Source organism: Euprymna scolopes, chromosome 1 (genome assembly GCF_053919585.1).
Source record: "Euprymna scolopes isolate OS-2025 chromosome 1, ASM5391958v1, whole genome shotgun sequence".
Lineage (NCBI taxonomy): Eukaryota > Metazoa > Mollusca > Cephalopoda > Sepiida > Sepiolidae > Euprymna > Euprymna scolopes.
This window is the reverse complement of record NC_136482.1, coordinates 11433764-11505852: the sequence shown is the minus strand read 5'-3', so window position 1 is coordinate 11505852 and position 72089 is coordinate 11433764.

The following is a 72089-nucleotide window of genomic DNA, read 5'->3' as shown; positions in this document are numbered from 1 at the left end:
AAGTAAAAAAATTCCATATTAAGTGTGAAGATAAGTAAAAAAATTCCATATTAGGTGTGAAGATAAGTACAAAATTCCATATTAGGTGTGAAGATAGGTAAAAAAATTCCATATTAAGTGTGAAGATAAGTAAAAAAATTCCATATTAGGTGTGAAGATAAGGAAAAAAAATTCCATATTAGGTGTGAAGATAAGTAAAAAAAATTCCATATTAGGTGTGAAGATAAGTAAAAAAATTCCATATTAGCGGTGAAGATAAGTAACAAAATTCCATATTAGGTGTGAAGATAAGTAAAAAAAAATCCATATTAGGTGTGAAGATAAGTAAAAAATTCCATATTAAGTGTGAAGATGAGTAAAAAATTCCATATTAAATGTGAAGATAAGAAAAAAATTCCATATTAGGTGTGAAGATAAGTAAAAAATTCCATATTAAGTGTGAAGAAAAGTAAAAAATTCCATATTAGGTGTGAAGAAAAGTAAAAAATTCCATATTAAGTGTGAAGATAAGTAAAAAAAATTCCATATTAGGTGTGAAGATTAGTAAAAAATTCCATATTAAGTGTGAAGATAAGTATAAAATTCCATATTAGGTGTGAAGAAAAGTAAAAAATTCCATATTAAGTGTGAAGATAAGTAAAAAATTCCATATTAGGTGTGAAGAAAAGTAAAAAATTCCATATTAAGTGTGAAGATAAGTAAAAAAAATTCCATATTAGGTGTGAAGATTAGTAAAAAATTCCATATTAAGTGTGAAGATAAGTAAAAAATTCCATATTAGGTGTGAAGATAAGTAAAAAAAATTCCATATTAAGTGTGAAGAAAAGTAAAAACATTCCATATTAGGTGTGAAGATAAGTAAAAATATTCCATATTAAGTGTGAAGATAAGTAAAAAATTCCATATTAGGTGTGAAGATAAGTAAAAAAAATTCCATATTAAGTGTTGAGATAAGTAAAAAAATTCCATATTAGGTGTGAAGATAAGTAAAAATATTCCATATTAAGTGTGAAGATAAGTAAAAAATTCCATATTAGGTGTGAAGATAAGTAAAAAATATTCCATATTAAGTGTGAAGATAAGTAAAAAATTCCATATTAGGTGTGAAGATAAGTAAAAAATTCCATATTAAGTGTGAAGATAAGTAAAAAATTCCATATTAGGTGTGAAGATAAGTAAAAAAAATTCCATATAAAGTGTGAAGAACAGTAAAAAATTCCATATTAAGTGTAGAAGATCAGTAAAAAAATTCCATATTAGGTGTGAAGATAAGTAAAAAAATTCCATATTAGGTGTGAAGAAAAGTAAAAAATTCCATATTAAGTGTAGAAGATAAGTAAAAAATAGTCACTATTAAGTTTGAAGATGAGTAAAAAAATTCCATATTAGGTGTGAAGATAAGTAAAAAAAATTCCATATTAAGTGTGAAGATGAGTAAAAAATTCCATATTAAATGTGAAGATAAGAAAAAAATTCCATATTAGGTGTGAAGATAAGTAAAAAATTCCATATTAAGTGTGAAGAAAAGTAAAAAATTCCATATTAGGTGTGAAGAAAAGTAAAAAATTCCATATTAAGTGTGAAGATAAGTAAAAAAAATTCCATATTAGGTGTGAAGATTAGTAAAAAATTCCATATTAAGTGTGAAGATAAGTATAAAATTCCATATTAGGTGTGAAGAAAAGTAAAAAATTCCATATTAAGTGTGAAGATAAGTAAAAAATTCCATATTAGGTGTGAAGAAAAGTAAAAAATTCCATATTAAGTGTGAAGATAAGTAAAAAAAATTCCATATTAGGTGTGAAGATTAGTAAAAAATTCCATATTAAGTGTGAAGATAAGTAAAAAATTCCATATTAGGTGTGAAGATAAGTAAAAAAAATTCCATATTAAGTGTGAAGAAAAGTAAAAACATTCCATATTAGGTGTGAAGATAAGTAAAAATATTCCATATTAAGTGTGAAGATAAGTAAAAAATTCCATATTAGGTGTGAAGATAAGTAAAAAAAATTCCATATTAAGTGTTAAGATAAGTAAAAAAATTCCATATTAGGTGTGAAGATAAGTAAAAATATTCCATATTAAGTGTGAAGATAAGTAAAAAATTCCATATTAGGTGTGAAGATAAGTAAAAAATATTCCATATTAAGTGTGAAGATAAGTAAAAAATTCCATATTAGGTGTGAAGATAAGTAAAAAATTCCATATTAAGTGTGAAGATAAGTAAAAAATTCCATATTAGGTGTGAAGATAAGTAAAAAAATTCCATATAAAGTGTGAAGAACAGTAAAAAATTCCATATTAAGTGTAGAAGATCAGTAAAAAAATTCCATATTAGGTGTGAAGATAAGTAAAAAAATTCCATATTAGGTGTGAAGAAAAGTAAAAAATTCCATATTAAGTGTAGAAGATAAGTAAAAAATAGTCACTATTAAGTTTGAAGATGAGTAAAAAAATTCCATATTAGGTGTGAAGATAAGTAAAAAAAATTCCATATTATGTGTAGAAGATCAGTAAAAAAATTCCATATTAAGTGTAGAAGATAAGTAAAAAAATTCCATATTAAGTGTGAAGAAAAGTAAAAAATTCCATATTAAGTGTAGAAGATCAGTAAAAAAATTCCATATTAGGTGTGAAGATAAGTAAAAAAATTCCATATTATGTGTAGAAGATCAGTAAAAAAATTCCATATTAAGTGTAGAAGATAAGTAAAAAAATTCCATATTAAGTGTGAAGAAAAGTAAAAAATTCCATATTAAGTGTAGAAGATCAGTAAAAAAATTCCATATTAGGTGTGAAGATAAGTAAAAAAAATTCCATATTATGTGTAGAAGATCAGTAAAAAAATTCCATATTAGGTGTGAAGATAAGTAAAAAATTCCATATAAAGTGTAGAAGATCAGTAAAAAAATTCCATACAAGGTGTGAAGAAAAGTAAAAAATTCCATATAAAGTGTAGAAGATCAGTAAAAAAATTCCATATTAAATGTGAAGAAAAGTAAAAAAATTCCATATTAGGTGTGAAGATAAGTAACAAAATTCCATATTAGGTGTGAAGATAAGTAAAAAATTCCATATTAGGTGTGAAGATAAGTAAAAAATTCCATATTAGGTGTGAAGATAAGTAAAAAAAATTCCATATAAAGTGTGAAGAACAGTAAAAAATTCCATATTAAGTGTAGAAGATCAGTAAAAAAATTCCATATTAGGTGTGAAGATCAGTAAAAAAATTCCATATTAGGTGTGAAGAAAAGTAAAAAATTCCATATTAAGTGTAGAAGATAAGTAAAAAATAGTCACTATTAAGTTTGAAGATGAGTAAAAAAATTCCATATTAGGTGTGAAGATAAGTAAAAAAAATTCCATATTATGTGTAGAAGATCAGTAAAAAAATTCCATATTAAGTGTAGAAGATAAGTAAAAAAATTCCATATTAAGTGTGAAGAAAAGTAAAAAATTCCATATTAAGTGTAGAAGATCAGTAAAAAAATTCCATATTAGGTGTGAAGATAAGTAAAAAAATTCCATATTATGTGTAGAAGATCAGTAAAAAAATTCCATATTAAGTGTAGAAGATAAGTAAAAAAATTCCATATTAAGTGTGAAGAAAAGTAAAAAATTCCATATTAAGTGTAGAAGATCAGTAAAAAAATTCCATATTAGGTGTGAAGATAAGTAAAAAAAATTCCATATTATGTGTAGAAGATCAGTAAAAAAATTCCATATTAGGTGTGAAGATAAGTAAAAAATTCCATATAAAGTGTAGAAGATCAGTAAAAAAATTCCATACAAGGTGTGAAGAAAAGTAAAAAATTCCATATAAAGTGTAGAAGATCAGTAAAAAAATTCCATATTAGGTGTGAAGAAAAGTAAAAAAATTCCATATTAGGTGTGAAGATAAGTAACAAAATTCCATATTAGGTGTGAAGATAAGTAAAAAATTCCATATTAGGTGTGAAGATAAGTAAAAAATTCCATATTAGGTGTGAAGATAAGTAAAAAATTCCATATTAGGTGTGAAGATAAGTAAAATATTCCATAATGAGTGTGAAGATAAGTAAAATATTCCATATTAAGTGTGAAGAAAAGTAAAAAATTCCATATTATGTGTGAAGATAAGTAAAAAATTCCATATTAGGTGTGAAGATAAGTAAAAAATTCCATATTAAGTGTGAAGATAAGTAACAAAATTCCATATTAAGTGTGAAGATAAGTAAAAAATTCCATATTAAGTGTGAAGATAAGTAAAAAACCGCCATATTAAGTGTGAAGATAAGTAAAAAATCTCATATTAGGTGTGAAGATAAGTAAAAAATTCCATATTAGGTGTGAAGATGAGTAAAAAATTCCATATCAAGTGTGAAGATAAGTAAAATATTCCATATTAAGTGTGAAGATAAGTAAAATATTCCATATTAAGTGTGAAGATAAGTAAAAAAATTCCATATTAGGTGTGAAGATAAGTAAAAAATTCCATATTAGGTGTGAAGATAAGTAAAAAATTCCATATTAGGTGTGAAGATAAGTAAAAAATTCCATATTAGGTGTGAAGATAAGTAAAAAATTCCATATTAAGTGTGAAGATAAGTAAAATATTCCATATTAAGTGTGAAGATAAGTAAAAAAATTCCATATTAGGTGTGAAGATAAGTAAAAAATTCCATATTAGGTGTGAAGATAAGTAAAAAATTCCATATTAGGTGTGAAGATAAGTAAAAAAAGTCCATATTAAGTGTGAAGATAAGTAAAAAATTCCATATTAGGTGTGAAGATAAGTAAAAAATTCCATATCAAGTGTGAAGATAAGTAAAATGTTCCATATTAAGTGTGAAGATGAGTAAAAAATTCCATATTAAGTGTAGAAGATAAGTAAAAAATAGTCACTATTAAGTTTGAAGATGAGTAAAAAAATTCCATATTAGGTGTGAAGATAAGTAAAAAAAATTCCATATTAAGTGTGAAGAAAAGTAAAAAATTCCATATTAAGTGTAGAAGATCAGTAAAAAAATTCCATATTAGGTGTGAAGATAAGTAAAAAAAATTCCATATTATGTGTAGAAGATCAGTAAAAAAATTCCATATTAGGTGTGAAGATAAGTAAAAAATTCCATATAAAGTGTAGAAGATCAGTAAAAAAATTCCATAGAAGGTGTGAAGAAAAGTAAAAAATTCCATATAAAGTGTAGAAGATCAGTAAAAAAATTCCATATTAGGTGTGAAGAAAAGTAAAAAAATTCAATATTAGGTGTGAAGATAAGTAACAAAATTCCATATTAGGTGTGAAGATAAGTAAAAAATTCCATATTAGGTGTTAAGATGAGTAAAAAATTCCATATCAAGTGTGAAGATAAGTAAAATATTCCATATTAAGTGTGAAGATAAGTAAAATATTCCATATTAAGTGTGAAGATAAGTAAAAAAATTCCATATTAGGTGTGAAGATAAGTAAAAAATTCCATATTAGGTGTGAAGATAAGTAAAAAATTCCATATTAGGTGTGAAGATAAGTAAAAAATTCCATATTAGGTGTGAAGATAAGTAAAAAATTCCATATTAAGTGTGAAGATAAGTAAAATATTCCATATTAAGTGTGAAGATAAGTAAAAAAATTCCATATTAGGTGTGAAGATAAGTAAAAAATTCCATATTAGGTGTGAAGATAAGTAAAAAATTCCATATTAGGTGTGAAGATAAGTAAAAAATTCCATATCAAGTGTGAAGATAAGTAAAATATTCCATATTAAGTGTGAAGATTAGTAAAAAATTCGATATTAAGTGTGAAGATGAGTAAAAATTCCATATAAAGTGTGAAGATGAGCAAAATATTCCATATTAAGTGTGAAGATGAGTAAAATATTCAATATTAAGTGTGAAGATAAGTAAAAAATTCCATATTAAGTGTGAAGATAAGTAAAAAATTCCATATCAAGTGTGAAGATAAGTAAAATATTCCATATTAGGTGTGAAGATAAGTAAAATATTCCATATTAAGTGTGAAGATAAGTAAAAAATTCCATATTAAGTGTGAAGATAAGTAAAAACATTCCATATAAGGCGTCAAGTAAAAAAATTCCATATTATGGGTGAAGATAAGTAAAAAATTCCATATTAGGTGTGAAGATAAGTAAAAAAATTCCATATTAGGGGTGAAGATAAGTAAAAAAATTCCATATTAGGGATGAAGATAAGTAAAAAAATTCCATATAAGGTGTGAAGATAAGTAAAAAAAAGTCCATATTAGGGGTGAAGATAAGTAAAAAAATTCCATATTAGGGGTGAAGGTAAGTAAAAAAATTCCATATTAGGTGTGAAGATAAGTAAAAAAATTCCATATTAAGTGTGAAGATAAGTAAAAAAATTCCATATTAGGTGTGAAGATAAGTACAAAATTCCATATTATGTGAGAAGATAGGTAAAAAAATTCCATATTAAGTGTGAAGATAAGTAAAAAAATTCCATATTAGGTGTGAAGATAAGTAAAAAAAATTCCATATTAGGTGTGAAGATAAGTAAAAAAAATTCCATATTAGGTGTGAAGATAAGTAAAAAAATTCCATATTAGCGGTGAAGATAAGTAACAAAATTCCATATTAGGTGTGAAGATAAGTAAAAAAAATCCATATTAGGTGTGAAGATAAGTAAAAAATTCCATATTAAGTGTGAAGATGAGTAAAAAATTCCATATTAAATGTGAAGATAAGAAAAAAATTCCATATTAGGTGTGAAGATAAGTAAAAAATTCCATATTAAGTGTGAAGAAAAGTAAAAAATTCCATATAAGGTGTGAAGAAAAGTAAAAAATTCCATATTAAGTGTGAAGATAAGTAAAAAAAATTCCATATTAGGTGTGAAGATTAGTAAAAAATTCCATATTAAGTGTGAAGATAAGTATAAAATTCCATATTAGGTGTGAAGAAAAGTAAAAAATTCCATATTAAGTGTGAAGATAAGTAAAAAATTCCATATTAGGTGTGAAGAAAAGTAAAAAATTCCATATTAAGTGTGAAGATAAGTAAAAAAAATTCCATATTAGGTGTGAAGATTAGTAAAAAATTCCATATTAAGTGTGAAGATAAGTAAAAAATTCCATATTAGGTGTGAAGATAAGTAAAAAAAATTCCATATTAAGTGTGAAGAAAAGTAAAAAAATTCCATATTAGGTGTGAAGATAAGTATAAATATTCCATATTAAGTGTGAAGATAAGTAAAAAATTCCATATTAGGTGTGAAGATAAGTAAAAAAAATTCCATATTAAGTGTGAAGATAAGTAAAAAAATTCCATATTAGGTGTGAAGATAAGTAAAAATATTCCATATTAAGTGTGAAGATAAGTAAAAAATTCCATATTAGGTGTGAAGATAAGTAAAAAATATTCCATATTAAGTGTGAAGATAAGTAAAAAATTCCATATTAGGTGTGAAGATAAGTAAAAAAAATTCCATATTAAGTGTGAAGATAAGTAAAAAATTCCATATTAGGTGTGAAGATAAGTAAAAAAAATTCCATATTAAGTGTGAAGAACAGTAAAAAATTCCATATTAAGTGTAGAAGATCAGTAAAAAAATTCCACATTAAGTGTGAAGATAAGTAAAAAATTCCATATTAAGTGTAGAAGATAAGTAAAAAATAGTCACTATTAAGTTTGAAAATGAGTAAAAAAATTCAATATTAGGTGTGAAGATAAGTAAAAAAAATTCCATATTAAGTGTGAAGAAAAGTAAAAAATTCCATATTAAGTGTAGAAGATCAGTAAAAAAATTCCATATTAGGTGTGAAGATAAGTAAAAAAATTCCATATTAAGTGTGAAGAAAAGTAAAAAATTCCATATTAAGTGTAGAAGATCAGTAAAAAAATTCAATATTAGGTGTGAAGATAAGTAAAAAAAATTCCATATTAAGTGTGAAGAAAAGTAAAAAATTCCATATTAAGTGTAGAAGATCAGTAAAAAAATTCCATATTAAGTGTGAAGATAAGTAAAAAAATTCCATATTATGTGTAGAAGATCAGTAAAAAAATTCAATATTAGGTGTGAAGATAAGTAAAAAATTCCATATAAAGTGTAGAAGATCAGTAAAAAAATTCCATACAAGGTGTGAAGAAAAGTAAAAAATTCCATATTAAGTGTAGAAGATCAGTAAAAAAATTCCATATTAGGTGTGAAGAAAAGTAAAAAAATTCCATATTAGGTGTGAAGATAAGTAACAAAATTCCATATTAGGTGTGAAGATAAGTAAAAAATTCCATATTAGGTGTGAAGATAAGTAAAAAATTCCATATTAGGTGTGAAGATAAGTAAAAAATTCCATATTAGGTGTGAAGATGAGTAAAATATTCCATATTAAGTGTGAAGATAAGTAAAATATTCCATATCAAGTGTGAAGATAAGTAAAAAAAATTCCATATTAGGTGTGAAGATAAGTAAAAAAAATTCTATATTAGGTGTGAAGATAAGTAAAAAATTCGATATTAGGTGTGAAGATAAGTAAAAAATTCCATATTAGGTGTGAAGATAAGTAAAAAAACTTCCATATTAGGTGTGAAGATAAGTAAAAAATATTCCATATTAAGTGTGAAGGTAAGTAAAAAAAATTCCATATTAGGTGTGTAGATAAGTAAAAAATTCCATATCAAGTGTGAAGATAAGTAAAAAATTCAATATTAGGTGTGAAGATAAGTAAAACATTCCATATTAAGTGTGAAGATAAGTAACAAAATTCAATATTAGGTGTGAAGATAAGTAAAAAATTCCATATTAGGTGTGAAGATAAGTAAAAAATTCCATATTAGGTGTGAAGATAAGTACAAAATTCCATATCAAGTGTGAAGATAAGTAAAATATTCCATATTAAGTGTGAAGATAAGTAAAAAAAATTCCATATTAGGTATGAAGATTAGTAACAAAATTCCATATTAAGTGTCAAGATAAGTAAAAAAATTCCATATTAAGTGTGAAGATAAGTAAAAATTCCATATTAAGTGTGAAGATGAGTAAAAAATTCCATATTAGGTGTGAAGATAAGTAAAAAATTCCATACTAAGTGTAAAGATAAGTAAAAAATTCCATATTAAGTGTGAAGATGAGTAAAAATTCCATATTAAGTGTGAAGATTAGTAAAATATTCTATATTAAGTGTGAAGATGAGTAAAATATTCAATATTAAGTGTGAAGATAAGTAAAAAATTCCATATTAAGTGTGAAGATAAGTAAAAAATTCCATATCAAGTGTGAAGATAAGTAAAATATTCCATATTAGGTGTGAAGATAAGTAAAATATTCCATATTAAGTGTGAAGATAAGTAAAAAATTCCATATTAAGTGTGAAGATGAGTAAAAAATTCCATATTAAGTGTGAAGACAAGTAAAATATTCCATATCAAGTGTGAAGATAAGTAAAAAAAATTCCATATTAGGTGTGAAGATAAGTAAAAAAAATTCCATATTAAGTGTGAAGATAAGTAAAATATTCCATATCAAGTGTGAAGATAAGTAAAATATTCCATATTAGGTGTGAAGATTAGTAAAAAATTCCATATTAAGTGTGAAGATGAGTAAAAAATTCCATATTAAGTGTGAAGATGAGTAAAAAATTCCATATTAGGTGTGAAGATGAGTAAAATATTCCATATTAAGTGTGAAGATAAGTAAAATATTCCATATAAAGTGTGAAGATAAGTAAAAAAAATTCCATATTAGGTGTGAAGATAAGTAAAAAAAATTCCATATTAGGTGTGAAGATAAGTAAAAAATTCCATATTAGGTGTGAAGATAAGTAAAAAATTCCATATTAAGTGTGAAGATAAGTAAAAAATTCCATATTAAGTGTGAAGATAAGTAAAAAATTCCATATCAAGTGTGAAGATAAGTAAAAAAAATTCCATATTAAGTGTGAAGATAAGTAAAAAATTCCATATTAAGTGTGAAGATAAGTAAAATATTCCATATCAAGTGTGAAGATAAGTAAAAAAAATTCCATATCAAGTGTGAAGATAAGTAAAAAAAATTCCATATTAGGTGTGAAGATAAGTAAAAAATTCCATATTAGGTGTGAAGATGAGTAAAATATTCCATATTAAGTGTGAAGATAAGTAAAATATTCCATATCAAGTGTGAAGATAAGTAAAAAAAATTCCATATTAGGTGTGAAGATAAGTAAAAAATTCCATATTAGGTGTGAAGATAAGTAAAAAATTCCATATTAGGTGTGAAGATGAGTAAAATATTCCATATTAAGTGTGAAGATAAGTAAAATATTCCATATCAAGTGTGAAGATAAGTAAAAAAAATTCCATATTAGGTGTGAAGATAAGTAAAAAAAATTCCATATTAGGTGTGAAGATAAGTAAAAAATTCCATATTAGGTGTGAAGATAAGTAAAAAATTCCATATTAGGTGTGAAGATAAGTAAAAAAACTTCCTTATTAGGTGTGAAGATAAGTAAAAAATATTCCATATTAAGTGTTAAGGTAAGTAAAAAAAATTCCATATTAGGTGTGTAGATAAGTAAAAAATTCCATATCAAGTGTGAAGATAAGTAAAAAATTCCATATTAGGTGTGAAGATAAGTAAAACATTCCATATCAAGTGTGAAGATAAGTAACAAAATTCCATATTAGGTGTGAAGATAAGTAAAAAATTCCATATTAGGTGTGAAGATAAGTAAAAAATTCCATATTAGGTGTGAAGATAAGTAAAAAATTCCATATCAAGTGTGAAGATAAGTAAAATATTCCATATTAAGTGTGAAGATAAGTAAAAAAAATTCCATATTAGGTATGAAGATTAGTAACAAAATTCCATATTAAGTGTCAAGATAAGTAAAAAAATTCCATATTAAGTGTGAAGATAAGTAAAAACTTCCAGATTAAGTGTGAAGATAAGTAAAAAATTCCATATTAGGTGTGAAGATAAGTAAAAAATTCCATACTAAGTGTAAAGATAAGTAAAAAATTCCATATTAAGTGTGAAGATGAGTAAAAAATATTTCATATTAAGTGTGAAGATAAGTAAAAAAATTCCATATTAAGTGTGAAGAGAAGTAAAAGGAATTCCATATTAGGTGTGAAGATAAGTAAAAACAATTCCATATTAGGTGTGAAGATAAGTAAAAAAAATTCCATATTAGGTGTGAAGATAAGTAAAAAGAATTCCATATTAGGTGTGAAGATCAGTAAAAAAATTCCATATCAAGTGTGAAGAAAAGTAAAAAATTCCATATTAAGTGTAGAAGATAAGTAAAAAAATTCCATATTAGGTGTGAAGATAAGTAAAACAAATTCCATATTAAGTGTAAAAATAAGTAAAAAATATTCCATATAAGTGTGAAGATAAGTAAAAAATTCCATATTAAGTGTTAAGATAAGTAAAAAATATTCCATATTAAGTGTGAAGAAAAGTAAAAAATTCCATATAAAGTGTAGAAGATCATTAAAAAAATTCCATACAAGGTGTGAAGAAAAGTAAAAAATTCCATATTAAGTGTAGAAGATCAGTAAAAAAATTCCATATTAGGTGTGAAGATAAGTAAAATATTCCATATTAAGTGTGAAGATAAGTAAAAAATTCCATATAAAGTGTAGAAGATCAGTAAAAAAATTCCATACAAGGTGTGAAGAAAAGTAAAAAATTCCATATTAAGTGTAGAAGATCAGTAAAAAAATTCCATATTAGGTGTGAAGAAAAGTAAAAAAATTCCATATTAGGTGTGAAGATAAGTAAAAAAATTCCATATTAGGTTTGAAGATAAGTAAAAAATTCCATATTAGGTGTGAAGATAAGTAAAAAATTCCATATTAGGTGTGAAGATAAGTAAAAAATTCCATATTAGGTGTGAAGATAAGTAAAAAATTCCCTATTAGGTGTGAAGATAAGTAAAATATTCCATATTAAGTGTGAAGATAAGTAAAATATTCCATATTAAGTGTGAAGATAAGTAACAAAATTCCATATTAAGTGTGAAGATAAGTAAAAAAGTCCATATTAGGTGTCAAGATAAGTAAAAAATTCCATATTAAGTGTGAAGATAAGTAACAAAATTCCATATTAAGTGTGAAGATAAGTAAAAAATTCCATATTAAGTGTGAAGATAAGTAAAAAACTTCAATATTAAGTGTGAAGATAAGTAAAAAATTCCATATTAGGTGTGAAGATAAGTAAAAAATTCACTATTAGGTGTGAAGATGAGTAAAAAATTCCATATCAAGTGTGAAGATAAGTAAAATATTCCATATTAAGTGTGAATATAAGTAAAATATTCCATATTAAGTGTGAAGATAAGTAAAAAAATTCCATATTAAGTGTGAAGATAAGTAAAAAATTCCATATAAAGTGTGAAGATAAGTAAAATATTCCATATTAGGTGTGAAGATAAGTAAAATATTCCATATTAAGTGTGAAGATAAGTAAAAAATTCCATATTAAGTGTGAAGATAAGTAAAAAATTCCATATTAAGTGTGAAGACAAGTAAAATATTCCATATCAAGTGTGAAGATAAGTAAAAAAAATTCCATATTAGGTGTGAAGATAAGTAAAAAAAATTCCATATTAGGTGTGAAGATAAGTAAAATATTCCATATCAAGTGTGAAGATAAGTAAAATATTCCATATTAGGTGTGAAGATGAGTAAAAAATTCCATATTAAGTGTGAAGATGAGTAAAAAATTCCATATTAAGTGTGAAGATAAGAAAAAAAATTCCATATTAGGTGTGAAGATGAGTAAAATATTCCATATTAAGTGTGAAGATAAGTAAAATATTCCATATAAAGTGTGAAGATAAGTAAAAAAAATTCCATATTAGGTGTGAAGATAAGTAAAAAAAATTCCATATTAGGTGTGAAGATAAGTAAAAAATTCCATATTAGGTGTGAAGATAAGTAAAAAATTCCATATTAAGTGTGAAGATAAGTAAAAAAATTCCATATTAAGTGTGAAGATAAGTAAAAAATTCCATATCAAGTGTGAAGATAATTAAAAAAAATTCCATATTAAGTGTGAAGATAAGTAAAAAATTCCATATTAAGTGTGAAGATAAGTAAAATATTCCATATCAAGTGTGAAGATAAGTAAAAAAAATTCCATATCAAGTGTGAAGATAAGTAAAAAAAATTCCATATTAGGTGTGAAGATAAGTAAAAAATTCCATATTAGGTGTGAAGATGAGTAAAATATTCCATATTAAGTGTGAAGATAAGTAAAATATTCCATATCAAGTGTGAAGATAAGTAAAAAAAATTCCATATTAGGTGTGAAGATAAGTAAAAAAATTCCATATTAGGTGTGAAGATAAGTAAAAAATTCCATATTAGGTGTGAAGATGAGTAAAATATTCCATATTAAGTGTTAAGATAAGTAAAATATTCCATATCAAGTGTGAAGATAAGTAAAAAAAATTCCATATTAGGTGTGAAGATAAGTAAAAAAAATTCCATATTAGGTGTGAAGATAAGTAAAATATTCCATATTAGGTGTGAAGATAAGTAAAAAATTCCATATTAGGTGTGAAGATAAGTAAAAAAAATTCCATATTAGGTGTGAAGATAAGTAAAAAATATTCCATATTAAGTGTGAAGGTAACTAAAGAAAATTCCATATTAGGTGTGTAGATAAGTAAAAAATTCCATATCAAGTGTGAAGATAAGTAAAAAATTCCATATTAGGTGTGAAGATAAGAAAAAAATTCCATATCAAGTGTGAAGATAAGTAACAAAATTCCATATTAGGTGTGAAGATAAGTAAAAAATTCCATATTAGGTGTGAAGATAAGTAAAAAATTCCATATTAGGTGTGAAGATAAGTAAAAAATTCCATATCAAGTGTGAAGATAAGTAAAATATTCCATATTAAGTGTGAAGATAAGTAAAAAAAATTCCATATTAGGTATGAAGATTAGTAACAAAATTCCATATTAAGTGTCAAGATAAGTAAAAAAATTCCATATTAAGTGTGAAGATAAGTAAAAACTTCCAGATTAAGTGTGAAGATAAGTAAAAAATTCCATATTAGGTGTGAAGATAAGTAAAAAAATTCCATACTAAGTGTAAAGATAAGTAAAAAATTCCATATTAATTGTGAAGATGAGTAAAATATATTTCATATTAAGTGTAAAGATAAGTAAAAAAATTCAATATAAGGTGTGAAGATAAGTAAAAAAAATTCCATATTAAGTGTGAAGATAAGTAAAAAAATTCCATATTAGGTGTGAAGATAAGTAAAAGAAATTCCATATTAGGTGTGAAGATAAGTAAAAAAATTCCATATTAGGTTTGAAGATGAGTAAAATATTCCATATTAAGTGTGAAGATAAGTAAAATATTCCATATCAAGTGTGAAGATAAGTAAAAAAAATTCCATATTAGGTGTGAAGATAAGTAAAAAAAATTCGATATTAGGTGTGAAGATAAGTAAAAAATTCCATATTAGGTGTGAAGATAAGTAAAAAATTCCATATTAGGTGTGAAGATAAGTAAAAAAAATTCCATATTAGGTGTGAAGATAAGTAAAAAATATTCCATATTAAGTGTGAAGGTAACTAAAGAAAATTCCATATTAGGTGTGTAGATAAGTAAAAAATTCCATATCAAGTGTGAAGATAAGTAAAAAATTCCATATTAGGTGTGAAGATAAGTAAAAAATTCCATATCAAGTGTGAAGATAAGTAAAAAAATTCCATATTAGGTGTGAAGATAAGTAAAAAATTCCATATTAGGTGTGAAGATAAGTAAAAAATTCGATATTAGGTGTGAAGATAAGTAAAATATTCCATATTAAGTGTGAAGATAAGTAAAATATTCCATATCAAGTGTGAAGATAAGTAAAAAAAATTCCATATTAGGTATGAAGATAAGTAAAAAAAATTCCATATTAGGTGTGAAGATAAGTAAAAAATTCCATATTAGGTGTGAAGATAAGTAAAAAATTCCATATTAGGTGTGAAGATAAGTAAAAAAAATTCCATATTAGGTGTGAAGATAAGTAAAAAATATTCCATATTAAGTGTGAAGGTAAATAAAGAAAATTCCATATTAGGTGTGTAGATAAGTAAAAAATTCCATATCAAGTGTGAAGATAAGTAAAAAATTCCATATTAGGTGTGAAGATAAGTAAAAAATTCCATATCAAGTGTGAAGATAAGTAACAAAATTCCATATTAGGTGTGAAGATAAGTAAAAACTTCCAGATTAAGTGTGAAGATAAGTAAAAAATTCCATATTAGGTGTGAAGATAAGTAAAAAAATTCCATACTAAGTGTAAAGATAAGTAAAATATTCCATATTAATTGTGAAGATGAGTAAAAAATATTCCATATTAAGTGTGAAGGTAACTAAAGAAAATTCCATATTAGGTGTGTAGATAAGTAAAAAATTCCATATCAAGTGTGAAGATAAGTAAAAAATTCCATATTAGGTGTGAAGATAAGTAAAAAATTCCATATCAAGTGTGAAGATAAGTAACAAAATTCCATATTAGGTGTGAAGATAAGTAAAAAATTCCATATTAGGTGTGAAGATAAGTAAAAAATTCCATATTAGGTGTGAAGATAAGTAAAAAATTCGATATCAAGTGTGAAGATAAGTAAAATATTCCATATTAAGTGTGAAGATAAGTAAAAAAAATTCCATATTAGGTATGAAGATTAGTAACAAAATTCCATATTAAGTGTCAAGATAAGTAAAAATATTCCATATTAAGTGTGAAGATAAGTAAAAACTTCCAGATTAAGTGTGAAGATAAGTAAAAAATTCCATATTAGGTGTGAAGATAAGTAAAAAAATTCCATACTAAGTGTAAAGATAAGTAAAAAATTCCATATTAATTGTGAAGATGAGTAAAATATATTTCATATTAAGTGTGAAGATAAGTAAAAAAATTCAATATAAGGTGTGAAGATAAGTAAAAAAAATTCCATATTAAGTGTGAAGATAAGTAAAAAAATTCCATATTAAGTGTGAAGATAAGTAAAAGAAATTCCATATTAGGTGTGAAGATAAGTAAAAAATTCCATATTAGGTGTGAAGATGAGTAAAATATTCCATATTAAGTGTGAAGATAAGTAAAATATTCCATATCAAGTGTGAAGATAAGTAAAAAAAATTCCATATTAGGTGTGAAGATAAGTAAAAAAAATTCCATATTAGGTGTGAAGATAAGTAAAAAATTCCATATTTGGTGTGAAGATAAGTAAAAAATTCCATATTAGGTGTGAAGATAAGTAAAAAAAATTCCATATTAGGTGTGAAGATAAGTAAAAAATATTCGATATTAAGTGTGAAGGTAACTAAAGAAAATTCCATATTAGGTGTGTAGATAAGTAAAAAATTCCATATAAAGTGTGAAGATAAGTAAAAAATTCCATATTAGGTGTGAAGATAAGTAAAAAATTCAATATCAAGTGTGAAGATAAGTAACAAAATTCCATATTAGGTGTGAAGATAAGTAAAAAATTCCATATTAGGTGTGAAGATAAGTAAAAAATTCCATATTAGGTGTGAAGATAAGTAAAAAATTCCATATCAAGTGTGAAGATAAGTAAAATATTCCATATTAAGTGTGAAGATAAGTAAAAAAAATTCCATATTAGGTATGAAGATTAGTAACAAAATTCCATATTAAGTGTCAAGATAAGTAAAAAAATTCCATATTAAGTGTGAAGATAAGTAAAAACTTCCAGATTAAGTGTGAAGATAAGTAAAAAATTCCATATTAGGTGTGAAGATAAGTAAAAAAATTCCATACTAAGTGTAAAGATAAGTAAAAAATTCCATATTAATTGTGAAGATGAGTAAAATATATTTCATATTAAGTGTGAAGATAAGTAAAAAAATTCAATATAAGGTGTGAAGATAAGTAAAAAAAATTCCATATTAAGTGTGAAGATAAGTAAAAAAATTCCATATTAAGTGTGAAGATAAGTAAAATATTCCATATCAAGTGTGAAGATAAGTACAAAAAATTCCATATTAGGTGTGAAGATAAGTAAAAAAAATTCCATATTAGGTGTGAAGATAAGTAAAAAATTCCATATTAGGTGTGAAGATAAGTAAAAAATTCCATATTAGGTGTGAAGATAAGTAAAAAAAATTCCATATTAGGTGTGAAGATAAGTAAAAAATATTCCATATTAAGTGTGAAGGTAACTAAAGAAAATTCCATATTAGGTGTGTAGATAAGTAAAAAATTCCATATCAAGTGTGAAGATAAGTAAAAAATTCCATATTAGGTGTGAAGATAAGTAAAAAATTCCATATCAAGTGTGAAGATAAGTAACAAAATTCCATATTAGGTGTGAAGATAAGTAAAAAATTCCATATTAGGTGTGAAGATAAGTAAAAAATTCCATATTAGGTGTGAAGATAAGTAAAAAAATCCATATCAAGTGTGAAGATAAGTAAAATATTCCATATTAAGTGTGAAGATAAGTAAAAAAAATTCCATATTAGGTATGAAGATTAGTAACAAAATTCCATATTAAGTGTCAAGATAAGTAAAAAAATTCCATATTAAGTGTGAAGATAAGTAAAAACTTCCAGATTAAGTGTGAAGATAAGTAAAAAATTCCATATTAGGTGTGAAGATAAGTAAAAAAATTCCATACTAAGTGTAAAGATAAGTAAAAAATTCCATATTAATTGTGAAGATGAGTAAAATATATTTCATATTAAGTGTGAAGATAAGTAAAAAAATTCAATATAAGGTGTGAAGATAAGTAAAAAAAATTCCATATTAAGTGTGAAGATAAGTAAAAAAATTCCATATTAAGTGTGAAGATAAGTAAAAGAAATTCCATATTAGGTGTGAATATAAGTAAAAAAAATTCCATATTAGGTGTGAAGATAAGTAAAAAAAATTCCATATTAGGTGTGAAGATAAGTAAAAAGAATTCCATATTAGGTGTGAAGATCAGTAAAAAAATTCCATATTAAGTGTGAAGATAAGTAAAAAATTCCATATTAAGTGTGAAGATAAGTAAAAAAATTCCATATTAAGTGTGAAGATAAGTAAAAAATTCCATATTAAGTGTTAAGATAAGTAAAAAATATTCCATATTAAGTGTGAAGATAAGTAAAAAATTCCATATCAGGTGTGAAGAAAAGTAAAAAATTCCATATTAAGTGTAGAAGATAAGTAAAAAAATTCCATATTAGGTGTGAAGATAAGTAAAAAAAATTCCATATTAAGTGTGAAGATAAGTAAAAAATATTCCATATTAAGTGTGAAGATAAGTAAAAAATTCCATATTAAGTGTTAAGATAAGTAAAAAATATTCCATATATAAGTGTGAAGATAAGTAAAAAATTCCATATCAGGTGTGAAGAAAAGTAAAAAATTCCATATTAAGTGTGAAGATAAGTAAAAAAATTCCATATAAGGTGTGAAGATAAGCAAAAAAAATTCCATATTAAGTGTGAAGATAAGTAAAAAAAATTCCATATTAGGTGTGAAGATAAGTAAACAAAATTCCATATAAGGTGTGAAGATAAGTAAAAAATTCCGTATTAGGTGTGAAGATAAGTAAAAAATTCCGTATTAAGTGTGACGATCAGTAAAAAAATTCCATATTAGGTGTAAAGATAAGTAAAAAATTCCATATTAGGTGTGAAGATAAGTAAAATATTCCATATTAAGTGTGAAGATAAGTAAAAAATTCCATATTAGGTTTGAAGAAAAGTAAAAAATTCCATATTAAGTGTGAAGATAAGTAAAAAATTCCATATTAGGTGTGAAGAAAAGTAAAAAATTCCATATTAAGTGTGAAGATAAGTAAAAAAAATTCCATATTAGGTGTGAAGATTAGTAAAAACTTCCATATTAAGTGTGAAGATAAGTAAAAAATTCCATATTAGGTGTGAAGATAAGTAAAAAAAATTCCATATTAAGTGTGAAGAAAAGTAAAAAAATTCCATATTAGGTGTGAAGATAAGTAAAAATATTCCATATTAGGTGTGAAGATAAGTAAAAAATTCCATATTAGGTGTGAAGATAAGTAAAAAAAATTCCATATTAAGTGTGAAGATAAGTAAAAAAATTCCATATTAGGTGTGAAGATAAGTAAAAATATTCCATATTAAGTGTGAAGATAAGTAAAAAATTCCATATTAGGTGTGAAGATAAGTAAAAAATATTCCATATTAAGTGTGAAGATAAGTAAAAAATTCCATATTAGGTGTGAAGATAAGTAAAAAAATTCCATATTAAGTGTGAAGATAAGTAAAAAATTCCATATTAGGTGTGAAGATAAGTAAAAAAAAATCCATATTAAGTGTGAAGAACAGTAAAAAATTCCATAATTAGTGTAGAAGATCAGTAAAAAAATTCCATATTAGGTGTGAAGATAAGTAAAAAAATTCCATATTAGGTGTGAAGAAAAGTAAAAAATTCCATATTAAATGTAGAAGATAAGTAAAAAATAGTCACTATTAAGTGTGAAGATGAGTAAAAAATTCCATATTAGGTGTGAAGATAAGTAAAAAATTCCATATTAAGTGTGAAGAAAAGTAAAAAATTCCATATTAAGTGTAGAAGATCAGTAAAAAAATTCCATATTAGGTGTGAAGATAAGTAAAAAAATTCCATATTAAGTGTGAAGAAAAGTAAAAATTCCATATTAAGTGTAGAAGATCAGTAAAAAAATTCCATATTAGGTGTGAAGATAAGTAAAAAATTCCATATTAAGTGTAGAAGATCAGTAAAAAAATTCCATATTAGGTGTGAAGAAAAGTAAAAAATTCCATATTAAGTGTAGAAGATCAGTAAAAAAATTCCATATTAGGTGTGAAGATAAGTGAAAAAAATTCCATATTAAGTGTAGAAGATCAGTAAAAAAATTCCATATTAGGTGTGAAGAAAAGTAAAAAATTCCATATTAAGTGTAGAAGATCAGTAAAAAAATTCCATATTAGGTGTGAAGAAAAGTAAAAAAATTCCATATTAGGTGTGAAGATAAGTAACAAAATTCCATATTAGGTGTGAAGATAAGTAAAAAATTCCATATTAGGTGTGAAGATAAGTAAAAAATTCCATATTAGGTGTGAAGATAAGTAAAAAATTCCATATTAGGTGTGAAGATAAGTAAAATATTCCATATTAAGTGTGAAGATAAGTAAAATATTCCATATTAAGTGTGAAGAAAAGTAAAAAATTCCATATTAAGTGTGAAGATAAGTAAAAAAGTCAATATTAGGTGCGAAGATAAGTAAAAAATTCCATATTAAGTGTGAAGATAAGTAACAAAATTCCATATCAAGTGTGAAGATAAGTAAAAAATTCCATATTAAGTGTGAAGATAAGTAAAATATTCCATATTAAGTGTGAAGATAAGTAAAAAATTTCCATATAAGGTATGAAGATAAGTAAAAAATTCCATATTAGGTGTGAAGATAAGTAAAAAATTCCATATTAGGTGTGAAGATAAGTAAAAAAATTCCATATTAAGTGTGAAGATAAGTAAAATATTCCATATTTAGTGTGAAGATAAGTAAAAAATTCCATATCAAGTGTGAAGATAAGTAAAATATTCCATATTAAGTGTGAAGATGAGTAAAAAATTTCATATTAAGTGTGAAGATGAGTAAAATATTCCATATTAAGTTTGAAGATGAGTAAAAAATTCCATATTTGGTGTGAAGATAAGTAAAAAATTCCATATCAAGTGTGAAGATAAGTAAAATATTCCATATTAGGTGTGAAGATAAGTAAAAAATTCCATATTAAGTGTGAAGATAAGTAAAAAATTCCATATCAAGTGTGAAGATAAGTAAAATATTCCATATTAGGTGTGAAGATAAGTACAATATCCATATTAAGTGTGAAGATAAGTAAAAAATTCCATATTAAGTGTGAAGATGAGTAAAAAATTCCATATTAAGTGTGAAGATGAGTAAAAATTCCATATTAAGTGTGAAGATAAGTAAAAAATTCCATATTAGGTGTGAAGATAAGTAAAAAATTCCATATCAAGTGTGAAGATAAGTAAAATATTCCATATTAAGTGTGAGGATAAGTAAAAAATTCCATATTAAGTGTGAAGATAAGTAAAATATTCCATATCAAGTGTGAAGATAAGTAAAATATTCCATATTAGGTGTGAAGATAAGTAAAATATTCAATATTAAGTGTGAAGATTAGTAAAAAATTCCATATTAAGTGTGAAGATGAGTAAAAAATTCCATATTAAGTGTGAAGACAAGTAAAATATTCCATATCAAGTGTGAAGATAAGTAAAAAAAATTCCATATTAGGTGTGAAGATAAGTAAAAAAAATTCCATATTAGGTGTGAAGATAAGTAAAATATTCCATATCAAGTGTGAAGATAAGTAAAATATTCCATATTACGCGTGAAGATGAGTAAAAAATTCCATATTAAGTGTGAAGATGAGTAAAAAATTCCATATTAAGTGTGAAGATGAGTAAAAAATTCCATATTAGGTGTGAAGATGAGTAAAATATTCCATATTAAGTGTGAAGATAAGTAAAATATTCCATATCAAGTGTGAAGATAAGTAAAAAAAATTCCATATTAGGTGTGAAGATAAGTAAAAAAAATTCCATATTAGGTGTGAAGATAAGTAAACAAATTCCATATTAAGTGTGAAGATAAGTAAAAAAATTCCATATTAAGTGTGAAGATAAGTAAAAAATTCCATATCAAGTGTGAAGATAAGTAAAAAAAATTCCATATTAAGTTTTAAGATAAGTAAAAAATTCCATATTAAGTGTGAAGATTAGTAAAATATTCCATATCAAGTGTGAAGATAAGTAAAAAAAATTCCATATCAAGTGTGAAGATAAGTAAATAAAATTCCATATTAGGTGTGAAGATAAGTAAAAAATTCCATATAAGGTGTGAAGATGAGTAAAATATTCCATATTAAGTGTGAAGATAAGTAAAATATTCAATATCAAGTGTGAAGATAAGTAAAAAAAATTCCATATTAGGTGTGAAGATAAGTAAAAAATTCCATATTAGGTGTGAAGATAAGTAAAAAATTCCATATTAGGTGTGAAGATGAGTAAAATATTCCATATTAAGTGTGAAGATAAGTAAAATATTCCATATCAAGTGTGAAGATAAGTAAAAAAAATTCCATATTAGGTGTGAAGATAAGTAAAAAAAATTCCATATTAGGTGTGAAGATAAGTAAAAAATTCCATATTAGGTGTGAAGATAAGTAAAAAATTCCATATTAGGTGTAAAGATAAGTAAAAAAAATTCCATATTAGGTGTGAAGATAAGTAAAAAATATTCCATATTAAGTGTGAAGGTAAGTAAAAAAAATTCCATATTAGGTGTGTAGATAAGTAAAAAATTCCATATCAAGTGTGAAGATAAGTAAAAAATTCCATATTAGGTGTGAAGATAAGTAAAAAATTCAACATCAAGTGTGAAGATAAGTAAAATATTCCATATTAAGTGTGAAGATAAGTAAAAAAAATTCCATATTAGGTATGAAGATTAGTAACAAAATTCCATATTAAGTGTCAAGATAAGTAAAAAAATTCCATATTAAGTGTGAAGATAAGTAAAAACTTCCATATTAAGTGTGAAGATAAGTAAAAAATTCCATATTAGGTGTGAAGATAAGTAAAAAATTCCATACTAAGTGTAAAGATAAGTAAAAAATTCCATATTAAGTGTGAAGATGAGTAAAAGATATTTCATATTAAGTGTGAAGATAAGTAAAAAAATTCAATATAAGGTGTGAAGATAAGTAAAAAAATTCCATATTAAGTGTGAAGATAAGTAAAATATTCCATATTAAGTGTGAAGATAAGTAAAAAAATTCCATATTAGGTGTGAAGATAAGTAAAAAATTCCATATTAGGTGTGAAGATAAGTAAAAAATTCCATATTAGGTGTGAAGATAAGTAAAAAAATTCCATATTAAGTGTGAAGATAAGTAAAAAATTCCATATCAAGTGTGAAGATAAGTAAAATATTCCATATTAGGTGTGAAGATGAGTAAAAAATTCCATATTAGGTGTGAAGATAAGTAAAAAATTCCATATTAAGTTTGAAGATGAGTAAAAAATTCCATATTTGGTGTGAAGATAAGTAAAAAATTCCATATCAAGTGTGAAGATAAGTTAAATATTCCATATTAGGTGTGAAGATAAGTAAAAAATTCCATATTAAGTGTGAAGATAAGTAAAAAATTCCATATCAAGTGTGAAGATAAGTAAAATATTCCATATTAGGTGTGAAGATAAGTACAATATCCATATTAAGTGTGAAGATAAGTAAAAAATTCCATATTAAGTGTGAAGATGAGTAAAAAATTCCATATTAAGTGTGAAGATGAGTAAAAATTCCATATTAAGTGTGAAGATAAGTAAAAAATTCCATATTAGGTGTGAAGATAAGTAAAAAATTCCATATCAAGTGTGAAGATAAGTAAAATATTCCATATTAAGTGTGAAGATAAGTAAAAAATTCCATATTAAGTGTGAAGATAAGTAAAAAATTCCATATCAAGTGTGAAGATAAGTAAAATATTCCATATTAGGTGTGAAGATAAGTAAAATATTCCATATTAAGTGTGAAGATAAGTAAAGAATTCCATATTAAGTGTGAAGATGAGTAAAAAATTCCATATTAAGTGTGAAGACAAGTAAAATATTCCATATCAAGTGTGAAGATAAGTAAAAAAAATTCCATATTAGGTGTGAAGATAAGTAAAAAATTTCCATATTAGGTGTGAAGATAAGTAAAATATTCCATATCAAGTGTGAAGATAAGTAAAATATTCCATATTACGTGTGAAGATGAGTAAAAAATTCCATATTAAGTGTGAAGATGAGTAAAAAATTCCATATTAAGTGTGAAGATGAGTAAAAAATTCCATATTAGGTGTGAAGATGAGTAAAATATTCCATATTAAGTGTGAAGATAAGTAAAATATTCCATATCAAGTGTGAAGATAAGTAAAAAAAATTCCATATTAGGTGTGAAGATAAGTAAAAAAAATTCCATATTAGGTGTGAAGATAAGTAAAAAATTCCATATTAAGTGTGAAGATAAGTAAAAAATTCCATATTAAGTGTGAAGATAAGTAAAAAATTCCATATCAAGTGTGAAGATAAGTAAAAAAAATTCCATATTAAGTGTTAAGATAAGTAAAAAATTCCATATTAAGTGTGAAGATAAGTAAAATATTCCATATCAAGTGTGAAGATAAGTAAAAAAAATTCCATATCAAGTGTGAAGATAAGTAAATAAAATTCCATATTAGGTGTGAAGATAAGTAAAAAATTCCATATTAGGTGTGAAGATGAGTAAAATATTCCATATTACGTGTGAAGATAAGTAAAATATTCAATATCAAGTGTGAAGATAAGTAAAAAAAATTCCATATTAGGTGTGAAGATAAGTAAAAAATTCCATATTAGGTGTGAAGATAAGTAAAAAATTCCATATTAGGTGTGAAGATGAGTAAAATATTCCATATTAAGTGTGAAGATAAGTAAAATATTCCATATCAAGTGTGAAGATAAGTAAAAAAAATTCCATATTAGGTGTGAGGATAAGTAAAAAAAATTCCATATTAGGTGTGAAGATAAGTAAAAAATTCCATATTAGGTGTGAAGATAAGTAAAAAATTCCATATTAGGTGTGAAGATAAGTAAAAAAAATTCCATATTAGGTGTGAAGATAAGTAAAAAATATTCCATATTAAGTGTGAAGGTAAGTAAAAAAAATTCCATATTAGGTGTGTAGATAAGTAAAAAATTCCATATCAAGTGTGAAGATAAGTAAAAAATTCCATATTAGGTGTGAAGTTAAGTAAAAAATTCCATATCAAGTGTGAAGATAAGTAAAATATTCCATATTAAGTGTGAAGATAAGTAAAAAAAATTCCATATTAGGTATGAAGATTAGTAACAAAATTCCATATTAAGTGTCAAGATAAGTAAAAAAATTCCATATTAAGTGTGAAGATAAGTAAAAACTTCCATATTAAGTGTGAAGATAAGTAAAAAATTCCATATTAGGTGTGAAGATAAGTAAAAAATTCCATACTAAGTGTAAAGATAAGTAAAAAATTCCATATTAAGTGTGAAGATGAGTAAAAAATATTTCATATTAAGTGTGAAGATAAGTAAAAAAATTCAATATAAGGTGTGAAGATAAGTAAAAAAATTCCATATTAAGTGTGAAGATAAGTAAAAAAATTCCATATTAAGTGTGAAGATAAGTAAAAGAAATTCCATATTAGGTGTGAAGATAAGTAAAAAAAATTCCATATTAGGTGTGAAGATAAGTAAAAAATTCCATATTAGGTGTGAAGATAAGTAAAAAGAATTCCATATTAGGTGTGAAGATCAGTAAAAAATTCCATATTAAGTGTGAAGATAAGTAAAAAATTCCATATTAAGTGTGAAGATAAGTAAAAAAATTCCATATTAAGTGTGAAGATAAGTAAAAAATTCCATATTAAGTGTTAAGATAAGTAAAAAATATTCCATATTAAGTGTGAAGATAAGTAAAAAATTCCATATCAGGTGTTAAGAAAATAAAAAATTCCATATATAGTGTAGAAGATAATTAAAAAAATTCCATATTAGGTGTGAAGATTAGTAAAAAAAATTCCATATTAAGTGTGAAGATAAGTAAAAAATATTCCATATTAAGTGTGAAGATAAGTAAAAAATTCCATATTAAGTGTTAAGATAAGTAAAAAATATTCCATATTAAGTGTGAATTTTTTATTTTTACATATCTTCACACTTAATATGGAATATTTTTACTTATCTTCACACTTAATATGGAATTTTTTTTACTTATCTTCACACCTAATATGGAATTTTTTTCTTATCTTCACATTTAATATGGAATATTTTACTTATCTTCACACTTATTATGGAATTTTTTTACTTATCTTCACACTTAATATTGAATGTTTTACTTAGCTTCACACTTAATATGGAAGTATTTACTTATCTTCACACCTAATATGGAATTTTTTTACTTATCTTTACACTTAATATGGAATTTTTTACTTATCTTCACACCTAATATTGAAGTGTTTACTTATCTTCACACTTAATATGGAATTTTTTTACTTATCTCCACACCTAATATGGAATTTTTTACTTATCTTCACACTTAATATGGAATTTTTTACTTATCTTCACACTTAATATGGAATTTTTTACTTATCTTCACACTTAATATGGAATTTTTTACTTATCTTCACACTTAATATGGAAGTTTTTACTTATCTTCACACGTAATATGGAATTTTTTTACTTATCTTTACACTTAGTATGGAATTTTTTACTTATCTTCACACCTAATATTGAAGTTTTTACTTATCTTCACACTTAATATGGAATTTTTTACTTATCTTCACACTTAATATGGGATTTTTTACTTATCTTCACACTTAATATGGAATATTTTTTACTTATCTTCACACCTAATATGGAATTTTTTACTTATCTTCACACCTAATATGGAATTTTTTACTTATCTTCACACCTAATATGGAATTTTTTACTTATCTTTACACCTAATATGGAATTTTTTTGCTGATCGTCACACTTAATATGGAATTATTTACTTATCTTCACACTTAATATGGAATTTTTTACTTATCTTCACACTTAATATGGAATTTTTTTACTGATCTTCACACCTAATATGGAATTTTTTTTACTTATCTTCACACCTAATATGGAATTTTTTTTACTTATCTTCACACCTAATATGGAATTTTTTTTACTTATCTTCACACCTAATATGGAATTTTTTTTACTTATCTTCACACTTAATATGGAATTTTTTTACTTATCTTCAAACTTAATATGGAATTTTTTTACTTATCTTCACACCTTATATTGAATTTTTTTACTTATCTTCACACTTAATATGGAATATTTTTTACTTATCTTCAAACTTAATATGGCATTTTCTTACTTATCTTCACACCTTATATTGAATTTTTTTACTTATCTTCACACCTAATATGGAATATTTTTTACTCATCTTCACACTTAATATGGAATTTTTTACTGATCTTCACACCTTATATGGATTTTTTTTTACTTATCTTCACACCTAATATGGATTTTTTTTTACTTATCTTCACACCTAATGTTATATATTCGGGGGAGTCATAAAGGAGATTTTGTCAAGGAGATTCGTGTACGTGATCGTCTAGTTTCTAATGGTTTTATTTTTGATGTCTTCGTGGGTGTGTGTTTGTGTGCATGTATTTCTTAACATACCTTTATTCATGTGTCGTCGGTTGTTCCTCTGGTTTTCATTGTCTCTTGGAGGGGAGCTGGCCTGTTGGATGAAGAATTCACTCCAAGACGATGAAATGGTTTTATAGTTTTTATTCACCTTCCAAAGGTCGACACAGAATGGAGGTGAACCTTGCTTGTTTGATGATACACGTCAGCGTCCTCCCCAGCCCAGGGGGGGGGGACAGCTGAAAAGCCGTCTGTCTTATTCAACACCCGAAAACCCAACTGCCAAGAAAGAATCAGCTAACCTCATCACATGATACCACGTCATCTGGTCAGCTGACCCTTCTTTTGCAAACGTGTCCACTGTCCACGTTATTCACCTCTCTCTCTCTCCCTCTCCCTCTCTCTTTCTCTATTCTCTAATAGAGACACACAGAGAGAAAATAGAAAGAGTAAGAAAGCCAGAGAGGGGGGGGGAGAGATGCTCTTTAACATTCCTCCACCCCTTTTTTATCAAAATGTATGGCAAGCCATACATTTTTAATAACTAACTAACTAAAAAAAATAATTATGTCCGAAGTACATCTTTATTTTTTCACTTTCCGGACTCACCCCTTTTCCAAGACAGATCAGGCACCAGTACTCTTCTACAACACTATCAACCCTTCTGCTGCTTCTCAAAAGTCCCTCCTAGACATTAACTTGCTTCCAAGTTAGACAAAGATACAGCTTTGCAGATATACATCTTGTCTAGGCGGTCGCATTGTTGGATATTTTCCACTGACTCTGCTCTTTATTTGGACCACTTGGCCAAACAAATGGAGACTCCATTTTCGATCACTTTTTCGAAATGGGGCCAGCATATCGCAATTACGACCAGAACGTCGGATGCTCTATGTTGGTGGTAGCTTTATCGCATGGGGACTCGAACCCCAGACCCTCAGATTAAAAGTCTGATGCTCTACCGACCCAACCATCCCACTCGCGTTCTCGACTTTCAGCATAGGCCTAAGTCCCAGTTTTTTTTTTCCTTTACTGTAATGCCCTGACGTCTTTCTCTGAGTGGTCCTATTACTGGAGCTTTGTTCTATTCAATCTACTACTTCGGGACTTCACAAAGCTCTTCTACTAACTCCCTTGGTTGGTCTAAGTCAAGATACGCCTTCACACTGATTCACTCGGAGCCTGTTTGAGTTCCTGGAACCCGACAAGATACGGAATCATCACTCCCTAACTAATGCGCCATCGATTTCTAACTAAGTAGTTTTCCCTTTGTGATTTTTCCGCATTCCCAGCAAGTCCCAAGATTCCAACCCAGATATCCCTCACACATTCCTCTAAAAAAATAAAAAAATAATAAGGCTCTATCTTGTCCCTTACGTAATCTGCATCTTTCCCTTTCTTCTATCTCCCCGTGATTAGGCTTGGTACCGACTGTCCAGTCGCTCCGTACCCTGAGGAATTATCGCGACCTCGCACGCCAGACTTTTGTTGGACAAGACTTATTGCCGTTGCTTGGGCCTACGTGGCATCTTCCAACTCACTGGAACCACTAGTATTGTTTTAACAGGGTTCTCATTACTCTAAAATAGTATTTCCCCTGCCAAATTTTCTAATTTGTGACAATACCGTGGCTTATAAAAAAAAATAAAACAACAGAAAAAACTGCTTTCTACAGCTTAATCGCCTTGTAATTCTCATGAAAAAAAATGCAACTACGCGCTAAACGTCCCTAAAATATAACTAAACCAACCAAATCTATTCCAAAATAATTTAATTTAATAATACCAATTAAATTCACCCAGCATGGTTTTTTTTTTTTTAATTTTGGTACCTTTAATTCACAATATGGTAACATTTTATTTTCCTAAGTACTTGCATACATATTTCATTCATCTTCTCTTGAGCGATTCGTAACATAATGGCCACGTCAGCCATTGCACCCCCTCTGCCCCTTACACCATGTCAGAGGGCATTTCATTTGCTCCCTGAAGTTGATTACAACTAGATCCGCTCACGCTGGACAGAATACATTCCGTTCACTGCTATGTCAGAAAAAACTTTCTTTTTTTTTTTCCAAAGTCGGTAAGCGCAACCTGCCTTGAAGACACATAGCTTCACGGAAAACATCGGATTTCCACACATGAAGTACTCAAACTTGCTCCATGTTGATTCTACTCAAAATCAACAGAAATCACGATAAAAAAAATAAAATTCGAATCATTTCCCGAGAATAATGAAATTAATAACTACCCATGTAATTCAACACCTCTCCAAAATTCTAACATGCTTGCCACAGAAATTAAATTCCATTCACGCCCCACTTTTTTCTTTCATTTCTTCATATAGTTTATTTAACCCTATATTTATCCTTTTTTTTTTTTTTTTTTTTTTTTTTACCTTACTTATGTGGTCAAAACGTCACTCATGTCGAATAGAACATTTATTCTACTTTTCGAAAATTGAAATTAATACCGACTGAACCTTTGACTCTTCCGAAACTTTTTTTTTTTAAAATCAATTATTACACTGTTTAAATCTTATTTCTTTCTCCCTATTTTATTATTACTATTTAATTAATTAAAAACACATTTTTTCTTTTATTAATCCTTCTTTCCATAGACCCCACAAGCAAGATTCCACCTCCCCATTCTGCGAAAAAAAAATACATGTCACAGAGTAAGAAAATCCTGCACAATACCATTTTAGAACACATCAATTACATAAAGAAAATAAATGAAAAAAATACAAAAATATCCTATAAGCATTCAGAAAGTCCCATCTTAGCAATAAATAAAATCCAAACAACAAAATTTTGTCCACGTCAGCAAAAAAAAATTCCTACGAAAAAAATCGCACAATCAGCGAAAAAGAAAAAAAAATCATTTTACAGGACATGATCATTGTCTTTTCACTAAAAGCACATGAAGTTTCGCAGTCCAAAATTGCAACAAAAATTATTATTAACAACAAACCTTTCGTGATTGACATGTTTTTTTTTTTTTTAGTAAGGTGACAGGCTCATTTCTGACACACACGTTGTAGCTAACAAGTCTATTTTCTTTTTCTTTTTCTTTCTTTCTGTCCTTCTGTTTTACACTTGCTGTTTAATTCAAAATTAACAATATTTTATCAGTTTGTCTTTCGTTATAGCTGTTTTTTTTTCCAAGTTATTCTACTGTTTTTCTCACAGAATTTTTTTTTCTTTTCTTTTCTTTTTTTTCTCTTTACTATTATTTTTCCTTATTACTTAGTGTTTTAACGGACCATCGTTGTGTGTGTGTTGATTTGTATTTCTTCTTTTTTTCTAATAATGTTCTTTCTCTTTTTTTTTTCTTCCAGACATTTTATTGTGTTGTATAGTTTTTTTTTTTTTTTTTTTTTTTTCTTGTCTTAAAATCTCCTTTCCCTTTTAAGGACCTGTTTCCACGTCGTATTTCTTAAACACAGGTTCGACTTCACATCGATGATGTGAACTTAGTCACGAGCACCAAAACGAATATGTTATATATTCGGGGGTGTCATAAAGGATATTTTGTCAAGGAGATTCGTGTACGTGATCGTCTAGTTTCTAATCTTATTGTTCATGTCTTCGTGAAGTGTGTGTTTGTGTACATGCATTCCTTAACATACCTTTATTCATGTGTCGTCGGTTGTTCCTCTGGTTTTCATTGTCTCTTGGAGGGGAGCTGGCCTGTTGGATGAAGAATTATCTCCAAGATGACAATTAAGGTTTTTATGTTTTTATTCACCTTCCAAAGGTCGACACAGAATGGAGGTGAACCTTGCTTGTTTGATGATACACGTCAGCGTCCTCCCCAGCCCAGGGGGGGGGGACAGCTGAAAAGCCGTCTGTCTTATTCAACACCCGAAAACCCAACTGCTAAGAAAGAATCAGCTAACCTCATCACATGATACCACGTCATCTGGTCAGCTGACCCTTCTTTTGCAAACGTGTCCACTGTCCACGTTATTCACCTCTCTCTCTCTCCCTCTCCCTCTCTCTTTCTCTATTCTCTAATAGAGACACACAGAGAGAAAATAGAAAGAGTAAGAAAGCCAGAGAGGAGGGGGAGAGATGCTCTTTAACACTAATATGGAATATTTTACTTATCTTCACACTTAATATGGAATTTTTTTACTTATCTTCACACCTTATATTGAATTTTTTTTACTTATCTTCACACTTAATATGGAATATTTTTTACTCATCTTCACACTTGATATGGAATTTTTTACTTATCTTTACACTTAGTATGGAATTTTATACTCATCTTCACACCTAATATGGAATTTTTTTACTTATCTTTACACTTAGTATGGAATTTTTTACTTATCTTCACACCTAATATGGAATTTTTTACTTATCTTCACAATTAATATGGAATTTTTTTACTGATCTTCACACCTTATATGGAATTTTTTTTACTTATCTTCACACCTAATATGGAATTTTTTTTACTTATCTTCACACATAATATGGAATTTTTTTACTTATCTTCACACCTAATATGGAATTTTTTTACTTATCTTCACACTTAATATGGAATTTTTTACTTATCTTCACACTTAATATGGAATATTTTTTACTTATCTTCACACCTAATATGGAATTTTTTACTTATCTTCTACACTTAATATGGAATTTGTTACTTTTCTTCACACTTAATATGGAATTTTTTACTTATCTTCACACTTGATATGGAATTTTTTACTTATCTTCACACTTAATATGGATTTTTTACTTATCTTCACAGTTAATATGGAATATTTTTTACTTATCTTCACACTTAATATGGAATTTTTTACTTATCTTCACACTTAATATGGAATTTTTTACTTATCTTCACACTTAATATGGAATATTTTTTACTTATCTTCACACTTAATATGGAATTTTTTACTTATCTTCACACCTAATATGGAATATTTTACTTATCTTCACACCTAATATGGAATTTTTTACTTATCTTCACACTTAATATGGAATTTTTTACTTATCTTCACACTTAATATGGAATATTTTTTACTTATCTTCACACTTAATATGGAATTTTTTACTTATCTTCACACTTAATATGGAATTTTTTACTTATCTTCACACTTAATATGGAATATTTTTTACTTATCTTCACACTTAATATGGAATTTTTTACTTATCTTCACACTTAATATGGAATTTTTTACTTATCTTCACACTTAATATGGAATATTTTTTACTTATCTTCACACTTAATATGGAATTTTTTACTTATCTTCACACTTAATATGGAATTTTTTACTTATCTTCACACTTAATATGGAATATTTTTTACTTATCTTCACACTTAATATGGAATTTTTTACTTATCTTAACACCTAATATGGAATTTTTTACTTATCTTCACACCTAATATGGAATTTTTTACTTATCTTTACACCTAATATGGAATTTTTTTACTGATCGTCACACTTAATACGGAATTTTTTACTTATCTTCACACTTAATATGGAATTTTTTTACTTATCTTCACACCTAATACGGAATTTTTTACTTATCTTCACACCTTATATGGAATTTTTTTTACTTATCTTCACACCTAATATGGAATTTTTTTTACTTATCTTCACACTTAATATGGAATTTTTTTTGCTTATCTTCACACCTAATATGGAATTTTTACTTATCTTCACACTTAATATGGAATTTTTTACTTTTCTTCACACCTGATATGGAATTTTTTTATTTTTACATATCTTCACAATTTTGGAATTTTTTTCTTATCTTCACAAAAAAAATTCCATATTAAGTGTGAAGATAAGTAAAAAATTCCATATTAGGTGTGAAGATAAGTAAAAAATTCCAAATTAAGTGTGAAGATAAGTAAAAATATTCCATATTATGTGTGAAGATATGTAAAAATATTCCATATTAGGTGTGAAGATAAGTAAAAAATTCTATATTAGGTGTGAAGATAAGTAAAAAAATTCCATATTAGGTGTGAAGATAAGTAAAAAATTCCATATTAAGTGTTAAGATAAGTAAACAAATTCCATATTAAGTGTGAAGAAAAATAAAAAAATTCCATATTAAGTGTGAAGATAAGTAAAAAAATTCCATATTAGGTGTGAAGATAAGTAAAAAATTCAATATTAGGTGTAAAGATTAGTAAAAAAAATTCCATATTAGGTGTGAAGATAAGTAAACAAATTCCATATTAAGTGTGAAGATAAGTAAAAAAATTCCATATTAAGTGTGAAGATAAGTAAAAAATTCAATATTAGGTGAGAAGATAAGTAAAAAATTCCATATTAGGTGTGAAGATAAGTAAAAAAATTCCATATTAGGTGTGAAGATAAGTAAAAAAATTCCATATTAGATGTGAAGATAAGTAAAAAAATTCCATATTAGGTGTGAAGATTAGTAAAAAAATTCCATATTAGGTGTGAAGATAAGTAAAAAAATTCTATATTAAGTGTGAAGATAAGTAAAACAATTCCCTATTAAGTGTTAAGATAAGTAAAAAATTCCATATTAGGTGTGAAGATAAGTAAAAAAATTCCATATTAGGTGAGAAGATAAGTAAAAAATTCCATATTAGGTGTGAAGATAAGTAAAAAAATTCCATATTAAGTGTGAAGGTAAGTAAAAAAATTCCATATTAAGTGTGAAGATAAGTAAAAAATTCCATATTAAGTGTGAAGATAAGTAAAAAAATTCCATATTAAGTGTGAAGATAAGTAAAAAAATTCCATATTAGGTGTGAAGATAAGTAAAAAAATTCCATATTAAGTGTGAAGATAAGTAAAAAAATTCCATATTAAGTGTGAAGATAAGTATAAAAATTCCATATTAAGTGTGAAGATAAGTAAAAAATTCCATATTAGGTGAGAAGATAAGTAAAAAATTCCATATTAGGTGTGAAGATAAGTAAAAAAATTCCATATTAGGTGTGAAGATAAGTAAAAAAATTCCATATTAAGTGTTCAGATAAGTAAAAAAATTCCATATTAAGTGTTAAGATAAGTAAAAAAATTCCATATCAAGTGTGAAGATAAGTAAAAAAAATTCCATATTAAGTGTGAAGATGAGTAAAAACATTCCATATAAGGTGTGAAGTAAAAAAATTCCATATTAGGTGTGAAGATAAGTAAAAAATTCCATATTAGGTGTGAAGATAAGTAAAAAAATTCCATATTAGGGGTGAAGATAAGTAAAAAAATTCCATATTAGGGATGAAGATAAGTAAAAAAATTCCATATTAGGTGTGAAGATAAGTAAAAAAAAGTCCATATTAGGGGTGAAGATAAGTAAAAAAAATTCCATAGTAGGGGTGAAGGTAAGTAAAAAAATTCCATATTAGGTGTGTAGACAAGTAAAAAAATTCCATATTAAGTGTGAAGATAAGTAAAAAAATTCCATATTAGGTGTGAAGATAAGTACAAAATTCCATATTAGGTGTGAAGATAAGTAAAAAAATTCCATATTAAGTGTGAAGATAAGTAAAAAAATTCCATATTAGGTGTGAAGATAAGTAAAAACAATTCCATATTAGGTGTGAAGATAAGTAAAAAAAATTCCATATTAGGTGTGAAGATAAGTAAAAAAAAATCCATATTAGGTGTGAAGATAAGTAAAAAATTCCATATTAAGTGTGAAGATATGTAAAAATATTCCATATTAGGTGTGAAGATAAGTAAAAAATTCTATATAAGGTGTGAAGATAAGTAAAAAAAATTCCATATTAGGTGTGAAGATAAGTAAAAAAATTCCATATAAGGTGTGAAGATAAGTAAACAACTTCCATATTAAGTGTGAAGATAAGTAAAAAAATTCCATATTAAGTGTGAAGATACGTAACAAAATTTAATATTAGGTGTGAAGATAAGTAAAAAATTCAATATTAGGTGTAAAGATTAGTAAAAAAAATTCCATATTAGGTGTGAAGATAAGTAAACAAATTCCATATTAAGTGTGAAGATAAGTAAAAAAATTCCATATTAAGTGTGAAGATAAGTAAAAAATTCCATATTAGGTGAGAAGATAAGTAAAAAATTCCATATTAGGTGTGAAGATAAGTAAAAAAATTCCATATTAGGTGTGAAGATAAGTAAAAAAATTCCATATTAGATGTGAAGATAAGTAAAAAAATTCCATATTAGGTGTGAAGATTAGTAAAAAAATTCCATATTAGGTGTGAAGATAAGTAAAAAATTCAATATTAGGTGTGAAGATAAGTAAAAAAATTCCATATAAGGTGTGAAGATAAGTAAACAACTTCCATATTAAGTGTGAAGATAAGTAAAAAAATTCCATATTAAGTGTGAAGATACGTAACAAAATTTAATATTAGGTGTGAAGATAAGTAAAAACATTCCATATTAGGGGTGAAGATTAGTAAAAAATTCAATATTAGGTGTGAAGATAAGTAAAAAAAATTCCATATTAGGAGTGAAGATAAGTAAACAAATTCCATATTAAGTGTGAAGATGAGTAAAAAAATTCCATATTAAGTGTGAAGATAAGTAACAAAACTCAATATTAGGTGTGAAGATATGTAAAAATATTCCATATTAGGTGTGAAGATAAGTAAAAAATTCAATATTAGGTGTGAAGATAAGTAAAAAAAAATCCATATTAGGTGTGAAGATAAGTAAACAAATTCCATATTAAGTGTGAAGATAAGTAAAAAAATTCCATTTTAAGTTTAAAGATAAGTAAAAAAATTCCATATTAAGTGTGAAGATAAGTAAAAAAATTCCATATAAAGTGTGAAGATAAGTAAAAAAATTCCATATTAGGTGTGAAGATAAGTAAAAAAATTCCATATTAAGTGTGAAGATAAGTAAAAAAATTCCATATTAGGTGTGAAGATAAGTAAAAAAATTCCATATTAGGTGTGAAGATAAGTAAAAAAATTCCATATTAAGTGTGAAGATAAGTAAAAAAATTCCATATAAAGTGTGAAGATAAGTAAAAAAATTCCATATTAGGTGTGAAGATAAGTAAAAAAATTCCATATTAAGTGTGAAGATAAGTAACAAAATTCCATATTAGGTGTGAAGATAAGTAAAAAAATTCCATATTAAGTGTGAAGATAAGTAAAAAAATTCCATATTAAGTGTGAAGATAAGTAAAAAAATTCAATATTAAGTGTGAAGATAAGTAAAAAAATTCCATATTAGGTGTGAAGATAAGTAAAAAAATTCCATATTAAGTGTGAAGCTAAGTAAAAAAATTCAATATTAGGTGTGAAGATAAGTAAAAAAATGCCATATTAGGTGTGAAGATAAGTAAAAAAATTCCATATTAGGTGTGAAGATAAGTAAAAAAATTCCATATTAGGTGTGAAGATCAGTAAAAAAATTCCATATTAAGTGTGAAGATAAGTAAAAAAAATTCCATATTAGGTGTGAAGATAAGTAAAAAATTCCATATTAAGTGTGAAGAAAAGTAAAAAATTCCATATTAGGTGTGAAGAAAAGTAAAAAATTCCATATTAAGTGTGAAGATAAGTAAAAAAAATTCCATGTTAGGTGTGAAGATTAGTAAAAAAATTCCATATTAAGTGTGAAGATAAGTAAAAAATTCCATATTAGGTGTGAAGAAAAGTAAAAAATTCCATATTAAGTGTGAAGATAAGTAAAACATTCCATATTAGGTGTGAAGAAAAGTAAAAAATTCCATATTAAGTGTGAAGATAAGTAAAAAAATTCCATTTTAAGTGTAAAGATAAGTAAAAAAATTCCATATTAAGTGTGAAGATAAGTAAAAAAATTCCATATTAAGTGTGAAGATAAGTAAAAAAATTCCATATTAGGTGTGAAGATAAGTAAAAAAATTCCATATTAAGTGTGAAGATAAGTAAAAAAATTCCATATTAGGTGTGAAGATAAGTAAAAAAATTCCATATTAGGTGTGAAGATAAGTAAAAAAATTCCATATTAAGTGTGAAGATAAGTAAAAAAATTCCATATTAGGTGTGAAGATAAGTAAAAAAATTCCATATTAAGTGTGAAGATAAGTAAAAAAATTCAATATTAGGTGTGAAGATAAGTAAAAAAATGCCATATTAGGTGTGAAGATAAGTAAAAAAATTCCATATTAGGTGTGAAGATAAGTAAAAAAATTCCATATTAGGTGTGAAGATCAGTAAAAAAATTCCATATTAAGTGTGAAGATAAGTAAAAAAAATTCCATATTAGGTGTGAAGATAAGTAAAAAATTCCATATTAAGTGTGAAGAAAAGTAAAAAATTCCATATTAGGTGTGAAGAAAAGTAAAAAATTCCATATTAAGTGTGAAGATAAGTAAAAAAAATTCCATGTTAGGTGTGAAGATTAGTAAAAAAATTCCATATTAGGTGTGAAGATAAGTAAAAAATTCCATATTAGGTGTGAAGAAAAGTAAAAAATTCCATATTAAGTGTGAAGATAAGTAAAACATTCCATATTAGGTGTGAAGAAAAGTAAAAAATTCCATATTAAGTGTGAAGATAAGTAAAAAAAATTCCATATTAGGTGTGAAGATTAGTAAAAAATTCCATATTAAGTGTGAAGATAAGTAAAAAATTCCATATTAGGTGTGAAGATAAGTAAAAAAAATTCCATATTAAGTGTGAAGAAAAGTAAAAAAATTCCATATTAGGTGTGAAGATAAGTAAAGATATTCCATATTAAGTGTGAAGATAAGTAAAAAATTCCATATTAGGTGTGAAGATAAGTAAAAAAAATTCCATATTTAGTGTTAAGATAAGTAAAAAAATTCCATATTAGGTGTGAAGATAAGTAAAAATATTCCATATTAAGTGTGAAGATAAGTAAAAAATTCCATATTAGGTGTGAAGATAAGTAAAAAAAATTCCATATTAAGTGTGAAGAGAAGTAAAAAAATTCCATATTAGGTGTGAAGATAAGTAAAAAAAATTCCATATTAAGTGTGAAGAACAGTAATAAATTCCATATTAAGTGTAGAAGATCAGTAAAAAAATTCCATATTAGGTGTGAAGATAAGTAAAAAAATTCCATATAAGGTGTGAAGAAAAGTAAAAAATTCCATATTAAGTGTAGAAGATAAGTAAAAAAAAATCACTATTAAGTGTGAAGATGAGTAAAAAATTCCATATTAGGTGTGAAGATAAGTAAAAAAAATTCCATATTAAGTGTGAAGAAAAGTAAAAAATTCCATATTAAGTGTAGAAGATCAGTAAAAAAATTCCATATTAGGTGTGAAGATAAGTAAATATTCCATATTAGGTGTGAAGATAAGTAAAAAAATTCCATATTAAGTGTAGAAGATCAGTAAAAAAATTCCATATTAGGTGTGAAGATAAGTAAATATTCCATATTAGGTGTGAAGATAAGTAAAAAAAATTCCATATTAAGTGTAGAAGATCAGTAAAAAAATTCCATATTAGGTGTGAAGATAAGTAAATATTCCATATTAGGTGTAGAAGATCAGTAAAAAAATTCCATACAAGGTGTGAAGAAAAGTAAAAAAATTCCATATTAGGTGTGAAGAAAAGTAAAAAATTCCATATTAAGTGTAGAAGATCAGTAAAAAAATTCCATATTAGGTGTGAAGAAAAGTAAAAAAATTCCATATTAGGTGTGAAGATAAGTTACAAAATTCCATATTAGGTGTGAAGATAAGTAAAAAATTCCATATTAGGTGTGAAGATAAGTAAAAAATTCCATATTAGGTGTGAAGATAAGTAAAAAATTCCATATTAGGTGTGAAGATAAGTAAAATATTCCATATTAAGTGTGAAGAAAAGTAAAAAATTCCATATTAGGTGTGAAGAAAAGTAAAAAATTCCATATTAAGTGTGAAGATAAGTAAAAAAAATTCCATGTTAGGTGTGAAGATTAGTAAAAAAATTCCATATTAAGTGTGAAGATAAGTAAAAAATTCCATATTAGGTGTGAAGAAAAGTAAAAAATTCCATATTAAGTGTGAAGATAAGTAAAACATTCCATATTAGGTGTGAAGAAAAGTAAAAAATTCCATATTAAGTGTGAAGATAAGTAAAAAAAATTCCATATTAGGTGTGAAGATTAGTAAAAACTTCCATATTAAGTGTGAAGATAAGTAAAAAATTCCATATTAGGTGTGATGATAAGTAAAAAAAATTCCATATTAAGTGTGAAGAAAAGTAAAAAAATTCCATATTAGGTGTGAAGATAAGTAAAGATATTCCATATTAAGTGTGAAGATAAGTAAAAAATTCCATATTAGGTGTGAAGATAAGTAAAAAAAATTCCATATTAAGTGTTAAGATAAGTAAAAAAATTCCATATTAGGTGTGAAGATAAGTAAAAATATTCCATATTAAGTGTGAAGATAAGTAAAAAATTCCATATTTGGTGTGAAGATAAGTAAAACATATTCCATATTAAGTGTGAAGATAAGTAAAAAATTCCATATTAGGTGTGAAGATAAGTAAAAAAAATTCCATATTAAGTTTGAAGAGAAGTAAAAAAATTCCATATTAGGTGTGAAGAGAAGTAAAAAAAATTCCATATTAAGTGTGAAGAGAAGTAAAAAAATTCCATATTAGGTGTGAAGATAAGTAAAAAAAATTCCATATTAAGTGTGAAGAGAAGTAAAAAAATTCCATATTAGGTGTGAAGATAAGTAAAAAAAATTCCATATTAAGTTTGAAGAGAAGTAAAAAAATTCCATATTAGGTGTGAAGATAAGTAAAAAAAATTCCATATTAAGTGTGAAGAGAAGTAAAAAAATTCCATATTAGGTGTGAAGATAAGTAAAAAAAATTCCATATTAAGTGTGAAGAACAGTAATTAATTCCATATTAAGTGTAGAAGATCAGTAAAAAAATTCCATATTAGGTGTGAAGATAAGTAAAAAAATTCCATATAAGGTGTGAAGAAAAGTAAAAAATTCCATATTAAGTGTAGAAGATAAGTAAAAAAAATCACTATTAAGTGTGAAGATGAGTAAAAAATTCCATATTAGGTGTGAAGATAAGTAAAAATATTCCATATTAAGTGTGAAGAAAAGTAAAAAATTCCATATTAAGTGTAGAAGATCAGTAAAAAAATTCCATATTAGGTGTGAAGATAAGTAAAAAAATTCCATATTAGGTGTGAAGATAAGTAAAAAAATTCCATATTAAGTGTAGAAGATCAGTAAAAAAATTCCATATTAGGTGTGAAGATAAGTAAAAAAAATTCCATATTAAGTGTAGAAGATCAGTAAAAACATTCCATATTAGGTGTGAAGATAAGTAAAAAATTCCATATTAGGTGTGAAGATAAGTAAAATATTCCATATTAAGTGTGAAGATAAGTAAAAAATTCCATATTAAGTGTGAAGAAAAGTAAAAAATTCCATATTAAGTGTGAAGATAAGTAAAAAATTCCATATTAGGTGTGAAGATAAGTAAAAAATTCCATATTAAGTGTGAAGATAAGTAACAAAATTCCATATTAGGTGTGAAGATAAGTAAAAAATTCCATATTAAGTGTGAAGATAAGTAAAAAGACTTCCATATTAAGTGTGAAGATAAGTAAAAAATTCAATATTAGGTGTGAAGATAAGTAAAAAATTCCATATTAGGTGTGAAGATGAGTAAAAAATTCCATATCAAGTGTGAAGATAAGTAAAATATTCCATATTAAGTGTGAAGATAAGTAAAATATTCCATATTAAGTGTGAAGATAAGTAAAAAAATTCCATATTAGGTGTGAAGATAAGTAAAAAATTCCATATTAGGTGTGAAGATAAGTAAAAAATTCCATATTAGGTGTGAAGATAAGTAAAAAATTCCATATTAGGTGTGAAGATAAGTAAAAAATTCCATATTAAGTGTGAAGATAAGTAAAATATTCCATATAAAGTGTGAAGATAAGTAAAAAAATTCCATATTAGGTGTGAAGATAAGTAAAAAATTCCATATTAGGTGTGAAGATAAGTAAAAAATTCCATATTAGGTGTGAAGATAAGTAAAATAATTCCATATTAAGTGTGAAGATAAGTAAAAAATTCCATATTAGGTGTGAAGATAAGTAAAAAATTCCATATCAAGTGTGAAGATAAGTAAAATATTCCATATTAAGTGTTAAGATAAGTAAAAAATTCCATATTAAGTGTGAAGATGAGTAAAAAATTCCATATTAAGTGTTAAGATGAGTAAAAAATTCCATATTAGGTGTGAAGATAAGTAAAAAATTCAATATCAAGTGTGAAGATAAGTAAAATATTCTATATTAAGTGTGAGGATAAGTAAAAAATTCCATATTAAGTGTGAAGATGAGTAAAAAATTCCATATTAAGTGTGAAGATGAGTAAAATATTCCATATTAAGTGGTAAGATGAGTAAAATATTCCATATTAAGTGTGAAGATAAGTAAAAAATTCCATATTAAGTGTGAAGATAAGTAAAAAATTCCATATCAAGTGTGAAGATAAGTAAAATATTCCATATTAGGTGTGAAGATAAGTAAAATATTCCATATTAAGTGTGAAGATAAGTAAAAAATTCCATATTAAGTGTGAAGATGAGTACAAAATTCCATATTAAGTATGAAGACAAGTAAAATATTCCATATCAAGTGGGAAGATAAGTAAATAAAATTCCATATTAGGTGTGAAGATAAGTAAAAAAAATTCCATATTAGGTGTGAAGATAAGTAAAATATTCCATATCAAGTGTGAAGATAAGTAAAATATTCCATATTAGGTGTGAAGATGAGTAAAAAATTCCATATTAAGTGTGAAGATGAGTAAAAAATTCCATATTAAGTGTGAAGATGAGTAAAAAATTCCATATTAGGTGTGAAGATGAGTAAAATATTCCATATTAAGTGTGAAGATAAGTAAAATATTCCATATCAAGTGTGAAGATAAGTAAAAAAAATTCCATATTAGGTGTGAAGATAAGTAAAAAAAATTCCATATTAGGTGTGAAGATAAGTAAAAAATTCCATATTAGGTGTGAAGATAAGTAAAAAAATTCCATATTAAGTGTGAAGATAAGTAAAAAAAATTCCATATCAAGTGTGAAGATAAGTAAAAAAAATTCCATATTAGGTGTGAAGATGAGTAAAAAAAATTCCATATTAGGTGTGAAGATAAGTAAAAAATTCCATATTAGGTGTGAAGGTAAGTAAAATATTCCATATTAAGTTTGAAGATAAGTAAAAAATTCCATATTAACTGTGAAGATGAGTAAAAAATTCCATATTAGGTGTGAAGATGAGTAAAATATTCCATATTAAGTGTGAAGATAAGTAAAATATTCCATATCAAGTGTGAAGATAAGTAAAAAAAATTCCATATTAGGTGTGAAGATAAGTAAAAAAAATTCCATATTAGGTGTGAAGATAAGTAAAAAATTCCATATAAGGTGTGAAGATAAGTAAAAAATTCCATATTAGGTGTGAAGATAAGTAAAAAAAATTCCATATTAGGTGTGAAGATAAGTAAAAAATATTCCATATAAAGTGTGAACGTAAGTAAAAAAAATTCCATATTAGGTGTGTAGATAAGTAAAAAATTCCATATCAAGTGTGAAGATAAGTAAAAAAATTCAATATTAGGTGTGAAGATAAGTAAAATATTCCATATCAAGTGTGAAGATAAGTAAAATATTCCATATTAAGTGTGAAGATAAGTAAAAAAAATTCCATATTAGGTATGAAGATTAGTAACAAAATTCCATATTAAGTGTCAAGATAAGTAAAAAAATTCCATATTAAGTGTGAAGATAAGTAAAAACTTCTATATTAAGTGTGAAGATAAGTAAAAAATTCCATATTAGGTGTGAAGATAAGTAAAAAATTCCATACTAAGTGTAAAGATAAGTAAAAAATTCCATATTAAGTGTGAAGATGAGTAAAAAATATTTCATATTAAGTGTGAAGATAAGTACAAAAATTCAATATAAGGTGTGAAGATAAGTAAAAAAATTCCATATTAAGTGTGAAGATAAGTAAAAAAATTCCATATTAAGTGTGAAGATAAGTAAAAGAAATTCCATATTAGGTGTGAAGATGAGTAAAAAAAATTCCATATTAGGTGTGGAGATAAGTAAAAAAAATTCTATATTAGGTGTGAAGATAAATAAAAAGAATTCCATATTAGGTGTGAAGATCAGTAAAAAAATTCCATATTAAGTGTGAAGATAAGTAAAAAATTCCATATTAAGTGTGAAGATAAGTAAAAAATTCCATATCAAGTGTGAAGATAAGTAAAAAATTCCATATTAAGTGTGAAGAAAAGTAAAAAATTCCATATTAAGTGTAGAAGATAAGTAAAAAATTCCATATTAGGTGTGAAGATAAGTAAAAAATATTCCATATTAAGTGTGAAGATAAGTAAAAAATTCCATATTAAGTGTGAAGATAAGTAAAAAAATTCCATATTAGGTGTGAAGATAAGTAAAAAAATTCCATATTAAGTGTGAAGATGAGTAAAAAATTCCATATTAAGTGTGAAAATGAGTAAAAAATATTCCATATTAAGTGTGAAGATAAGTAAAAAATTCCATATTAAGTGTGAAGATAAGTAAAAAAATTCCATATTAGGTGTGAAGATAAGTAAAAAATTCCATATTAGGTGTGAAGATAAGTAAAAAATTCCATATTAGGTGTGAAGAGAAGTAAAAAATTCCATATTAGGTGTGAAGATAAGTAAAAAATTCCATATTAAGTGTAAAGATAAGTAAAATATTCCATATAAAGTGTGAAGATAAGTAAAAAAATTCCATATTAGGTGTGAAGATAAGTAAAAAATTCCATATTAGGTGTGAAGATAAGTAAAAAATTCCATATTAGGTGTGAAGATAAGTAAAATAATTCCATATTAAGTGTGAAGATAAGTAAAAAATTCCATATTAGGTGTGAAGATAAGTAAAAAATTCCATATCAAGTGTGAAGATAAGTAAAATATTCCATATTAAGTGTTAAGATAAGTAAAAAATTCAATATTAAGTGTGAAGATGAGTAAAAAATTCCATATTAAGTGTGAAGATGAGTAAAAAATTCCATATTAGGTGTGAAGATAAGTAAAAAATTCCATATCAAGTGTGAAGATAAGTAAAATATTCCATATTAAGTGTGAAGATAAGTAAAAAATTCCATATTAAATGTGAAGATGAGTAAAAAATTCCATATTAAGTGTGAAGATGAGTAAAATATTCCATATTAAGTGGTAAGATGAGTAAAATATTCCATATTAAGTGTGAAGATAAGTAAAAAATTCCATATTAAGTGTGAAGATAAGTAAAAAATTCCATATCAAGTGTGAAGATAAGTAAAATATTCCATATTAGGTGTGAAGATAAGTAAAATATTCCATATTAAGTGTGAAGATAAGTAAAAAATTCCATATTAAGTGTGAAGATGAGTACAAAATTCCATATTAAGTGTGAAGACAAGTAAAATATTCCATATCAAGTGGGAAGATAAGTAAATAAAATTCCATATTAGGTGTGAAGATAAGTAAAAAAAATTCCATATTAGGTGTGAAGATAAGTAAAATATTCCATATCAAGTGTGAAGATAAGTAAAATATTCCATATTAGGTGTGAAGATGAGTAAAAAATTCCATATTAAGTGTGAAGATGAGTAAAAAATTCCATATTAAGTGTGAAGATGAGTAAAAAATTCCATATTAAGTGTGAAGATAAGTAAAATATTCCATATTAAGTGTGAAGATAAGTAAAATATTCCATATCAAGTGTGAAGATAAGTAAAAAAAATTCCATATTAGGTGTGAAGATAATTAAAAAAAATTCCATATTAGGTGTGAAGATAAGTAAAAAATTCCATATTAGGTGTGAAGATAAGTAAAAAATTCCATATTAAGTGTGAAGATAAGTAAAAAAAATTCCATATCAAGTGTGAAGATAAGTAAAAAAAATTCCATATTAGGTGTGAAGATAAGTAAAAAAAATTCCATATTAGGTGTGAAGATAAGTAAAAAATTCCATATTAGGTGTGAAGATAAGTAAAATATTCCATATTAAGTTTGAAGATAAGTAAAAAATTCCATATTAACTGTGAAGATGAGTAAAAAATTCCATATTAGGTGTGAAGATGAGTAAAATATTCCATATTAAGTGTGAAGATAAGTAAAATATTCCATATCAAGTGTGAAGATAAGTAAAAAAAATTCCATATTAGGTGTGAAGATAAGTAAAAAAAATTCCATATTAGGTGTGAAGATAAGTAAAAAATTCCATATAAGGTGTGAAGATAAGTAAAAAATTCCATATTAGGTGTGAAGGTAAGTAAAAAAAATTCCATATTAGGTGTGAAGATAAGTAAAAAATATTCCATATAAAGTGTGAACGTAAGTAAAAAAAATTCCATATTAGGTGTGTAGATAAGTAAAAAATTCCATATCAAGTGTGAAGATAAGTAAAAAAATTCAATATTAGGTGTGAAGATAAGTAAAAAATTCCATATCAAGTGTGAAGATAAGTAAAATATTCCATATTAAGTGTGAAGATAAGTAAAAAAAAATCCATATTAGGTATGAAGATTAGTAACAGAATTCCATATTAAGTGTCAAGATAAGTAAAAAAATTCCATATTAAGTGTGAAGATAAGTAAAAACTTCTATATTAAGTGTGAAGATAAGTAAAAAATTCCATATTAGGTGTGAAGATTAGTAAAAAATTCCATACTAAGTGTAAAGATAAGTAAAAAATTCCATATTAAGTGTGAAGATGAGTAAAAAATATTTCATATTAAGTGTGAAGATAAGTACAAAAATTCAATATAAGGTGTGAAGATAAGTAAAAAAATTCCATATTAAGTGTGAAGATAAGTAAAAAAATTCCATATTAAGTGTGAAGATAAGTAAAAGAAATTCCATATTAGGTGTGAAGATAAGTAAAAAAAATTCCATATTAGGTGTGAAGATAAGTAAAAAAAATTCCATATTAGGTGTGAAGATAAATAAAAAGAATTCCATATTAGGTGTGAAGATCAGTAAAAAAATTCCATATTAAGTGTGAAGATAAGTAAAAAATTCCATATTAAGTGTGAAGATAAGTAAAAAATTCCATATCAAGTGTGAAGATAAGTAAAAAATTCCATATTAAGTGTGAAGAAAAGTAAAAAATTCCATATTAAGTGTAGAAGATAAGTAAAAAATTCCATATTAGGTGTGAAGATAAGTAAAAAATATTCCATATTAAGTGTGAAGATAAGTAAAAAATTCCATATTAAGTGTGAAGATAAGTAAAAAAATTCCATATTAGGTGTGAAGATAAGTAAAAAAAATTCCATATAAGGTGTGAAGATCAGTAAAAAAATTCCATATTAAGTGTGAAGATGAGTAAAAAATTCCATATTAAGTGTGAAAATGAGTAAAAAATATTCCATATTAAGTGTGAAGATAAGTAAAAAAATTCAATATAAGGTGTGAAGATAAGTAAAACAATTCCATATCAAGTGTGAATATAAGTAAAATATTCCATATATGGTGTGAAGATAAGTAAAAAAAAATCCATATTAGGTGTGAAGATAAGTAAAAAAAATTCCATATAAGGTGTGAAGATCAGTAAAAAAATTCCATATTAAGTGTGAAGATGAGTAAAAAATATTCCATATTAGGTGTGAAGATAAGTAAAAAAATTCAATATAAGGTGTGAAGATAAGTAAAAAAATTCCATATTAAGTGTGAAGATAAGTAAAAAATATTCCATATTAAGTGTGAAGATAAGTAAAACAATTCAATATAAGGTGTGAAGATAAGTAAAAAAATTCCATATTAAGTTTGAAGATAAGTAAAAAAATTTCATATTAAGTGTGAAGATAAGTAAAAAAAATTCCATATTAGGTGTGAAGATAAGTAAAAACAATTCCATATTAGGTGTGAAGATAAGTAAAAAAAATTCCATATTAGGTGTGAAGATAAGTAAAAAGAATTCCATATTAGGTGTGAAGATCAGTAAAAAAATTCCATATTAAGTGTGAAGATAAGTAAAAAATTCCATATTAAGTGTGAAGATAAGTAAATAATTCCATATTAAGTGTGAAGATAAGTAAAAAATTCCATATTAAGTGTTAAGATAAGTAAAAAATATTCTATATTAAGTGTTAAGACAAGTAAAAAATTCCATATTAGGTGTGAAGATAAGTAAAAAAAAATCCATATTAAGTGTGAAGATAAGTCAAAAAAATTCCATATTAGGTGTGAAGATAAGTAAAAAAAATTCCATATAAGGTGTGAAGATAAGTAAAAAATTCCGTATTAGGTGTGAAGATAAGTAAAAAAATTCCATATTAAGTGTGAAGATAAGTAAAAAATTCCGTATTAAGTGTGAAGATAAGTAAAAAATTCCGTATTAAGTGTGACGATCAGTAAAAAAATTCAATATTAGGTGTGAAGATAAGTAAAAAAGTCCATATTAAGTGTGAAGATGAGTAAAATATTCCATATTAAGTGTGAAGATAAGTAAAAAATTCCATATTAGGTGTGAAGATAAGTAAAAAAATTCCATATTAAGTGTGAAGATAAGTAAAAACTTCAATATTAGGTGTGAAGATAAGTAAAAAATTCCATACTAAGTGTAAAGATAAGTAAAAAAAATTCCATATTAGGTGTGAAGATAAGTAAAAACTTCCATATTAAGTGTGAAGATAAGTAAAAAATTCCATATTAGGTGTGAAGATAAGAAAAAAATTCCATATTAAGTGTGAATATGAGTAAAAAATTCCATATTAAGTGTGAAGATAAGTAAAAAATTCCATATTAGGTGTGAAGATAAGTAAAAAAATTCCATATTAAGTGTGAAGATAAGTAAAAAATTCCATATTAAGTGTGAAGATAAGTAAAAAATATTCCATATCAGGTGTGAAGATAAGTAAAAAATTCCATATTAGGTGTGAAGATAAGTAAAAAAAATTCCATATTAAGCGTGAAGATAAGTAAAAAATTCCATATTAAGTGTAAAGATAAGTAAAAAATATTCCATATTAAGTGTGAAGATAAGTAAAAAATTCCATATTAGGTGTGAAGAAAAGTAAAAAATTCCATATTAAGTGTAGAAGATAAGTAAAAAAATTCCATATTAGGTGTGAAGATAAGTAAAAAAATTCCATATTAAGTGTGAAGATAAGTAAAAAATGCCATATTAGGTGTGAAGATAAGTAAAAAAAATTCCATATTAGGTGTGAAGATAAGTAAAAAATTCCATATAAGGTGTGAAGATAAGTAAAAAATTCCATATTAGGTGTGAAGATAAGTAAAAAAAATTCCATATTAGGTGTGAAGATAAGTAAAAAATATTCCATATAAAGTGTGAACGTAAGTAAAAAAAATTCCATATTAGGTGTGTAGATAAGTAAAAAATTCCATATCAAGTGTGAAGATAAGTAAAAAAATTCAATATTAGGTGTGAAGATAAGTAAAATATTCCATATCAAGTGTGAAGATAAGTAAAATATTCCATATTAAGTGTGAAGATAAGTAAAAAATTCCATATTAGGTGTGAAGACAAGTAAAAAATTCCATACTAAGTGTAAAGATAAGTAAAAAAATTCCATATTAGGTGTTAAGATAAGTAAACACTTCCATATTAAGTGTGAAGATAAGTAAAAAATTCCATATTAGGTGTGAAGATAAGTAAAAAATGCCATACTAAGCGTAAAGATAAGTAAAAAATTCCATATCAAGTGTGAAGATGAGTAAAAAATATTCCATATTAAGTGTGAAGATAAGTAAAAAATTCAATATAAGGTGTGAAGATAGGTAAAAAAAGTCCATATTAAGTGTGAAGATAAGTAAAAAAATTCCATATTAAGTGTGAAGATAAGTAAAATATTCCATATTAGGTGTGAAGATAAGTAAAAAAAATTCCATATTAGGTGTGAAGATAAGTAAAAAAAATTCCATATAAGGTGTGAAGATCAGTAAAAAAATTCCATATTAAGTGTGAAGATGAGTAAAAAATATTCCATATTAAGTGGTAAGATAAGTAAACAAATTCCATATTAAGTGTGAAGATAAGTAAAAAAATTCCATATTAAGTGTGAAGATAAGTAAAACAATTCCATATTAAGTGTGAAGATAAGTAAAAAAATTCCATATTAGGTGTGAAGATAAGTAAAAAAATTCCATATTAGGTGTGAAGATAAGTAAAAAAAATTCCATATTAGGTGTGAAGATAAGTAAAAAAAATTCCATATTAGGTGTGAAGATAAGTAAAAAAAATTCCATATTAGGTGTGAAAATCAGTAAAGAAATTCAATATTAGGTGTGAAGATAAGTAAAAAATTCCATATTAAGTGTGAAGATAAGTAAAAAATTCCATATTAAGTGTGAAGATGAGTAAAAAATTCCATATTAAGTGTGAAGATAAGTAAAAAATTCCCTATTAGGTGTGAAGATAAGTAAAAAAATTCCATTTTAAGTGTGAAGATAAGTAAAAAATTCCATATTAAGTGTGAAGATAAGAAAAAAATATTCCATATTAAGTGTGAAGATAAGTAAAAAATTCCATATTAGGTGTGAAGATAAGTAAAAAAAATTCCATATTAAGCGTGAAGATAAGTAAAAAATTCCATATTAAGTGTTAAGATAAGTAAAAAATATTCCATATTAAGTGTGAAGATAAGTAAAAAATTCCATATTAGGTGTGAAGAAAAGTAAAAAATTCCATATTAAGTGTAGAAGATAAGTAAAAAATTCCATATTAGGTGTGAAGATAAGTAAAAAAAATTCCATATTAAGTGTGAAGATAAGTAAAAAATGCCATATTAGGTGTGAAGATAAGTAAAAAAAATTCCATATTAGGTGTGAAGATAAGTAAAAAAAATTCCATAATAAGTGTGAAGATAAGTAAAAAAATTCCATATTAGGTGTGAAGATAAGTAAAAAATTCCATATTAGGTGTGAAGATAAGTAAAAAAAATTCCATATAAGGTGTGAAGATCAGTAAAAAAATTCCATATTAAGTGTGAAGATAAGTAAAAAATTCCATATTAGGTGTGAAGATAAGTAAAAAATTCCATACTAAGTATAAAGATAAGTAAAAAAATTCCATATTAGGTGTGAAGATAAGTAAATACTTCCATATTAAGTGTGAAGATAAGTAAAAAATTCCATATTAGGTGTGAAGACAAGTAAAAAATTCCATACTTAGTGTAAAGATAAGTAAAAAAATTCCATATTAGGTGTGAAGATAAGTAAACACTTCCATATTAAGTGTGAAGATAAGTAAAAAATTCCATATTAGGTGTGAAGATAAGTAAAAAATTCCATACTAAGCGTAAAGATAAGTAAAAAATTCCATATCAAGTGTGAAGATGACTAAAAAATATTCCATATTAAGTGTGAAGATAAGTAAAAAATTCAATATAAGGTGTGAAGATAAGTAAAAAAATTCCATATTAAGTGTGCATTTAAGTAAAAAAATTCCATATTAAGTGTGAAGATAAGTAAAATATTCCATATTAGGTGTGAAGATAAGTAAAAAAAATTCCATATTAGGTGTGAAGATAAGTAAAAAAAATTCCATATTAGGTGTGAAGATAAGTAAAAAAAATTCCATATTAGGTGTGAAGATAAGTAAAAAAAATTCCATATTAGGTGTGAAGATAAGTAAAAAAAATTTCATATTAGGTGTGAAGATCAGTAAAAAAATTCCATATTAAGTGTGAAGATAAGTAAAAAATTCGTTAGAAGTGTGAAGATAATTAAAAATTCCATATTAAGTGTGAAGATAAGTAAAAAATTCCATATTAAGTGTTAAGATAAGTAAAAAATATTCCATATTAAGTGTGAAGATAAGTAAAAAATTCCATATGAGGTGTGAAGAAAAGTAAAAAATTCCATATTAAGTGTAGAAGATAAGTAAAAAAATGCCATATTAGGTGTGAAGATAAGTAAAAAAAATTCCATATTAAGTGTGAAGATAAGTAAAAAATTCAATATTAGGTGTGAAGATAAGTAAAAAAAATTCCATATTAAGTGTGAAGATAAGTAAAAAAAATTCCATATTAGGTGTGAAGATAAGTAAAAAAAATTCCATATAAGGTGTGAAGATAAATAAAAAATTCCGTATTAGGTGTGAAGATAAGTAAAAAAATTCCATATTAAGTGTGAAGACATGTAAAAAATTCCGTATTAAGTGTGACGATCAGTAAAAAAATTCCATATTAGGTGTAAAGATAAGTAAAAAATTCCATATTAGGTGTGAAGATAAGTAAAACATTCCATATTAAGTGTGAAGATAAGTAAAAAATATTCCATATTAAGTGTGAAGATAAGTAAAAAATTCCATATTAAGTGTGAAGATAAGTAAAAAATTCCATATTAGGTGTGAAGATAAGTAAAAAATTCCATATTAGGTGTGAAGATAAGTAAAAAATTCCATACTAAGTGTAAAGATAAGTAAAAAAATTCCATATTAGGTGTGAAGATAAGTAAAAAATTCCATATTAAGTGTGAAGATAAGTAAAAAATTCCATATTAGGTGTGAAGATAAGTAAAAAAATTCCATATTAACTGTGAAGATAAGTAAAAAATTCCATATTAAGTGTTAAGATAAGTAAAAAATTCCATATTAGGTGTGAAGATAAGTAAAATATTCCATATTAGGTGTGAAGATAAGTAAAAAATTCCATATTAGGTGTGAAGATAAGTAAAAAATTCCATACTAAGTGTAAAGATAAGTAAAAAAATTCCATATTAGGTGTGAAGATAAGTAAAAAATTCCATATTAAGTGTGAAGATAAGTAAAAAATTCCATATTAGGTGTGAAGATAAGTAAAAAATTCCATACTAAGTGTAAAGATAAGTAAAAAATTCCATATCAAGTGTGAAGATGAGTAAAAAATTCCATATTAAGTGTGAAGATAAGTAAAAAATTCCATATTAGGTGTGAAGATAAGTAAAAAAATTCCATATTAACTGTGAAGATAAGTAAAAAATTCAATATTAAGTGTGAAGATAAGTAAAAAATATTCCATATTAGGTGTCAAGATAAGTAAAAACAATTCCATATTAGGTGTGAAGATAAGTACAAAAAATTCAATATAAGGTGTGAAGATAAGTAAAAAAAATTCCATATTAAGTGTGAAGATAAGTAAAAAATTCCATATTAGGTGTGAAGATAAGTAAACAAAATTCCATATTAGGTGTGAAGATAAGTAAAAAATTCCATATTAGGTGTGAAGATAAGTAAAAAATTCCATATTAGGTGTGAAGATCAGTAAAAAAATTCCATATTAGGTGTGAAGATAAGTAAAAAATGCCATATTAGGTGTGAAGATAAGTAAAAAATTTCATACTAAGTGTAAAGATAAGTAAAAAATTCCATATCAAGTGTGAAGATGAGTAAAACATATTCCATATTAAGTGTAGAGATAAGTAAAAAAATTCAATATAAGGTGTGAAGATAAGTAAACAAATTCCATATTAAGTGTGAAGATAAGTAAAAAATTCCATATTAGGTGTGAAGATAAGTAAAAAATTCCATACTAAATGTAAAGATAAGTAAAAAATTCCATATTAGGTGTGCAGATAAGTAAAAAATTCCATATTAAGTGTGAAGATAAGTAAAAAATTCCATATTAGGTGTGAAGATAAGTAAAAAATTCCATACTAAGTGTAAAGATAAGTAAAAAATTCCATATCAAGTGTTAAGATGAGTAAAAAATATTCCATATTAAGTGTGAAGATAAGTAAAAAAATTCAATATAAGGTGTGAAGATAAGTAAAAAATTCCATATTAAGTGTGAAGATAAGTAAAAAAAATTCCATATTAAGCGTAAAGATAAGTAAAAAAAATTCCATATTAGGTGTGAAGATAAGTAAAAAAAATTCCATATTAGGTGTGAAGATAAGTAAAAAAAATTCCATATTAGGTGTGAAGATAAGTAAAAAAAATTCCATATTAGGTGTGAAGATCAGTAAAGAAATTCCATATTAGGTGTTAAGATAAGTAAAAAATTCCATATTAAGTGTGAAGATAAGTAAAAAATTCCATATTAAGTGTGAAGATGAGTAAAAAATTCCATATTAAGTGTGAAGATAAGTAAAAAATTCCCTATTAGGTGTGAAGATAAGTAAAAAAATTCCATTTTAAGTGTGAAGATAAGTAAAAAAATTCCATATTAAGTGTGAAGATAAGAAAAAAATATTCCATATAAAGGGTGAAGATAAGTAAAAAATTCCATATTAGGTGTTAAGATAAGTAAAAAAAATTCCATATTAAGCGTGAAGATAAGTAAAAAATTCCATAATAAGTGTTAAGATAAGTAAAAAATATTCCATATTAAGTGTGAAGATAAGTAAAAAATTCCATATTAGGTGTGAAGAAAAGTAAAAAATTCCATATTAAGTGTAGAAGATAAGTAAAAAATTCCATATTAGGTGTGAAGATAAGTAAAAAAAATTCCATATTAAGTGTGAAGATAAGTAAAAAATTCCATATTAGGTGTGAAGATAAGTAAAAAAAATTCCATATAAGGTGTGAAGATAAGTAAAAAAATTCCATATTAAGTGTGAAGATGAGTAAAAAAATTCCATATTAGGTGTGAAGATAAGTAAGAAATTCCATATTAGGTGTGAAGATAAGTAAAAAAAATTCCATATAAGGTGTGAAGATCAGTAAAAAAATTCCATATTAAGTGTGAAGATAAGTAAAAAATTCCATATTAGGTGTGAAGATAAGTAAAAAATTCCATACTAAGTGTAAAGATAAGTAAAAAAATTCAATATTAGGTGTGAAGATATGTAAAAACTTCCATATTAAGTGTGAAGATAAGTAAAAAATTCCATATTAGGTGTGAAGACAAGTAAAAAATTCCATACTAAGTGTAAAGATAAGTAAAAAAATTCCATATTAGGTGTGAAGATAAGTAAACACTTCCATATTAAGTGTGAAGATAAGTAAAAAATTCCATATTAGGTGTGAAGATAAGTAAAACATTCCATACTAAGCGTAAAGATAAGTAAAAAATTCCATATCAAGTGTGAAGATGAGTAAAAAATATTCCATATTAAGTGTGAAGATAAGTAAAAAATTCAATATAAGGTGTGAAGATAAGTAAAAAAATTCCATATTAAGTGTGAAGATAAGTAAAAAAATTCCATATTAAGTGTGAAGATAAGTAAAATATTCCATATTAGGTGTGAAGATAAGTAAAAAAAATTCCATATTAGGTGTGAAGATAAGTAAAAAAAGTTCCATATAAGGTGTGAAGATCAGTAAAAAATTCCATATTAAGTGTGAAGATGAGTAAAAAATATTCCATATTAAGTGTGAAGATAAGTAAACAAATTCCATATTAAGTGTGAAGATAAGTAAAAAAATTCCATATTAAGTGTGAAGATAAGTAACAAAAATCCCATATTAAGTGTGAAGATAAGTAAAAAAAATTCCATATTAGGTGTGAAGATAAGTAAAAAAAATTCCATATTAGGTGTGAAGATAAGTAAAAAAAATTCCATATTAGGTGTGAAGATAAGTAAAAAAAAATCCATATTAGGTGTGAAGATCAGTAAAAAAAATTCCATAATAACTGTGAAGATCAGTAAAAAAATTCCATATTAAGTGTGAAGAACAGTAAAAAATTCCATATTAAGTGTGAAGATAAGTAAAAAATTCGATATTATTAAGTGTGAAGATAAGTAAAAAATTCCATATTAAGTGTTAAGATAAGTAAAAAATATTTCATATTAAGTGTGAAGATAAGTAAAAAATTCCATATGAGGTGTGAAGAAAAGTAAAAAATTCCATATTAAGTGTAGAAGATAAGTAAAAAAATTCCATATTAGGTGTGAAGATAAGTAAAAAAAATTCCATATTAAGTGTGAAGATAAGTAAAAAATGCAATATTAGGCGTGAAGATAAGTAAAAAAAATTCCATATTAGGTGTGAAGATAAGTAAAAAAAATTCCATATTAGGTGTGAAGATAAGTAAAAAAAATTCCATATTAGGTGTGAAGATAAGTAAAAAATTCCGTATTAGGTGTGAAGATAAGTAAAAAAATTCCATATTAAGTGTGAAGACAAGTAAAAAATTCCGTATTAAGTGTGACGATCAGTAAAAAAATTCCATATTAGGTGTAAAGATAAGTAAAAAATTCCATATTAGGTGTGAAGATAAGTAAAACATTCCATATTAAGTGTGAAGATAAGTAAAAAATATTCCATATAAGGTGTGAAGTTAAGTAAAATATTCCATATTAAGTGTGAAGATAAGTAAAAAATTCCATATTAGGTGTGAAGATAAGTAAAAAATTCCATATTAGGTGTGAAGATAAGTAAAAAATTCCATACTAAGTGTAAAGATAAGTAAAAAATTCCATATTAGGTGTAAAGATGAGTAAAAAATATTCCATATTATGTGTGAAGTTAAGTAAAAAAATTCAATATAAGGTGTGAAGATAAGTAAACAAATTCCATATTAAGTGTGAAGATAAGTAAAAAATTCCATATTAGGTGTGAAGATAAGTAAAAAATTCCATACTAAATGTAAAGATAAGTAAAAAAATTCCATATTAGGTGAAGACAAGTAAAAACTTCCATATTAAGTGTGAAGATAAGTAAAAAATTCCATATTAGGTGTGAAGATAAGTAAAAAACTCCATACTAAGTGTAAAGATAAGTAAAAAATTCCATATCAAGTGTGAAGATGAGTAAAAAATATTCCATATTAAGTGTGAAGATAAGTAAAAAAATTCAATATAAGGTGTGAAGATAAGTAAAAAAATTCCATATTAAGTGTGAAGATAAGTAAAAAAATTCCATATTAAGCGTGAAGATAAGTAAAAAAAAATCCATATTAGGTGTGAAGATAAGTAAAAAAAATTCCATATTAGGTGTGAAGATAAGTAAAAAAAATTCCATATTAGGTGTGAAGATAAGTAAAAAAAATTCCATATAAGGTGTGAAGATCAGTAAAGAAATTTCATATTAGGTGTGAAGATAAGTAAAAAAAATTCCATATTAAGTGTGAAGATAAGTAAAAAATTCCATATTAAGTGTGAAGATGAGTAAAAAATTCCATATTAAGTGTGAAGATAAGTAAAATATTCCCTATTAGGTTTGAAGATAAGTTAAAAAAATCCATTTTAAGTGTGAAGATAAGTAAAAAATTCCATATTAAGTGTGAAGATAAGTAAAAAATATTCCATATTAAGTGTGAAGATAAGTAAAAAATTCCATATTAGGTGTGAAGATAAGTAAAAAAAATTCCATATTAAGCGTGAAGATAAGTAAAAAATTCCATATTAAGTGTTAAGATAAGTAAAACATATTCCATATTAAGTGTGAAGATAAGTAAAAAATTCCATATTAGGTGTGAAGAAAAGTAAAAAATTCCATATTAAGTGTAGAAGATAAGTAAAAAAATTCCATATTAGGTGTGAAGATAAGTAAAAAAAATTCCATATTAAGTGTGAAGATAAGTAAAAAATGCCATATTAGGTGTGAAGATAAGTAAAAAAAATTCCATATTAGGTGTGAAGATAAGTAAAAAAATTCCATATTAAGTGTGAAGATAAGTAAAAAAATTCCATATTAGGTGTGAAGATAAGTAAAAACTTCCATATTAGGTGTGAAGATAAGTAAAAAAAATTCCATATAAGGTGTGAAGATCAGTAAAAAAATTCCATATTAAGTGTGAAGATAAGTAAAAAAAATTCCATATTAAGCGTGAAGATAAGTAAAAAAAAATCCATATTAGGTGTGAAGATAAGTAAAAAAAAATCCATATTAGGTGTGAAGATAAGTAAGAAAAATTCCATATTAGGTGTGAAGATAAGTAAAAAAAAATTCCATATTAGGTGTGAAGATCAGTAAAGAAATTCCATATTAGGTTTTAAGATAAGTAAAAAATATTCCATATTAAGTGTGAAGATAAGTAAAAAATTCCATATTAGGTGTGAAGAAAAGTAAAAAATTCCATATTAAGTGTAGAAGATAAGTAAAAAAATTCCATATTAGGTGTAAGATAAGTAAAAAAATTCCATATTAAGTGTGAAGATAAGTAAAAATTGCCATATTAGGTGTGAAGATAAGTAAAAAAAATTCCATTTTAGGTGTGAAGATAAGTAAAAAAATTCCATATTAAGTGTGAAGATAAGTAAAAAAATTCCATATTAGGTGTGAAGATAAGTAAAAACTTCCATATTAGGTGTGAAGATAAGTAAAAAAAATTCCATATAAGGTGTGAAGATCAGTAAAAAAATTCCATATTAAGTGTGAAGATAAGTAAAAAATTCAATATTAGGTGTGAAGATAAGTAAAAAATTCCATACTAAGTGTAAAGATAAGTAAAAAAATTCCATATTAGGTGTGAAGATAAGTAAAAACTTCCATATTAAGTGTGAAGATAAGTAAAAAATTCCATATTAGGTGTGAAGACAAGTAAAAAATTCCATACTAAGTGTAAAGATAAGTAAAAAAATTCCATATTAGGTGTGAAGATAAGTAAACACTTCCATATTAAGTGTGAAGATAAGTAAACACTTCCATATTAGGTGTGAAGATAAGTAAAAAATTCCATACTAAGCGTAAAGATAAGTAAAAAATTCCATATCAAGTGTGAAGATGAGTAAAAAATATTCCATATTAAGTGTGAAGATAAGTAAAAAATTCAATATAAGGTGTGAAGATAAGTAAAAAAATTCCATATTAAGTGTGAAGATAAGTAAAAAAATTCCATATTAAGTGTGAAGATAAGTAAAATATTCCATATTAGGTGTGAAGATAAGTAAAAAAAATTCCATATTAGGTGTGAAGATAAGTAAAAAAAATTCCATATTAGGTGTGAAGATAAGTAAAAAAAATTCCATATAAGGTGTGAAGATAAGTAAAAAAAATTCCATATTAGGTGTGAAGATAAGAACAAAAAATTCCATATTAGGTGTGAAGATCAGTAAAAAAATTCTATATTAAGTGTGAAGATAAGTAAAATATTCCATATTAAGTGTGAAGATAAGTAAAAAATTCCATATTAAGTGTGAAGATAAGTAAAAAATTCCATATTAAGTGTTAAGATAAGTAAAAAATATTCCATATTAAGTGTGAAGATAAGTAAAAAATTCCATATGAGGTGTGAAGAAAAGTAAAAAATTCCATATTAAGTGTAGAAGATAAGTAAAAAAATTCCATATTAGGTGTGAAGATAAGTAAAAAAAATTCCATATTAAGTGTGAAGATAAGTAAAAAATTCAATATTAGGCGTGAAGATAAGTAAAAAAAATTCCATATTAAGTGTGAAGATAAGTAAAAAAAATTCCATATTAGGTGTGAAGATAAGTAAAAAAAATTCCATATAAGGTGTGAAGATAAGTAAAAAATTCCGTATTAGGTGTGAAGATAAGTAAAAAAATTCCATATTAAGTGTGAAGACAAGTAAAAAATTCCGTATTAAGTGTGACGATCAGTAAAAAAATTCCATATTAGGTGTAAAGATAAGTAAAAAATTCCATATTAGGTGTGAAGATAAGTACAACATTCCATATTAAGTGTGAAGATAAGTAAAAAATATTCCATATTAAGTGTGAAGACAAGTAAAAAATTCCATATTAAGTGTGAAGATAAGTAAAAAATTCCATATTAGGTGTGAAGATAAGTAAAAAATTCCATATTAGGTGTGAAGATAAGTAAAAAATTCCATACTAAGTGTAAAGATAAGTAAAATAATTCCATATTAAGTGTGAAGATAAGTAAAAACTTCCATATTAAGTGTGAAGATAAGTAAAAAATTCCATATTAGGTGTGAAGACAAGTAAAAAAAATTCCATATTAACTGTGAAGATAAGTAAAAAATTCCATATTAAGTGTGAAGATAAGTAAAAAATATTCCATATTAGGTGTCAAGATAAGTAAAAACAATTCCATATTAGGTGTGAAGATAAGTACAAAAAATTCAATATAAGGTGTGAAGATAAGTAAAAAATTCCATATTAATGGTGAAGATAAGTAAAAAATTCCATATTAGGTGTGAAGATAAGTAAACAAAATTCCATATTAGGTGTGAAGATAAGTAAAAAATTCCATATTAGGTGTGAAGATAAGTAAAAAATTCCATATTAGGTGTGAAGATCAGTAAAAAAATTCCATATTAGGTGTGAAGATAAGTAAAAAATTCCATATTAGGTGTGAAGATAAGTAAAAAATTCCATACTAAGTGTAAAGATAAGTAAAAAATTCCATATCAAGTGTAAAGATGAGTAAAAAATATTCCATATTAAGTGTGAAGATAAGTAAAAAAATTAAATATAAGGTGTGAAGATAAGTAAAAAATGCCATATTAAGTGTGAAGATAAGTAAAAAATTCCATATTAGGTGTGAAGATAAGTAAAAAATTCCATACTAAATGTAAAGATAAGTAAAAAAATTCCATATTAGGTGAAGATTAGTAAAAACTTCCATATTAAGTGTGAAGATAAGTAAAAAATTCCATATTAGGTGTGAAGATAAGTAAAAAATTCCATACTTAGTGTAAAGATAAGTAAAAAATTCCATATAAAGTGTGAAGATGAGTAAAAAATATTCCATATTAAGTGTGAAGATAAGTAAAAAACTTCAATATAAGGTGTGAAGATAAGTAAAAAAATTCCATATTAAGTGTGAAGATAAGTAAAAATATTCCATATTAAGCGTGAAGATAAGTAAATAAAATTCCATATTAGGTGTGAAGATAAGTAAAAAAAATTCCATATTAGGTGTGAAGATAAGTAAAAAAAATTCCATATTAGGTGTGAAGATAAGTAAAAAAAATTCCATATTAGGTGTGAAGATCAGTAAAGAAATTCCATATTAGGTGTGAAGATAAGTAAAAAATTCCATATTAGGTGTGAAGATAAGTAAAAAATTCCATATTAAGTGTGAAGATAAGTAAAAAATATTCCATATTAAGTGTGAAGATAAGTAAAAAATTCCATATTAAGTGTGAAGATAAGTAAAAAATTCCATATTAAGTGTGAAGATAAGTAAAAAATTCCATATTAAGTGTGAAGATAAGTAAAAAAATTCCATATTAAGTGTGAAGATAAGTAAAAAAATTCCATATTAAGTGTGAAGATAAGTAAAAAAATTCCATATTAAGTGTGAAGATAAGTAAAAAATTCCATATTAAGTGTGAAGATAAGTAAAAAATATTCCATATTAAGTGTGAAGATAAGTAAAAAATTCCATATTAGGTGTGAAGAACAGTAAAAATTCTATATTAAGTGTAGAAGATAAGTAAAAAAATTCAATATTAGGTGTGAAGATAAGTAAAAAAAATTCCATATTAAGTGTGAAGATAAGTAAAATATTCCATATTAGGTGTGAAGATAAGTAAACAAAATTCCATATTAGGTGTGAAGATAAGTAAAAAATTCCATATTAGGTGTGAAGATAAGTAAAAAATTCCATATTAGGTGTGAAGATCAGTAAAAAAATTCCATATTAAGTGTGAAGATGAGTAAAAAAGTTCTTATTAGGTGTGAAGATAAGTAAAAAATTCCATACTAAGTGTAAAGATAAGTAAAAAAATTCCATATCAAGTGTGAAGATGAGTAAAAAATATTCCATATTAAGTGTGAAGATGAGTAAAAAAATTCAATATAAGGTGTGAAGATAAGTAAAAAAATTCCATATTAGGTGTGAAGATAAGTAAAAAAATTCCATATTAGGTGTGAAGATAAGTAAAAAAATTCCATATTAGGTGTGAAGAAAAGTAAAAAAAATTCCATATTAGGTGTGAAGATAAGTAAAAAAAATTCCATATTAAGTGTGAAGATAAGTAAAAAAATTCCATATTAGCTGTGAAGATAAGTAAACAAATTCCATATTAGGTGTGAAGATAAGTAAAAAAATTCCATATTAGGTGTGAAGATATGTAAAACAATTCAATATAAGATGTGAAGATCAGTAAAAAAATTTCATATTAGATGTGAAGATCAGTAAAAAAATTCCATATTAGGTGTGAAGATTAGTAAAAAAATTCCATATTAGGTGTGAAGATAAGTAAAAAAATTCCATATTAGGTGTGAAGATAAGTAAAAAAATTCAATATAAGATGTGAAGATAAGTAAAAAAATTCCATATTAGGTGTGAAGATAAGTAAATAAATTCCATATTAGGTGTGAAGATCAGTAAATAAATTCCATATTAGGTGTGAAGATAAGTAAAAAAATTCCATATTAGGTGTGAAGATAAGTAAAAAAAATTCCATATTAGGTGTGAAGATAAGTAAAAAAAATTCCATATTAAGTGTGAAGATAAGTAAAAAATTCCATATTAGGTGTGAAGAACAGTAAAAAATTCCATATTAAGTGTAGAAGATAAGTAAAAAAATTCAATATTAGGTGTGAAGATAAGTAAAAAAAATTCCATATTAAGTGTGAAGATAAGTAAAATATTCCATATTAGGTGTGAAGATAAGTAAACAAAATTCCATATTAGGTGTGAAGATAAGTAAAAAATTCCATATTAGGTGTGAAGATAAGTAAAAAATTCCATATTAGGTGTGAAGATAAGTAAAAAATTCCATACTAAGTGTAAAGATAAGTAAAATAATTCCATATTAAGTGTGAAGATAAGTAAAAACTTCCATATTAAGTGTGAAGATAAGTAAAAAATTCCATATTAGGTGTGAAGACAAGTAAAAAAAATTCCATATTAACTGTGAAGATAAGTAAAAAATTCCATATTAAGTGTGAAGATAAGTAAAAAATATTCCATATTAGGTGTCAAGATAAGTAAAAACAATTCCATATTAGGTGTGAAGATAAGTACAAAAAATTCAATATAAGGTGTGAAGATAAGTAAAAAATTCCATATTAATGGTGAAGATAAGTAAAAAATTCCATATTAGGTGTGAAGATAAGTAAACAAAATTCCATATTAGGTGTGAAGATAAGTAAAAAATTCCATATTAGGTGTGAAGATAAGTAAAAAATTCCATATTAGGTGTGAAGATCAGTAAAAAAATTCCATATTAGGTGTGAAGATAAGTAAAAAATTCCATATTAGGTGTGAAGATAAGTAAAAAATTCCATACTAAGTGTAAAGATAAGTAAAAAATTCCATATCAAGTGTAAAGATGAGTAAAAAATATTCCATATTAAGTGTGAAGATAAGTAAAAAAATTAAATATAAGGTGTGAAGATAAGTAAAAAATGCCATATTAAGTGTGAAGATAAGTAAAAAATTCCATATTAGGTGTGAAGATAAGTAAAAAATTCCATACTAAATGTAAAGATAAGTAAAAAAATTCCATATTAGGTGAAGATTAGTAAAAACTTCCATATTAAGTGTGAAGATAAGTAAAAAATTCCATATTAGGTGTGAAGATAAGTAAAAAATTCCATACTTAGTGTAAAGATAAGTAAAAAATTCCATATAAAGTGTGAAGATGAGTAAAAAATATTCCATATTAAGTGTGAAGATAAGTAAAAAAATTCAATATAAGGTGTGAAGATAAGTAAAAAAATTCCATATTAAGTGTGAAGATAAGTAAAAATATTCCATATTAAGCGTGAAGATAAGTAAATAAAATTCCATATTAGGTGTGAAGATAAGTAAAAAAAATTCCATATTAGGTGTGAAGATAAGTAAAAAAAATTCCATATTAGGTGTGAAGATAAGTAAAAAAAATTCCATATTAGGTGTGAAGATCAGTAAAGAAATTCCATATTAGGTGTGAAGATAAGTAAAAAATTCCATATTAGGTGTGAAGATAAGTAAAAAATTCCATATTAAGTGTGAAGATAAGTAAAAAATATTCCATATTAAGTGTGAAGATAAGTAAAAAATTCCATATTAAGTGTGAAGATAAGTAAAAAATTCCATATTAAGTGTGAAGATAAGTAAAAAATTCCATATTAAGTGTGAAGATAAGTAAAAAAATTCCATATTAAGTGTGAAGATAAGTAAAAAAATTCCATATTAAGTGTGAAGATAAGTAAAAAAATTCCATATTAAGTGTGAAGATAAGTAAAAAATTCCATATTAAGTGTGAAGATAAGTAAAAAATATTCCATATTAAGTGTGAAGATAAGTAAAAAATTCCATATTAGGTGTGAAGAACAGTAAAAATTCTATATTAAGTGTAGAAGATAAGTAAAAAAATTCAATATTAGGTGTGAAGATAAGTAAAAAAAATTCCATATTAAGTGTGAAGATAAGTAAAATATTCCATATTAGGTGTGAAGATAAGTAAACAAAATTCCATATTAGGTGTGAAGATAAGTAAAAAATTCCATATTAGGTGTGAAGATAAGTAAAAAATTCCATATTAGGTGTGAAGATCAGTAAAAAAAATCCATATTAAGTGTGAAGATGAGTAAAAAAGTTCTTATTAGGTGTGAAGATAAGTAAAAAATTCCATACTAAGTGTAAAGATAAGTAAAAAAATTCCATATCAAGTGTGAAGATGAGTAAAAAATATTCCATATTAAGTGTGAAGATGAGTAAAAAAATTCAATATAAGGTGTGAAGATAAGTAAAAAAATTCCATATTAGGTGTGAAGATAAGTAAAAAAATTCCATATTAGGTGTGAAGATAAGTAAAAAAATTCCATATTAGGTGTGAAGATAAGTAAAAAAAATTCCATATTAGGTGTGAAGATAAGTAAAAAAAATTCCATATTAAGTGTGAAGATAAGTAAAAAAATTCCATATTAGCTGTGAAGATAAGTAAACAAATTCCATATTAGGTGTGAAGATAAGTAAAAAAATTCCATATTAGGTGTGAAGATATGTAAAACAATTCAATATAAGATGTGAAGATCAGTAAAAAAATTTCATATTAGATGTGAAGATCAGTAAAAAAATTCCATATTAGGTGTGAAGATAAGTAAAAAAATTCCATATTAGGTGTGAAGATAAGTAAAAAAATTCCATATTAGGTGTGAAGATAAGTAAAAAAATTCAATATAAGATGTGAAGATAAGTAAAAAAATTCCATATTAGGTGTGAAGATAAGTAAATAAATTCCATATTAGGTGTGAAGATCAGTAAATAAATTCCATATTAGGTGTGAAGATAAGTAAAAAAATTCCATATTAGGTGTGAAGATAAGTAAAAAAAATTCCATATTAGGTGTGAAGATAAGTAAAAAAAATTCCATATTAAGTGTGAAGATAAGTAAAAAATTCCATATTAGGTGTGAAGAACAGTAAAAAATTCCATATTAAGTGTAGAAGATAAGTAAAAAAATTCAATATTAGGTGTGAAGATAAGTAAAAAAAATTCCATATTAAGTGTGAAGATAAGTAAAATATTCCATATTAGGTGTGAAGATAAGTAAACAAAATTCCATATTAGGTGTGAAGATAAGTAAAAAATTCCATATTAGGTGTGAAGATAAGTAAAAAATTCCATATTAGGTGTGAAGATCAGTAAAAAAATTCCATATAAGGTGTGAAGATAAGTAAAAAAGTCCATATTAGGTGTGAAGATAAGTAAAAAATTCCATACTAAGTGTAAAGATAAGTAAAAAAATTCCATATCAAGTGTGAAGATAAGTAAAAAATATTCCATATTAAGTGTGAAGATAAGTAAAAAAATTCAATATAAGGTGTGAAGATAAGTAAAAAATTCCATATTAAGTGTGAAGATAAGTAAAAAATTCCATATTAGGTGTGAAGATAAGTAAAAAAATTCCATATTAGGTGTGAAGATAAGTAAAAAAATTCCATATTAGATGTGAAGATAAGTAAAAAAATTCCATATTAGGTGTGAAGATAAGTAAAAAAATTCCATATTAGGTGTGAAGATAAGTAAAAAAATTCCATATTAAATGTGAAGATAAGTAAAAAAATTCCATATAAGGTGTGAAGATAAGTAAAAAAATTCCATATTAGATGTGAAGATAAGTAAAAAGATTCCATATTAGGTGTGAAGATAAGTAAAAAAATTCCATATTAGGTGTGAAGATAAGTAAAAAAATTCCATATTAGGTGTGAAGATAAGTAAAAAAATTCCATATAAGGTGTGAAGATAAGTAAAAAGATTCCATATTAGGTGTGAAGATAAGTAAAAAAATTCCATATTAGGTGTGAAGATAAGTAAAAAAATTCCATATTAGGTGTGAAGATAAGTAAAAAAATTCCATATAAGGTGTGAAGATAAGTAAAAAAATTCCATATTAGATGTGAAGATAAGTAAAAAAATTCCATATTAGGTGTGAAGATAAGTAAAAAAATTCCATATTAGGTGTGAAGATAAGTAAAAAAATTCCATATTATGTGTGAAGATAAGTAAACAAATTCAATATAAGATGTGAAGATCAGTAAAAAAATTCCATATTAGGTGTGAAGATAAGTAAAAAAATTCAATATTAGGTGTGAAGATAAGTAAAAAAATTCCATATTAGGTATGAAGATGAGTAAAAAAATTCCATATAAGGTGTGAAGATAAGTAAAAAAATTCCATATTAGGTGTGAAGATAAGTAAAAAAATTCCATATTAGGTGTGAAGATAAGTAAAAAAATTCAATATTAGGTGTGAAGATAAGTAAAAAAAATTCCATATTAGGTGTGAAGATAAGTAAAAAAAATTCCATATTAAGTGTGAAGATAAGTAAAAAAATTCCATATTAGCTGTGAAGATAAGTAAAAAAATTCCATATTAGGTGTGAAGATAAGTAAAAAAATTCCATATTAGGTGTGAAGATATGTAAAACAATTCAATATAAGATGTGAAGATCAGTAAAAAAATTTCATATAAGGTGTGAAGATCAGTAAAAAAATTCCATATTAGGTGTGAAGATAAGTAAAAAAATTCCATATTAGGTGTGAAGATAAGTAAAAAATTCCATATTAGGTGTGAAGATAAGTAAAAAAATTCAATATAAGATGTGAAGATAAGTAAAAAATTCCATATTAGGTGTGAAGATAAGTAAAAAATTCCATATTAAGTGTGAAGATAAGTAAAAAATATTCCATATTAAGTGTGAAGATAAGTAAAAAATTCCATATTAAGTGTGAAGATAAGTAAAAAATTCCATATTAAGTGTGAAGATAAGTAAAAAATTCCATATTAAGTGTGAAGATAAGTAAAAAAATTCCATATTAAGTGTGAAGATAAGTAAAAAAATTCCATATTAAGTGTGAAGATAAGTAAAAAAATTCCATATTAAGTGTGAAGATAAGTAAAAAATTCCATATTAAGTGTGAAGATAAGTAAAAAATATTCCATATTAAGTGTGAAGATAAGTAAAAAATTCCATATTAGGTGTGAAGAACAGTAAAAAATTCTATATTAAGTGTAGAAGATAAGTAAAAAAATTCAATATTAGGTGTGAAGATAAGTAAAAAAAATTCCATATTAAGTGTGAAGATAAGTAAAATATTCCATATTAGGTGTGAAGATAAGTAAACAAAATTCCATATTAGGTGTGAAGATAAGTAAAAAATTCCATATTAGGTGTGAAGATAAGTAAAAAATTCCATATTAGGTGTGAAGATCAGTAAAAAAATTCCATATTAAGTGTGAAGATGAGTAAAAAAGTTCTTATTAGGTGTGAAGATAAGTAAAAAATTCCATACTAAGTGTAAAGATAAGTAAAAAAATTCCATATCAAGTGTGAAGATGAGTAAAAAATATTCCATATTAAGTGTGAAGATGAGTAAAAAAATTCAATATAAGGTGTGAAGATAAGTAAAAAAATTCCATATTAGGTGTGAAGATAAGTAAAAAAATTCCATATTAGGTGTGAAGATAAGTAAAAAAATTCCATATTAGGTGTGAAGATAAGTAAAAAAAATTCCATATTAGGTGTGAAGATAAGTAAAAAAAATTCCATATTAAGTGTGAAGATAAGTAAAAAAATTCCATATTAGCTGTGAAGATAAGTAAACAAATTCCATATTAGGTGTGAAGATAAGTAAAAAAATTCCATATTAGGTGTGAAGATATGTAAAACAATTCAATATAAGATGTGAAGATCAGTAAAAAAATTTAATATTAGATGTGAAGATCAGTAAAAAAATTCCATATTAGGTGTGAAGATATGTAAAAAAATTCCATATTTGGTGTGAAGATAAGTAAAAAAATTCAATATTAGGTGTGAAGATAAGTAAAAAAATTCAATATAAGATGTGAAGATAAGTAAAAAAATTCCATATTAGGTGTGAAGATAAGTAAATAAATTCCATATTAGGTGTTAAGATCAGTAAATAAATTCCATATTAGGTGTGAAGATAAGTAAAAAAATTCCATATTAGGTGTGAAGATAAGTAAAAAAAATTCCATATTAGGTGTGAAGATAAGTAAAAAAAATTCCATATTAAGTGTGAAGATAAGTAAAAAATTCCATATTAGGTGTGAAGAACAGTAAAAAATTCCATATTAAGTGTAGAAGATAAGTAAAAAAATTCAATATTAGGTGTGAAGATAAGTAAAAAAAATTCCATATTAAGTGTGAAGATAAGTAAAATATTCCATATTAGGTGTGAAGATAAGTAAACAAAATTCCATATTAGGTGTGAAGATAAGTAAAAATATTCCATATTAGGTGTGAAGATAAGTAAAAAATTCCATATTAGGTGTGAAGATCAGTAAAAAAATTCCATATAAGGTGTGAAGATAAGTAAAAAAGTCCATATTAGGTGTGAAGATAAGTAAAAAATTCCATACTAAGTGTAAAGATAAGTAAAAAAATTCCATATCAAGTGTGAAGATAAGTAAAAAATATTCCATATTAAGTGTGAAGATAAGTAAAAAAATTCAATATAAGGTGTGAAGATAAGTAAAAAAATTCCATATTAAGTGTGAAGATAAGTAAAAAATTCCATATTAGGTGTGAAGATAAGTAAAAAAATTCCATATTAGGTGTGAAGATAAGTAAAAAAATTCCATATTAGATGTGAAGATAAGTAAAAAAATTCCATATTAGGTGTGAAGATAAGTAAAAAAATTCCATATTAGGTGTGAAGATAAGTAAAAAAATTCCATATTAAATGTGAAGATAAGTAAAAAAATTCCATATAAGGTGTGAAGATAAGTAAAAAAATTCCATATTAGATGTGAAGATAAGTAAAAAGATTCCATATTAGGTGTGAAGATAAGTAAAAAAATTCCATATTAGGTGTGAAGATAAGTAAAAAAATTCCATATTAGGTGTGAAGATAAGTAAAAAAATTCCATATAAGGTGTGAAGATAAGTAAAAAGATTCCATATTAGTTGTGAAGATAAGTAAAAAAATTCCATATTAGGTGTGAAGATAAGTAAAAAAATTCCATATTAGGTGTGAAGATAAGTAAAAAAATTCCATATAAGGTGTGAAGATAAGTAAAAAAATTCCATATTAGATGTGAAGATAAGTAAAAAAATTCCATATTAGGTGTGAAGATAAGTAAAAAAATTCCATATTAGGTGTGAAGATAAGTAAAAAAATTCCATATTATGTGTGAAGATAAGTAAACAAATTCAATATAAGATGTGAAGATCAGTAAAAAAATTCCATATTAGGTGTGAAGATAAGTAAAAAAATTCAATATTAGGTGTGAAGATAAGTAAAAAAATTCCATATTAGGTATGAAGATGAGTAAAAAAATTCCATATAAGGTGTGAAGATAAGTAAAAAAATTCCATATTAGGTGTGAAGATAAGTAAAAAAATTCCATATTAGGTGTGAAGATAAGTAAAAAAATTCAATATTAGGTGTGAAGATAAGTAAAAAAAATTCCATATTAGGTGTGAAGATAAGTAAAAAAAATTCCATATTAAGTGTGAAGATAAGTAAAAAAATTCCATATTAGCTGTGAAGATAAGTAAAAAAATTCCATATTAGGTGTGAAGATAAGTAAAAAAATTCCATATTAGGTGTGAAGATATGTAAAACAATTCAATATAAGATGTGAAGATCAGTAAAAAAATTTCATATTAGGTGTGAAGATCAGTAAAAAAATTCCATATTAGGTGTGAAGATAAGTAAAAAAATTCCATATTAGGTGTGAAGATAAGTAAAAAATTCCATATTAGGTGTGAAGATAAGTAAAAAAATTCAATATAAGATGTGAAGATAAGTAAAAAAATTCCATATTAGGTGTGAAGATAAGTAAATAAATTCCATATTAGGTGTGAAGATCAGTAAAAAAATTCCATATTAGGTGTGAAGATAAGTAAAAAAATTCCATATTAGGTGTGAAGATAAGTAAAAAAAATTCCATATTAGGTGTGAAGATAAGTAAAAAAAATTCCATATTAGGTGTGAAGATAAGTAAAAATATTCCATATTAAGTGTGAAGATAAGTAAAAATATTCCATATTAAGTGTTATGATAAGTAAAAATATTCCATATTAAGTGTGAAGATAAGTAAAAATATTCCATATTAAGTGTGAAGATAAGTAAAAAATTCCATATTAGGTGTGAAGATAAGTAAAAATATTCCATATTAAGTGTTAAGATAAGTAAAAAATTCCATATTAAGTGTTAAGATAAGTAAAAAATTCTATATTAGGTGTGAAGATAAGTAAAAATATTCCATATTAAGTGTGAAGATAAGTAAAAAAATTCCATATTAAGTGTTAAGATAAGTAAAAAATTCCATATTAGGTGTGAAGGTAAGTAAAAATATTCCATATTAGGTGTGATGATAAGTAAAAATATTCCATATTAAGTGTGAAGATAAGTAAAAAATTCCATATTAAGTGTGAAGATAAGTAAAAAAATTCCATATTAGGTGTGAAGATAAGTAAAAATATTCCATATTAAGTGTGATGATAAGTAAAAAAATCCGTATTAGGCGTGAAGATAAGTAAAAAAAATCTATATTAGGTTGTTAAGATAAGTAAAAAAAATTCCGTATTAGGTGTGAAGATAAGTAAAGAAATAAAAATTGGCATCACATTAAAGAGGTGCAGACCAAGGAGAGGATGTACTATCCAGACTTCTAGTTAATAAATATTAAAAAGACTTCGACTTTTGGGAGGCTTATTATTATCCAAATTCCAATGAAGACCAATGATCATTTCCAATAAAAAATCAATAGTAAACGGCTGTTGCAATAACGCAATTTCATTTGCAAATGTTATTAAAATAGAGAAAGAGTACTGGAAATTTAGGAAGACTTCTTGCCATTTAGACTCCAGGGAAAATCACAGGATGTTTTGAAAGAGAAATCTTTGAGGATGGCCTGCGTGAAACTAGTAGTAGTAGTAGTAGTAGTAACAACAACAACAACAACAACAGCAATAATAATAATAATAACAATAATAATAATCCAGAATTCGGAATGAAAAAGCGCGCTCTGTCGGAATTCTGAATTCTGAATTTGAATATACAAAGGCAAAAACTGAACAGAAAATATGAAACTACGAATCTAAGTTTTGATTGGCGCACTAGGCGGACATATAAAATATTTTGGAGTTTTTATGCATCAATCAAATTAACGGGAATGAAAAAGAAAATTTGAAAAGAATGCCTAAAACAAAACACAAACAAAAAAAACCTAGGAAAACACCTAGAAACTAAATTATATGTTATTATGGGCATTATCAGCAGTAATATAACGTCACAAAAAAGAATTAGCAAAATACATAACGCAGAACACAAAAAGAGTGATCACCACAGCGAGGGATACCATAAAAATGAACAAAACAGAGAAGAAGAGATAAGACGAAAAAAGAAAAATCGGAGAATAAACAGCTACACGAATGATTCCTCAGGTTGACGAAAAACGACCCACGAAAACATCTAGACATGGCTATGAAAAGGAGACATAAACAGAGAAACTAAATCCCTACAAACAGTCATTCATAATAACTCGATTAAAACCAAGTATATTAAAGCTAAGCTACACAGGACATAAGAACAAAGCAAATACAGACACTGTGAACAAAAAGACGAAACGGTAAACAACAATCCATGGAGCAGTATAATTTTTCTTCCTGCAGAACAGTGTGCAAATGAAACTACTGAATGGTTTACAGCAGCAATTGAAACACATGTTCTCACACAGAAGTTCTATAATAACTTCTCTCTCGCCAATGGTTTACTTCTATATTTATAACAGTGTAGTAAATAATGAAAAATCAATCATTCCCCAACTATCCAACTACCTTGAGGTTGTTTGCATGCCAACAAATAAGGAAAACCTGCTGACCCGACAGTTTGCCTCCAACGTGACTTTAGACCCAAGAAATTTTAATTTCCCTTTTCGAACAGAAGCCACACTTAATAATCTGAAAATCATCCCTTTCTATGTTGATGTCAAAAAGAAAAACCCAAAAAAACCTAGACACCTCGAAGGTGTTTAGACCTGATTTCATCCTTGCTACAGTATAAAAACTGCTTCGCTGAATTTGCCCAAGTTCCCACCAAACTCTTCAACAAGTGTCTTAATGAACCATACTTTCTAGGCTGCCGGAAAATTGTTTCTGTTGTTCCATTTTTTTCAAATTTTGCCTAAAGACAGACCCATTTAATTATCGTCGCATTAGCCTCCTCTCTCTCGTCGTCAAAATTTTGAAGTCCTTAATCAAGTACTAGTCCTCCACCTCATAGATAATAAACTTCTTTCCATTGTACAGAAGATATCATAACAGTAATCTCTAAACGTATATACCAAGCTCTTAGCCATTAATAAAAGGTGGGACATTGGTCTTCTCCTGAAAAATCATATAACATTACTGGACGAAAACTTAATATAATTAAATCTTCTTAAAAAAGAGAAAATCCAGATTTTTCTTGATAATCCTTTTCTAAACAACAATATAAATACAGGTGTGCCACAAGGGTCGATCCTTGAACCTTTAGTATTTCTGATATTCATAAATTACCTCTCTGACTAAATTTTCTCTGAGATGGATATATTTGCTGATGATACACCGCTCTATAACCGACTTAAGGGGAAAACGAATGAATACATAACTAAGGAAATGGCTAATACCCATTAGCTAGGCTTCTATGAAGAACGTGGGCTTTCTATACAATGTTAGCATTGAAAGTACCCTTTACCTCTACCAAGGAACTATCTGCCTA